Raw genomic sequence first — 72,089 nt, 5'->3', positions numbered from 1 at the left:
GCAGTCATGGTTGATGGGGTGTTTAGGGTTAATTTAATGGTGAGGGTTAATTTAATTAATTTAATAAAGTTAGCTTAAGGTGCAGTTGCAGGTAAAGGGGAATGTAAATCCTGGGGGCAGTGATTATTAATGTATTATTTATAACAGTATGGTGATATTCTCGGAATGATTAGAATGCCAATGAAGGCAGAGAGTCGTTCAAAGATCCGGATCTTACAGTGATCCGGATCTTACAGTGATCCGGATCACTGTAAGATTCGGATCCCTGTAAGATCCGAATCTTTGAACGACTCTCTGCCTTCATTGACATCACTGGAGGCAGGGGGGAGGATTCATAATGAAAGGCCAATCGTTAGTGTGCCTGCACGGAGTTACTGGAAAACAGTAACTCCGTGCAGGCACACTGAGTGATCCGAAGATTCGGATCATGAATCGGATCATTTCAGTGAACGAATCGAAATGATCCGATTCACTTTAATGATCCGAACTTCCCATCACTAGTCACAGTGAAATTAACAGATCCCCTGCCTGCTCTGCTCTTATATAGGCTCTCTTCATTACTAGCTTTTTTTTCTTTGAAAGATGCAAAACAGCCATTGGACAAGCTCTCAGCATGATGTGACAGGAGTGAGCTGATTGGACAAACGAGGATCAGCTCACTCAATGTCCCTATTTTGGAGGCAAAATAGCAAGATTTCCTCCTCGGTACGAAAACACATTCGCCCGAAAATGAACCCCAATGAATATGTCTATAAATTCCTAACCATATACAATAAACTGTAAATATAGTTACACATTTCTTGATGTATAAACAAATTGAGCCCGTCCGCTGAAATTTCAACCACCCGAAGATACAAACTCCGCCGAAAGCTCTCATTTCGAGACGATGCATTGCCAGGGAAAACGGACAAAGAAAAAAGAAGACAGAACAAGAAGAGGCAAAAAAGAAGTGGCGCTGTGGAAAAGCAGCCTGCAGTAGGGAGACATTTACAGAGCGCAAGGGACAGTGAGAGCAGCAAAAACAGTGGGTCACCTTATATTGAGGCCTTTTCATATTTTCTTTCCAAATTTTGGGGGGTCATCTTATAATTGAGAAAATACAGTATTACTAGGATAGGGGAAGCATATTGACTACTTCCAGAACATGATCACTTTTCACATATTGCTGACCAGTATATAATGTTGTTGTGCAGTATATGGGATGGACAAACTGATGGAAGGGAATCAGTTACTCACTTATCATTCATTGAATTTTATTTAAACGGTTTACTTTGCACCGTTGTCATGGAGAGCAGTTACAAATATCTAAAGACCCGCTCTGTGCCTGTCACCCAGTGTAACGTGTGGCCCACAGGGCAGCGTATTGTTCAGGCCTGTGTTACCGCAGCACAGTGGGAAATGGCAGCATCACGCATGCCCAGTGCTAACCTTTTTATATCCACCTGGCAAAATATATGGCAACTGGGCCACCTCCACAATGCTTATGCTGATAATCGATCACAATAATAACGAGAGCCATGTGCACAAATAATACACAGCAAACCATTTTATTTCACTTTACACAAGGAACAGGAAAACATCTGCCGCGCAAATCCCGTTCTAGTGCTGGCTGAGCATAATGAGCGTCGTAAATCTACACGGCCACACGTCTGTGGCTTCTCCGAATGTAATAATGGCAGACGGGTTGTGGTCACCCGTTCGCGGTGTCTCCGTATCAGCCGCTCTCAGCTGACAGGTGAGCTCTCCGTCCTGGGTGCCTGAATCCCTCGGGCCGCCCACTCGCGGCGCTTCCCTTCCGTATGTGCTCAGCTTCCTGGTGCGGCGTCTTAAGCCATCCAGCTGGCAGGGAACCATGGAGAGGCTGCGGGTCCAAGGGGCCGCGGGGGCTATAGATGACTACTTGGAGTATAGAAGGTGAGCCCAGCGGATACATTATTACTCCGGACACGGTGATGTCACGGCTTCCCGATCTGTACACTTCGGTGGTCGGTAAGACTGTTGTCGGTTGCTAAGTTACAGACTTTGTTGTCTGTTAAGGAGGCTGTAGATCGACCTTCATAAAGGAGACAGGTTACACCATATCACCTTGGGGTGTTATAAATGATGCATTCATTTAGCTGAATGTGTATGCTCATTAATATAGCCCATTGTATTTACATGTAAGGATGCAGAATTGTGTGTGTGCGTGTGTATATATATATATATATATATATATATATATATACCGTATATACAATTCATGGCGCAGGGCTCAAGCGGTTGCCATGTAGTGTTTAACAAGGTTTGTGTATATTAGGGGTGTTTTATTAAAATAGGTGCCTGAAACTGAATCCAGCCATCAGGGGAATGCTGCCCGGGCTCGAGCAGTGCTTTTCCTAGTTTCCCTGATCCCTGTAAAAATGGTGTTTATTGCCCCTTTAATTATGCTACACGTTTATGTTACCGTGAATTTGAGTATATACGCCATGTTCTTGCAGAATTGTTGGGGATGATGATGGGGGGAAGCTTTTTAGTCCAGAAGAATACGAGGAATACAAGAAAACGATATTACCGATACGACTACAGAACAGATTATATACAAGCTGGAGATCTCCAACTGCTATGGACTGTAAGCTTGTGGGACCCGAGACTCCGTGCTTTTGTACTCACAGGTAAGAGACGAGGCTTAACCTCATCCTCCCACGAATACCCACGTCTCATTGCTCACTCGCACTCCTAATTTAGAACAAGAGCTAATGAAAAAACATTGGGTTGATTTTTAAAGGTGTCACAATTACAAAACTGAAAACTGTGATTGTGCCCACATATAAACTGTTTTAAGACGTCTTTTGGAATGCAAAAGTCACCCCAAAAAGTAGATTTGTTAAGGAAAGGGCACAGAATAAACCCGTAAAAAGTTTTTGATCCCCATATTCTACTTTTAGGTATAAACAGCACAAAACAGATTTTAAGCAGCTCCCGGAGGAACGACCGATTTGGTTGCCCTGTAAAGTGAGCCGTTGCCAATGCAAGTCATTCCATTATATCCCTCTCAATGGCTCCAGACCCATTCGCTGTAGATGCAAGCACTTTCCAGATGAGCACAGCGTGGCTGGCGACTATCGCTGCACCAAATGTAAGAACTGGTTCATTTATCTTGTATTTCTGTATTTAGATGTGAAAGTTGCCAACAGGAATCCAGCGATATAGAATGCACATATATAGATTTGCATCACTGGTATCTTCTAATAAGTCTGTCGATCGCAAGACTAAAACGTAACAGGTTTATTTAGAAGATTGTGCAACTAATGAGAATTCCTACCCGGGCCGGCATGTCCAAACTTGCGTACCGTTGTTGGGTGTATATGTGTATGTTGAATGAAGAGGTTTGCCGTTGCTGGGGTATGGCATTATTGCCGGTATCCACCCAAAAGCAAATGCTTCCTCCGTAAAAATTCAGTATGGGAGGTATTTTCCAATTCCGTTTAAATCTAACACAAAAGTTCTTATTGGTGTTTAGAAAAATATCCTGGCTTTCCAAGTAGAAATAATAATAATAACTTAAAAGGAAAGCCACTGCTTTGGTAGGTTGTAACAAGTTTACTTCTCCCCAAACAGGCTCACAGTGCGCTGGGTTTCACAGTTCCTTCACCTGTGGATGTGGTCAGCCAGCATACGCTCACGACACTGTTGTAGAGACAAAGGAGGAACGTCTTGCTCAAGCGAAACCGGTTGGCCGTGATGCCCCGTATGCTGCCATGGGAGGGCTGACTGGTTTTAGCTCCCTGGCTGAGGGGTACATGAGATTAGATGAAAGTGGCATCGGTAAATCTATACCTGTATCTGTACCAGGAGATCAGTTGGACTGCAGTGTGGCCTTGTGTAGATTATTTTAGCAATTAAGTAGATGTTTTATTCCATTATGTTAAATGTCAAACATTATCATGGGGTGTGTGTGTATGTATATGTAATATAATAAGTATAACAAGGTACTCACCTAGTTAACATGGTTTCCTAGGGTGCTGCAAGCATACAAAACACTGATGTAATACAATAGTAATAATGAATGAAAATAAATATGTTGCACACTCCCGTTATCGTACGGTGCACTTGTGCCACCAAACGTTTATTGTTACATATTACGTATTGTGCAAACGTTCTGGAGCAGCAGCCCCTTTCTTAGTGTGCCTTGGAGTGTTTAGCATCTTTATTTTACATACCAGCGCATGTCATAAAAATGATGTGGCCAAAAGTCTCTTTTCCCCTTTGTTTGCCCCTCTTCCCTATCCTCTCTGCTTTCCCCTTCCTCCTTTCTTCTCATTGTCTCCCATCATTCTTTTCTCAACGGACTCTCAGCTTTCTCTGCTTGTGACTTGATCCTTCCAAGCTACGAGACCAGCGTCACCGACACTTCTCACTCTGATCTAATATATATTTATTTTATGGGTACATTGACATTGTGTGTATGCAACAGGAGGTTATTATATGCTTTCTTCTATTAGGGGCTCCAAGTGATCGGTTTTTCGAGTCTCCTGAGAGTGGCATGTGTCATCCATTCCTCAGAGCATATGGTCCCTCTCACACAACCCATCCTGATGAAGGTAATCGGTGACAATGACATCATTAATATATATATATATATATATATATATATATATATATATATATACATGCTTTTATATATATATATATATATATATCACATGACTTTATATTGTGAATGATAAGTAAAGGGTTCACCATGTTATAAATACAATGTGCTAGGGAAATCTCTGTTTCCATGTAATTGTCCATAGCATGTAGTAGGAGATCGCTCCATCGTTTTAGGAAGGGCAGGAAATTATAAACCTACCCCTTGCCCTCAGGTATTTTTTTTTTTATCTTCCCCTGTTTTTTTTGGAGGGGGGGTCGGGGGATCAGTTAGGCTTTCCTTTAAGCTGCAGTAGCCGTATTCAGAGCAGGCATTGCTGCGGCACCTGCGGCCACATCAGTTAGCTGCAGCTTTATCAGCGGTGTTCCTTTTGCAGGTAAAGATTGATTTGGAAAGGAACTGAAAAAATTTCCTACAGAACCTCTCCAAAATCTTACAGAAAGCCTTCCCAGAAGAGTGGAAGCTGTTATAGCTGCAAAGCGGAGACCAACTGCCTATTAATGTCTATGTATTTAGAATGCCATGTCATAACAGTCTCTGTTGGTGTAATGGTCACGCGTCCCAATACTTTTTGTCCATATATTATTGTGTATATTATATTAGACTCATACACTGTGGATAGTTGTACTAGTCTCTTTCTGAGTGTGTTGCAAGGAGAAAGAGACATTGAACCAAACATAGAATACATTAATAGTCAAGGTGGCCATAGGCAGGTATGGAAGTTCCAGTGTAACAGCTGCTGTAGATTTGCTTCTGGTAGGCGTCACCCCAGAACTTACAAACATGCTTAAACCTACTTGGCTATTAATGTGTTCTCCATGCAACTCACTCATAAACACTGTTTGTTGTTATACTGTCAGTTGGGGTCCTGATGTCCACGGATGGACCACCTCAGGCATGAGCAACCGTTATTGATATTTTTTTACGCTAAACCATTTATGGCTGTTAATGAGGGAATTAAATTTCACAAATGCATCAGCGTATCATTAGGCAGCCTCAAAGCAGTTGTTGCACCAGTTTTTGGAGTTATTTGTATTTATTTTTTTTCCATTTAGAAGCAGCTGGCTCTAAACAAGTGGCCAATTTGAAGATATCAGCGAAAGAAGACATGGCTGCCTTTGAAAGGCGTCATCAGGAGAGGGTATGTTTCATTGGGCCACAAGAACTGACCCCAAACTGTTCCCTTCCTAGAAGACCTAAACACAAACTCCTCCTTTATTTCCCAGATAAACAGAGTTCGGTAATATGTCAATGACAAGGAATACGGAAAACTTTGCTTATAGGGTATTTACTTAAAATGCCCACCACAAAGTCTATTGCCACTTACCCATTCTTGTTACATGGTAGAATAGGTTGGTACTGATGCTGAAAGCCATTGGCTATTTAGCTAGTCTTCAGGGCACAATTAATAGTTAATTTTTCTTTCCTTGAACACAGGTGAGTATCACTACAATTATGTTCTTGATCAAGTAATTTGTTTCATCTCCCTGACTTAACTTTATATTTTAAAGTGCCAATACCGGTGGGCTTTACCTCTAAGAACAACTTAATCTACCCTGCATCAGTGCGTTTTCTTGAAAGTGACTTATCTGACCCATGCTTTCTGCAGGGACAGCTAAAACATTCATGCAGGTACACTAGCCAGGAATAACCCTTTATAATGCATAATAAATTCAGGGAATTGAAACTGCAACCCTCCTGCAAATGCTACTGCTATAGTGGAGTATAAAAGACAAAAGCACACCAAAGCTTTCACAACTTGTGCTAAATGCAGCGTTAGAAACACAATCACTAGTACTGTTGATTGCCAGAAATAATTCTTTAATCATGTGTGTCTCATTCATTCATTTTGATGGTCATGTGACAAAAACAGGCACTGATAGGTTGTTGCCAAAGAAACTGAAAAAGCTTCTTTCAAAAATTCTGGTTGTGATTATTTGTTTGGAAATTTAGAGGAAAGAATACAAAGACATATCTTGTAAGGTTTCCTGAACGTGTTTTATTAAATAAACGTCAGAGTGCTTAGAAAGGTTTCTACAAATTCCTTATCATTCTATAGTTACAGAAAGAAAAGCAAGAGAAGAGGCAGAAGAACACAAAACCTTCCGAAAATCAGCCTAGGTGAAGATGGTATACGTTTCAGACCCACAAAACACGTCTGCTAATATTCTGCTTCATTGATTGAATTCAGTTTCGTCAGTGAGACTTTCTTTATCTTAATACAAGTGAAAAAACCCAATTAACAGGTTAAAAGAGAAACTTCTAGTCTCCAGAGGTGTACTTTTCTTCTGCAAAATGTAATATTTTGTGTTTTTATCTGTAGTTCGAGGTCGTAAATATAAATAACTTAAAAATGTATTATTAGTTTTTCCATGTTTTGAATATCTTTTTTAATGAAAATCAACTATTCAACATAAATAGCCAGTTTGTTAACATTAACTTGAATCTACCTGATGTCCTTTTATTTTAGAGGAACAGATTGTTTCTGAAATAAATTCCTCCCTTCTTCTAATGGTGTACCTGTTTTCTAAGAGCTCATGTCTGAATGTATACCCTCTCCATACAACAGTAAAACCCAAAATAATGGTTGTGTGGTCTGCTAAAAAGTTTCAGTACGCTACCCCCCACTCCTAGCCATTCCTACCCTGCAAACATTGAAATGGAAGAATATTAATTTGTCATTTTGTTATTGCGTTTGTGAACATTGGAAACAGTTCTAGCACTGGCCACTAGATGTCACTGTGACACTGTGTGAAGCAATTGAAAACCAAAACACTACAGAGTTCACAAAATGCTATCGATAATGTCAAGAAATAAAACCGTGCATCACGCAGGAAAGAATTGGATTTGGGTCAAAATGGTTCTCTTAGGCCTTTGCTCAAAGAACAGCTGGCCCAGATGACATCAGAATGGTTCTCTTAAGAGTGAAAAAGTGACTTATTTGGACAAAACCTGGAAGTTAAATGTTCCATGTCTCATAAATTGAACAACATACATTTTTGATCTGAGACCTGTAGCGTTGCAGATGAAGTTTACCAGTTGAAGAACGCTACAATCACTTGACCTTAGGAGGACGGTTCCGATACAATGTTCCTAGATTTCTACGATGTTTTGGGTTAGAAGGATGACTGGGTTTGAGGGACTTTTTTTCAGCAACATTAGGTGTGTGCAAATTATAGAGAGGTTATTTTTTGTATTCCTGTATCTTTCATACTAAATGGCGTGACAGATATATAAATATGTTATTTGAAGAAAGTCCTTTCCACCCAGTGAAACCCAGCATATCTTTTCTATGGGTGCATTACATAAGGGAATCATCATTAAACAAGCACATAGCAAATATGATCACTTTTATAGGATACCAAGGGGTTAATCCAAAAGGGACCCCTGACCCCTGGGGATACTTGCAAAATTTGGTGTTGGGTCATGTTCAGTCGCAAACAAGGATGCTATCCTGCATATGGCCCTTTGGGATTGTAATCTAACAGGATAAGAGACGTTTTTTCATTGCCTGTCAAGCCGCAGTTATATTTTCAGCAAAAAAATGTCCTGCTCGAGAAATGGTTGATGGGATCGCTTCAAGAACAGCATCTGTTAACACTGAACAACTTCAAGTATAGTAGCGAGTCAGGCCTCGACATGATCACAGCCAAGGTAGAACAGCACCAGCCACGGTAGTACAGCACTAGCCAAGGTAGAACAGCACTAGCCAAGCACACTGGTATGCATTCCTAGCAGAAAGGAAAAGCGTAATACAGACTGTATCAATAACAATTTCAAACAGATATCATGAAGTCAGTGACAAACTAGGCATTTTAGATCAGCTTTTCTCAACCTCTTAACCAGCCTACCATCTACCGACATTTCACCCAGCAGACCCTACCATATCGGCAAACTGTTTGATTCCCTTCAGTGAATTCATACATCCCACATACTACATGGTTGCAATTTACATGGTGAAATGCATATGCGTCCTTCAAAACAATGGCAATCCAACCGTAACAACAAATATTTTTGTGAAGTTTGCCAGTTTTGTAAATTTGAATGTCCGAAACAAAGACTGTATCTTTTTTTCTCACTCTCATGCTTCTGTCCACCAACCGCTTCTGTGTCCCCATCTCCTTTTCCGCTTCATGCCTTTGCCTCTTCTTGCTCTACTTCTCCCCACTATCTGCTCTGTTAACCAGGCCTCCTGGAGCACTTCCTCAACAGAGCGGAGCCTCCATGCACAGCACAGGGACAACCCCACCCCGATCGGAGAAATGGATTTGCAGAGAAAGAGGTGCAGAAACTGTCCACGTTATTCTGTCCTCTTAGTAGTAGTAGGAGTACCAATGCAAAGAGCGGCGCCATGGCCCACTCCCATTGGGACAGCCTCTCCTCCAATCAATGGACAGGGTGTGTACGCAAAGGCTCTCATCAAATCAATTCCTCAAATCAGGGGTGGGGTTGTATCTGTGGTGTGCTCCAAGGCTCCGCCCTGTTGAGGTAGTGCTCCAGGAGTCCTGGATAACACTGCAGATATCACAGAGAAGCAGACCAAGAAAGAAGCAAAGCTGAGCTGCAGAAAAGGAGGCGAGGACAAGGAAAAGGTTGATGAAGGAAGATGTTCTACCTGAAATATCATAAATGTAATTGAAGCAGTATAGCCGCCACCTTTTCCAATGTCCAAAGAGGGTCAGTTTAATGCAGGGTGAGGTAGAAGGTGTACCCAAGGGCCACATTTTTCATGCATTTATAAGCCTATTTCTCCTGTTACAGTGCTCGTTAATGTGACTGCTAGGACCGTAGAACACTGATATACACTTAAACCAGCCAGAAAGTATTCTGAGCACCTAAAAAGAGGCATCAATGGAGGAAAGACATATTTTTCTGGAAGAGGGACTGTCTGCCCTAAACAGAGTCACATGGGAAGCAAGTTCCATATTGTTTTATACATATTTATGTAAGAAAATAAGCCATGTTAGACAAACATAATTTACATGTAACTTATGCAGATGTTTGTGGTTGTAATTGTCACATTGAACATCAATTAATCTATGCGCCACTTTTGGCCCTAAAGAGGGACTAACCTATGGGAAGAGAGGCGCTTGGGATCTCTAGGGTTTTGATCTGGATTTAACTAACTCACAGTAGTGAGAAGTGACCTTGGTATCTACAAAGAGTGATTTCTCTCACGGGCTCTCCCACCGTCCGCACAAAGCGCCGCTGTCAGTTGGCCTCTAGAATAAGCGTTCAAGCAGCCACCGCCGCCAAATGGCGGGAAATGTGGGCCACGCAGGGGCGGGGCTTGCTAGGCTCTGTCGTGCCTGCTGAGCCCGGTCACGTGACGGCGACCGTCTTCGATTGTGTGGTGAGTGTAAGCAGGTGCGTAGTGTTCGGCGGCGCCGGAGCAGTTGATCGGGTGAGACGCGTGTGACAGCGCGAACATTCCTCTGTCATGTCGCTCGGTGGCATTTGCTATTAGTGAATAACCTCTAGTCCTTACCGGCTCGTAATAGGCCAAAACTATATGCGCGTTTTCAATGATTGGACGATCGCGGCTGTGTTTGTTACAGAAAACGGTGATTACAGCGATGAGTACACGTTCCCGCTGTAATACTCTCTGTGGCAGAAGTTAGCTGACGCGTCTATTCAATAAAGAGGGAGTTTGTTTGGAAGTGGAACTTCTTTCTCCATATTCGTTATGGAAGGACTGATGAGGCCCTCCATAACGCATCGGTAACCCAACGAGGAACGTTTTCACACATCTCTCGGTATCGTTGCTTTCTGCTGGGCCTACGCGATTAAAGCCCCCTCACAACCTAATACTATATGACGGAGTTAGGATTTCCCACCAGCCAGACGTTTCTGATAAATGTTGTTTTGTTGGCCAGCACTTTAAAAGTTAATCCAGTGTAGGCTGTCTGGTAAAAAATAAAAATGGCGGTTAGACAGTCCTGCACAGAACAGGCTAGTGATCTCTATTTTCTTATTGTCCCAATTATGTTGTGTTAATGATAAAACATCTCGTCCCTTCATCCAACTGCTTCAAAGTGCAGACAGAGTCTCTGTGGGCTGATTGCATTTGCTGCATGCGTTTTGTGCGACCAGATCCCCAATTCATAGCTGAGAAACCGTTTGAAGAATAGATGGAACACATATTATTTGAATTCTCATCTGTTAATGGTACAGACAGACAGACAGACACCAAACTGTCCATAGGGTTGGCTTATTCCCTCTGCGGTGTGTTTATTCACAAAAGAGAATTCATGGAGGGATTTCTGTTTCAGCGCATTGACTGCACAATAGATTATGAAGTTCCAGCTGCAGAAAGAGCTCGTCCGGCCCTAGACATTGTCTCGCGCTTTATTGGCCTTTATTATAAATGGAGACCACAACTCTTGTGTAGACTCTCCCTTTTAGTGAATAAACCCCAGAGAGAATATCTGCGTGAACATTCGGCAGTGTGGTCGAAGCAGCAAACTGCGTAAGGTAAAGGCAGGGGGCCGACTCCGCTTTGGGTAAGGCATGTTTACCAGGCAGTTGGAAATTGGTCTGCAGTGCCTGGATATGCAAACGTTCTTGAACAAACTGACCTGTTGGGAAGTGCATTTATAATGCTTCTTACATACAGTCATCAGGTTCTTGTCGCGTACTGGGTTTGCTCACGTGTGATTATTGTTAAATTATATATAGCGCCATCTTATTCTACAGCTCTGTACAGTGGCGTACTGCACCCCTAAGACGAAGGTCAACTGAGCTTACAATCAAGAATATCATAAAATCTACAGAAATCTGTAAAGAAATGGTAGTTCGGTTATCCATTAAAGATGGGCTTAATCCAACTCTCTGACATCCACTAGTACAGTCTGGTACGATTTGTTAAAACTACTCGGTTTATAGAAAGTAAACCAGATCCGCAAGTATAGTTTCAGTATAGTTGGCATACTTACCTGAATACACTGGTTGCTTACGATCGGTTTTATTTATTTTTTTAGCTTTATTTACGAAACACAAAGGTAGAAGGAGCCTTTTTTTGATTTGTTTTGGGGCAAATTAAATTGGCCAAAATCCCATTAAAGTATTTCAGCTATTCGCTATAAGATGGGCCACGTGATCTTTCTTTCCACTAACTTATACACAATGCAGGGCCAACTCTGCCTTTCTGGTAGAAACTTGGCACTTTCACTGTGAGTAGTAAAGTGAAGCAATTCAATTCCCAATTTTGGTGAGTAGACCCCAAAGATGCTCTGGCTCACTCGCTCCTCTTCCTGATGAGCTGCTTGTGGCTATGCTGCTTAGTCCTGCTGTAGAAGAGCCGTTTGAAACTTGGTTCTGCAGCGGTCTGTCATATACCTGAGTGTAAGTTTAATATATGCTCGCTTTTGTTGTGACTCTATTGTTGAAAATCCATCTTTAGAGTAAAACTAAACAATTGGTGTGAAGGCTGGCCAAAGAAGTTACTGCCGCCATCTAACGCTTATGTTTCTGTGGATGTCTCCCTTCCTGGCCCCTAAAATATTTTCTCGGTCCATGGGATATGTATTCCTGAATACATATCCCATGATCCAGGGCAAGCTGCAATACCTGTTAAATTCTGAAATGAGTGAAAGAAGACAAAACTTAAATAGATATGTATTTTGAGGATACTTGGATGAACTTTCTTTGTCAATCTTGTGGTAAACTTTGCATAGACTGGCTCTCTTTGGGACATGTGGGATGCTGACCGTCGACGATTGCACATTCTATACAATGCGTGTTTTACAGTTCAGATGTTAAATGTTATGTCGACGTTGCGCTTGTACCTCGGTATTTACCTCTGCTGTTTTTTTCCCCCTAAAGAATTTAAACATGGATGTGGAGCCAGCATTCAACAAAGGTACTAAATTAATGTTTCATTTAAAACTGGTAATTTTACCCGGTATAAAAATACTTAATTCTTCCCTTTTGTATCCTGCAGTGGAGAGTGTATATGTATCTCACGTGGAGGATGCCGTGACATTTTTTGCACAGGTATTTTGTTAATCGTATTTGCTCGATTATAAGACGACCCTGCTTATAAGACGACCTCCCCCCAAAATCTGAATATTAATTTAGGAAAAAAAAGAAAAAGCTTGAATATAAGACGACCCTATAGGAAAAAGGTTTTACCAGTAAATGTTGATTCATGTAAACGATGTAAACAATTTTATTTTTTTTATATAAAAGTTATGATTCATTATGAACCTGCCCCCAGGCTTGCCACTCTGCCCTAGAAATGCCTTTTAACCCTCTAAATACCACTGTGCCCCATGATATGCCTTTTAACCCTCTATATGCCACTGTGCCCCATGATATGCTTTTTGACTCCCCTATGTGCCACTATGCCTCCAGAAATGCCTTATACCCCTATATGCCACTCTGGCATTTAGGTGGTTAAAAGGCATTTCAGGAGGCAGAGTGGCGTATAGAGGGTTAAAAAGCATTTCTGGAGGCAGAGTGGCATTAAGGGGGTTAAAAGGCATTTCATAGAGCACTCTGCCATTTAACACTAGTAGGGGACAGGTTGGGAAATAAAAACAAATGCATTTTTCTCAAAGTTTTTTATGCTGTTTGGTTTTAACATCCAGTTTGTTCATTAAATAATTTCAAATAAACGAAAAATGTACATTTTTTATCCGCTTAATTGATTAATTGAAAAAATAATCTGTCAACTAATTGATTATGAAAATAATCGTTAGTTGCAGCCCTACTCTGTACTCTGGAGCGGTGTGACCGTGTTCTCTGGAGTAAGGAATCATGCTTCACTATCTGGAAGTCTGATGGATGAATCTGGGTTTGGTGGATGCCAGGAAAACACCAACTACCGCAATGCGTAGGGCCTGCTGTAAAGTTTGGTGTAGGAGGGGAAATGGGGTGAGGCTGTTTTTCAGAGTCCCCCAGACACTTACATCTTGTTGAAAACATTCCTGGACTAACCCCACATTAATGTCTATGATTTTGTATTGAGGTGTCCAACAATCTCATATAGGTGTGATGGTCAGGTATCCACATTCTTTTGTTCCTATAGTGTTTTGTTTTTTTGTTTTTTACTAAAAAGCGCAAAATACACCAGCTGTAACTATGGAATGATGAGGTGGATAACCATCAGACAATTTAGAACCAGGCTAAATGCCTGTTTCTTCTACGGGGTCCCTCTGCTACAGCACCCAGGTGCTCGCTATTATTATGAGCATATAGAACCTGCAGCATCCAGCTCTGTGTCCGAGTGTTACTTTCTACCTTACGTTTACATACATTTTGTGTAGAAGTATGCATGTCTACTATACTCTTGCATTTTAGTTTTAAAATGGTTTTTTTTTGAGGGGGGGTTCTTCAACCCCCTCATGCATTTGTCCCCTTTTAAAAACCCAGCAAAATGCCTTGCATGAGATGTGTTCAACCCAACCCTTCTTCCTTCAGACCGGTGAGGAAAGTCCTCCCATTGCTTTCAATGCTTTTCTTCCACAGACCAACTGCTTCAATCACGGGCAAGAAATGTAATTCGTTAAATATTACATTTCACTTTCATATGCTTTCTTCTGTTGTGCGGGTGTTAATGGCACTAAACTGTCCCTTTAATTTGATTCATGATGTTTAGTATTTTTAGAAGTGTTAATTTGAGGTTGTATTTGTCACAACTATTTTTAATCTGTTAGTCAAATAGTATCCAGAAAATAGTTTTCATCCTTTATTTCTTTTTTTTTTTTTAAAGCCGCTGAGTAGAATCCATGACATTTCTAGACTGAGTAACTCTTTGGCCAAAGCGTGTCTGTCAACGAGCGCTGTATTTGGAATTCCTGATCGCGATAAGGTAAAGTTTTTAAAATAGTAATTATATAAAATAACAGAAAAGACACCAACATTTAGTTTTTACATAGAATTTGACGGATAATAACCGTTCGGCCCACCTAGTATGTCCGTGTTTTCATTCGTAACGTATTTATCCATGCAATATAATGTATCTCTTCATGCCCGTACACACTGAAAAGCAAATTGTTGGTTCTCTGTAAATTAATGGTTATCTTTGGGCTTGTGAATTATAAAATAAACAGCCGGCGTTCATGTTATTAGTATTGGGCTACAGTTATTGGTTACCAGCAATGCTGCTCCTAAGACTGCAAGGACCCCAGGAAGCTGCCAGCTAATATCTGCCCTCGCACCCACCTGACCTTTTTTTTGGCTCGTATTTGTGGTATTGATGCAGGTGAGGTCTGTTCCTTTCTGATTCACTCTAAAATTCAAGCTGCTATTATTATCTTTTATTTATATAGCGCCAACAATTTACACAGCGCTTAATACAATACATAAATTCAATGGGTGTGACAAGACGAGAATTGACAGACTAAGACAAACCGAGACATTAGGTGAAGAGAGCCCGGCTCGTAAGCTTACAATCTTGAGGGAATGGGGTGACAAACATAAGGCACAGAGAAAAGGGTGAGAGGTAGTGGGGGGATTGTATCAGTCACAAGGAAGTCCTAGCAGCTACGATGGTGCAGCGACTTTGAAGAAGTGAGTTTTGAGATGTTCCTTGAATGTTGGGAGGGAGGGTGAATGCTGAAGGTTCCTTAGGAGTAGATTCCAGAGATATGGGGCAGCCTTGTGAAATCTTGTAGTCGGGAATAGGTGATAAGTGAGGAGGAGAGCTTTAGCCCATGGGAAGAACGTAAGCTGCCAACCAAAATACCACCCTTTATCCTAAATCTCCCATAAAGTTATAGAAATGTATATTTTGGTGGTAGGTTAGTTGTCTTATATATTCAGGTTAATTCCAAAAATATGAAACCTTTTTTTTTTTTTTTTTTGATTGTGTTCCGTACTTCATTTTAGAATAAAGAAAGGATGAAATGTCTCTAATGAAGATGCTATCATGTGTTTTTTGTCTTTAAACACACAGATTTATGCAGGCTTGTTTTCAGCTGATAAGTGCTGGTACCGATGTAAGGTGCAGCATGTGGTTAATGATGATCAGGTAAGACTAGAGCACATAAGCTATGTAATTACCCACTTAATGCCAAAAAGTGCTATTTTGCTTTTGCCTCTGCTAGTATCATTTTTACTGCCAAGAACCGTTAATTGTAATTTAATCTGCTTTTACGTGGTTTACAATTAGACTTCTGCACAGGGAACGGTATGGGATCAACTCTTCATTTTTATTTGGGTCGTATCGTTTTAAAACTGTGTGCAGTATTTTCAATGTGTGAGGTCCCTGCAAGAGGACTGCATCGGGATTGGGAGCGGGCGCTCACGTGGCAGGAGCGGGCACTTGCGTTGCTATATAATATGTATAAAATACATTTTAAATTAAGGGGAACTTATGATGGTGAAGCATCACCTTAGATGAGAGAAGGCCTGGTAAAGAATATGGAATTTAACAGATTGTTTTCCTTTGTTTTTACTATTAGTGCGCAGTGACATATATTGATTACGGAAATTCAGAAGTTTTAAATAGATCCAGCATTGTTGAACTTCCAGGAGACTTCAAGTTTGCACCTATTGCACAGAAATACAGACTCTGGGGTCTGCAGCTTCAAACGAGCACAGATATAGAACAGGTGGACAGTAACATTATTTCTGTTCTGTTATATTAACCCTCATGTACATAGAAAAGATAATATTTAACCCTTTAAATGCCAGAAGCAGGTTGGGAAAGTTTTTTTTTGTTTGTTTTTTTGTAGTTTTTGCTCTATCTGTATTTGGCTGACAACCTCATAAACTGACATATTACCAAGGGAGATATTTATGCACTATATGGACATAAGAATTGGGGATACCTGGCCATTACACCCACAGGGACGGTTGGCACAATGTAGTCAGACACGTAACATTCTCCTGGCATCCTCTAAACCCAGACTCGCTCATCACACTGCCAAGCGAGATTCTGATATTAATGCCAATGGAAATTTGGAACTCTTCAGCTATTGAAGCAGCAGAGCGTTGGGGTCTTTTACGCACCATGCGCCTCGGGACTTTGTGGTCTTGCTCTTTGAGTTGCTGCTGTTCTTAAACGCTTTCACTTTCCGATAAAATTGTATAGTGAGCTATAGTGAAAGGTGAGTGTTCTGTTGTAAAGGTGAATTTTTTTTCTTTTTTGTCCTCAGGGAATTAAATTTCTATCCAGTCTCATAGCTGACAAGCGAATCTCTGTCCAGCAAAAAGCAGCCTACAAAGACGGCACTGTAATTGTCCACGTTGTGCATGAAAATCTTGATATTGGGGAAGAAGTTGCCAAAAAGGGATTTGCAGAGAAATGTAAAATAATGAACAGTGTGGAAGAGTTCACAGATAGTCCACAGAGTAATGTAAATATACGCTTTCCGTGGCGAAGCAGAAAGTTGGAGAAGCCGCCTATGAGGGAGCCGAAATCCTTTCCAGTGTTCGCAAACTCCTTCGTGGACCAGAAAGCGTCCGACTTGCAGAAGGAAAATTTATGCAGCAACAATTCACCATCAGTGAGGTATTTGTAAATGCTTGTGAGTAGGTGGTGGAATGCAATATTTATTAACATTTTGCCTTATTTTGAACAGGTCAAAGAATTTTCCTGATAAAACCATTGGGAATGGAATGAAAAGCAACCAAAACCTTTTGGATGAGAATAAGCAGCTGAAATCCGCGAAAGAAGTTTTATTGCAGAAGGTTAATGAGCTAGAAATCCAGATACAGCAGGGTGCCCTGCAATCTGAGGTTTGTTGGTAAACTTTGTAGGCTGCAGCATGAAACAAACAAAAACAAATTATGAGCAACGCAAACTTTTTGTTTTAGCAAACTGTTCTGTTCTAGTCTTTTTTTTCTTCTTTTATTACATTATTACTAATTGATCATGTGTAACAGCGCTTGTCGCAAGCATACAGTGGGCAGACCAGTAAGGATGCCCATACTGACCCCTGTCCACTGCGGAAAGTTCCTACGATGGGCACGTGAGCATAAGAGCTGGACCATGGAGCAAAAGGTGGCCTGCTCTGATGAATTAAGCTTTCTTGTACATCACGTGGATGGCCAGGTGTGTGTGTGTCGCTTACCTGGAGAACACATGGCACCAGGATGCTTTTTTTTTTTTAAACCTGGCCCGATATCCCCTAGCCCTACCATTACAAGTAATGTATGTATGTGTGTATATATATATATATATATATATATATATATATATATATATATATATGTATATGTAAACAAAATTGCTACCGCCAAACCCCTTTAACCAGTAGCATTAGTAAATTGTTAATATTGGGTAATATGTAAAATGTGGATGTGACCCTCTTGATATATAAAAAATGTCAGTGAGGTGTATCAAGTGTAACACCCGACAGTGAATGTACTATATCCTTGTCCTCTTATGTACTGTAGACAGGGATGGATACATGTAAAATTCAAGAATAGCTGAGCTGTGTAGTAGAGTATACCACATTTAGCTGTTGTCTTCAAGTCTTTTTGAGCACAACTAGAAATAAGCAGATGGTGATTATAAAGCTGGGCTCCATTGACTTGCATGGTTGAATGCAGTACCTGTATTCAACCTGCAAGTGGAGCCAGAGTTCTCTAGAGGGTCTGGAGACCCTCTGGCAAACTTTTCCAACCTTTTTTTTTTTTTTTTTTTTTACAGGACGGCCGCCATATTGTGAGTGGCGATTTGTACCTCCTTAACCTGCTTTCTGATGCCTGGATAGTTGATATCGACTTAATTTTAGTACTTGCTATATTTACTGCATTCTGTTTTAAAATGCACCATTTCATGAACATAATACCGCTGTACAGTGTCACCTGCGATGTGCCTCTGCACATTTTGGGTAGATAGGACACTGTGTATTTAAAATTTATGAAATTAAAAATGGGATGTTGCTTATTACTGTACTTAATTGTGTTACAGAAAGAGAAGGCGTTATCGCAAGAAGCTATTCGTAATTTGGAAAAGAGTCTGCAGTCTGCTGTAGGAAACAAATTGAACATTTTAACTTCCAAGATTGAGATACTTAAAAATGTGAGGTAGGGCCTTCTCCCTTCTCAGGCGCAACAGCTGATGCTTTGCTCTGTCTATTTCACTCTGATCTTTCAATAAAAAGCATTGGCAAATTTTCTGGATGTATAGTTCAAAAAGGTACTTTAACAAATATATGGTAGCGGATTATGAAAGGACAGTAAAGAAATTAGGCTCTTTGTGTATACAGTGTCTTAACCTGTTTGATTTCATTCAAACGTTCATGCTGTCATGAAAAAAGCGGCCTAAAAACCTATTGTGACCGCATGGGACGTCATGTAGAAAGTCGCAGTGTGCGTTCCGTGCACACCGTTACCTGACGGTTCCCGTGCGAGTTAAACTGCCATTAACGCTCCCCATGCCCAAAGTTTTGCACGATTAAGCTAGACTTGAATTTTGAATGGGGCATTGCATTCTCAGTGAACGCGATGCTCCATTCATGTGTAGTGAATGCTGTTTATCGGTCATTGTTAGATAGCTGGCTGAGATCCCTGCTGTAGTGCAGAGCATCAGACATAGTTGCACTGCCCCCCCTCACATGCACATAAATCACAAAATGCTAAGAATAAAAATAAGAAAAAAAATACCCTAAACCCACTTCCAGCCAAACAAATAAGGGTAATGGGAGCTGTGGAGCACAATGAGATGCACCAGGCTGGCATATTTGTAAAATGTATCTTTTTATCTAAACTGTGTTTGTGTAGTGCAGGGGCATCCAACCTGCAGCCCTCCAGCTGCTGCAGGACTACCATATTGCTCTTTCAGCTAAGGGGCTGGCTGAGGAGGATGGGAGATGTAGTCCTGCAGCAGCTGAAGGGCCGCAGGTTGGACGCCCCTGGTATAGTGTATTAGCGGTTAACCCTTTTTTTTTTCTGTGTCTACTTTGTCCTGTTCTGTGTGCTGCTACGCAGTGAAATGTGTCATGTAGTGTGCCCTCTAGATTTAAAAAGAAATATACAAAAACCTGTGTGTTCTGTATTTCTGTAATCTAGAGATGCAACGGAATATATAATTTTTCTGCAGTTGCATTTAATCTGTGCAAACAATCCTAAAAAACATGAAAAGTTTGGTTGAAAAAAGTAACAAATGAACATTACGACTCCCTTTGCCAGGGATTGATGACCAGCTGATTGCAGGATAAGTGCCCAAATGTTCCAAGTAAAATACCCTGGGTTGTCATAAAATAAATGCTTTTGTTGGGGTATTTTGACCTAGTGGGCTGCTAAACAGTCCCAAATGAGGCATAGGCCTCACAAAATAAAACTTCAAAATTGTAAAAGGAAATGGGCATGTTCAGTTTTGTGTCCTGTATATATTTTGTGGTATTTTGATCAACTGAACTGATTTGGGGGAATATTTTCATAGTTAAATATTAGTAAAAGTGTGTGTTTCTTTCAAATATTTTGATTTTAATGTATTCCTTGTAAACGTTGGACTATGCATCTAGTATCAAAGGAAGCTGTGTCCTTGAAAAATCAATTTGTGTGGGTTACACGAAAAATTACAAAGGAGAATCAGTGTAAAAATGCTGAAAGCCACACAACACCCTCAATAAAGAAGTTAATTGCCCATATATACAGGGCTATTATAAATAAGATCCCATTGTTGTGTTCCATATTTGATATTTCATAAAAAAACATCACTGTCATGTGTGCATGCTTCATCTCTATTATTGTGTCCCTACGGCTGCATAAGTCATTTAACTATTTTGCCTTGTGGTGATTAGGCGTGAAAATGAAAACATAAATATTGCTGATGATCTTCTTGAGGCCGTTAGTGTTGTAACCACAGAAAGGCTGTCTGCCCTGACCTCTCTAAATCAACTAGAGAGAGACTGGACTGAATACAACTTGGCACAGGAGAACATCAGGTGCTGCTCAGATGTGGTAAGATATGTAGGTTGTCAGTAAATTAGTGTAGAAAATGGACCGAGAGTATGCTGGCTCTTTTTTTAATATATGTATATATATTCTGTCCTAAACTGAGCTGGCCATGTCTGTTTTTGTTCTGTGGGGGCAGGGTGAAGTGTTCTTGTTTATAGGTTATGGCTATTCTGTATCCTTTCCTAAAAATCTGATGGAATATTAACGTATATGCATGACAAGGATTAGGTTTTCACAGTGAAGAATTAAAAGTACCAAAGTTGCTAATTAACCCCTTAACGACCTATGACGGGCCAGGCATGTCACACAAAAATGGTCCTTAAATGACCAGTGACGTGCCTGGCATTAAACAAGCTTATGATCACTTTCTGCGCTCAGACGGTGATGCTTTAATGCCTCGTTGTCTCAAATTTTAGTGTGGTTTCCCCATCACTCCCTGAATGTATTTAGTGAAGTGTTTTTATCCATCAATTATCTTTTTTTGAAATTTTTTAAAATGTATTTTTATATATATTTTTTCCATGACTTTTCTAACCTCTTGTTTACAGGACAAGTTAGATGCGCTTACAACCATCAGAGACCAAATACAGCAAACTCTGCACTCCTCTGTTGCCACTTTTATTCTTGAGGTTGATGAGTTGCCTCTCGAAGCCCGCAGAGCAAAGTTACAGGTACAACCATGATGTCCATTTCACAAATTATATATATTTTTATCTTGTAATTTGTATTTGACAAATGCCCATGAAATCTGTATCTCTTAAAAGTTTATTAGATTTAGTATTTTTAAGTGGATATAGAGGCAAAGGTGATAATTGTTAACCTTATTTGCATGTGCCTACCCAGAATCCCTTGTGGTTGTGAAAGCACCATGAGATTTCTGAGGGAAAAGCAAGCCTTCTGGCTTGTCTGGTGTCTGTAGATGAGTGTTTAATAATACTTCTACTATACAAGGGATATGAAACATACCGTATTTGCTTGATTATAAGACCACCCCCAAAATCTGAATATTAGTTTAGGAAAAAAAGAAAAATCCTGAATAGGGCTGCAACTAACGATTATTTTCATAATCTATTAGTTGGCCAATTATTTTTTCGATTAATCGGATAAAAAAATTTAAATGTTTAATTTATTTAAAATAATTTAATAAAGTAACGTAGGATGTTAAAAACAAATGGCAGAATAAAAAACTTTGTTTTTATTTTCCAACCTGCCCCCCAGTTATGCACATTTGAGCCCAGGCTTGCCACACTGCCCCCCCAGGCTTGCCACACTGCCCGCCCCCACATATGCCTTATATACCCCGTGGGGTAAGCCTTATGTACCCCGTGGGGTATGCCTTATGTACCCCGTGGGGTATGCCTTATGTACCCCGTGGGGAATGCCTTATGTACCCCGTGGGGAATGCCTTATGTACCCCGTGGGGAATGCCTTATGTACCCCGTGGGGTATGCCTTATGTACCCCGTGGGGTATGCCTTTATGTATCCCGTGGGGTATGCCGTATACCTCCCTGATATGTCACTCCGTCCTCCCCAGGTATGCCGTATACCCCCCTGATATGCACTCATAGATTTCCAGACACAATACTTTTATAAATAAATACAGGGTTAATATTCAGTGCCCCCAGGATTTAGATTCCACTTAGTTTGCCCCCCCCTTTACCTAACTGCACCTTAAGTTAACCTTATTAAATTAACCCTCAGTCCTCAGCATTAAATTAATCCTGAAGAGAAGACCCCATTAACCATAACTGCCCCTAAATTAACCCTGAAGACCCCATCAACCACAACTTTCCCTAAATTAACCTCCACCTCCCCTAACTTTCAGCAGCCCAAATATTAATTTTATACTCAGATCAGTGTCACAGCCATGTGGATGCTACAGGAAATGGGCGGAGCCAATCTGCCATGTGGCCACGCCCCTTTCTTTCTCCGGCAGTGATTGCAGGGAGGGACTTGTAAGTAGGAACTGCTGTGAGTCACAAACTGATTATAAAACGAGGGGTATTTTTCAGAGCATTTGCTCTGAAAAAACACTCATTTTATAATCGATAAAAATCGATTCAACTAATCGATAATGAAATTCGTTGGCAACGATTTTCATTATCGATTTTATCAATTAGTTGTTGCAGCCCTAATCCTGAATATAAGACTACTCTATAGGAAGTTTTACTAGTAAATATTCATGTAAACTATTTTGTCATATTTAATAAAAGCTATGATTGAGAAAAAAATGTTTTTGTTTTTATTTCTTATTTGCCAACCTGCCCCCCAGTTATGCACATCTGCCCCCAGAAAAGCCCTTTGCCCCCATATACCCCCCCCCCCCCCGACTTACCAGTGCTTCTGACTCCCTGGTGTCTGGTGGGGGCAGCGGGTGGAGGCCGGCGTTAGTTCTGCCGGGGCTTCTATGGCTGAGCACTGGAAGGTCATGTGATGCCGTTGCTCCATCATAGAAGCCCCAGTGGAAGTGCCAGCAGTAGTGGAGGTTGTCTGCGTCCATCGAGCAGACGTTCGCAGGCTGCCAGAGAAGGGAATTATCCACATCGCTGCAGGGAACTCTCCTATCTGGCAGCTGGCGAACGTGCATGATGCGCGTAGACAACCTCCGCTGCTGCCCGCGCTTTCGCCGGCGATCAGTGATAGAAGCCCCAGTGGAAGTGCCGGCAGCAGCTGAGGTTACCAGACAGGAGGATTGAGGCACCCTGCAGCTCTGAAAAAAACCTTGTCTTATAATCGAGCAAATACGGTATATGCAGTGCAATTTACAAAATGCCCCGCACAGGTCACACAGGTATTCTACTGATCTATCTGATTAGCTGTATTTACTTTGTTGTCGATGAATAATAAAGTAGCTCTATTAACCCCTTGACGACAGTCGGCGGTCAGTTAATGACAATTGTATCATGACTTTAACCCCTTAAGGACCGGGCTCATTTTTCGTTTTGTACCCTGTGGGACCGAGGCTGTTTTAATACTTTTGTGGTGCTTGTGTTCAGCTGTAATTTTCTCCTCACCCATTTAGTGTACCCACATAAGTTATATATTGTTTTTTTCAGGACAAGATGGGCTTTCTTCAGATACCATTATTTTGACCGTATCATCTTATTTACTATAAAAAAAATAAAAAAAACATGGTGAAAAATTGAAAAAAAACACATTTTATGACTTTTATTTGAAAAATCTTTTACTCACCTAAAAAAGCAAGTAAAAAAACTAGCTAAATAGATTCTACTACTTGTCCTGAGTTTAGAAATACCCAATGTTTTTGTTTTTTTGCTGTTTTTTGTAATTTATAGGGCAATAAGTACAAGCAGCGTTTTATGATTTCCAAATCTTTTTTAACAAATCTGGTCATTCTGCCTCCATCTCCTCTTTGGAACATCTTTGAAGCCGGTTAACTCAATTTAACCCATTCAAACCATATATTTTTGAAAACTAGACACCAGGGTATTCCAAATGCTGTTATTTTAACCCTTTCCATGCACCAATTATACAACTACACTTTGTCAAACTTTGTAATAGTAATTTTTTTTTATTTTTTTTTCACACAAATTGTACTTTAGTTATAGATATACAGGTTCTGGTATATGCCACTGTCAAACAACACCCCAATTTGTGTTCAGGAACATCTCCTGAGTGCAGTGATACCCGACATGCATGGGTTTGTCGTGTTGTTTGAGATTTAAAATGCCACATTTGGGAAGTGCGCTTTTTTTTGTCCATTTTGGAAAGTCTGTACCTATGCCCTATCTTTGAGCTCTGCCACTCCAATTTACCCCATCAGCCATTTTTTTTATATTAGACACCCCTTGGGTATTTGAAGTGCTTTTATTTTAACTCTTTGTTGAGATTTTTGAGAAATTTTAGCACTTGCTCAAAATAATAAACTTTATTTTTTTATTTTATTTTTTTAATATTTTTTTTTTATATTTTTTTTACACATTTTGCTGGATGGTTCATCTAGTGACATCACTGCATAATTATTTTTAAATGTTAGCACTTTTAATTTTTTCCATATTTTTTTTTCCATATTTTTTTTTTTTTTTAATATTTTACTAATCACATTGTGATTAGAAAGCTGGGCTCCATTGACTTGCATGGTTGAATGCAGTACCTGTATTCAACCTGCAAGTGGAGCCAGAGTTCTCTAGACCATCTAGCGAACTTTAAAAACTTGTTTGTTTCTTTTACAGGGCGGCCGCCATCTTGTTGATGGCGAAGAACACCGGCAGCTGCGGCTGTGACCGCTCTCCGGAGCGGTCACAGCCCACCCAGAGGTAAGTGTTTGGTGTCGCTGGATGCGTCCTGATCGAGGCATTCCAGCGACACCATTTAAGTTTGGGAGGCGATCGTTGATCGCCTCCTAAACGCTTTCAAAACGGGCGTCCGCCGCCATACAATGTATGGCGGCTGTTGACGCCTCGGGGAGGGGCCAGACATGGCCCCCGATGCCGATCTCGGCGTTACTGAATGCCTCGACATCGAGGCATTACAGTAACGCCGTTTAAGCGAAGAAAGTGATCGTTGATCACTTTCTAAGCTTATTTTACTTTTTGACGGTTCAGGACCGTCAAAGGTCATTTAGTGACCTTCATGTCATGACGGTCCTGAACCGGCAAAGGTCGCGAAGGGGTTAAATGGGTGTAGAAAACAGTGTTGCTGTAATGCCTCGATGTCATGACATTCAGCAACACTGAGATCGGCATCAAGGTCTGTGTCTGGACACTCCCTGGGGCGTCAATGTCTCATATACACTGTATGGCGGCGGATGCCCGTTTTAGAAGAGCTTCAAAGGACGCACTGTGACAGCTCTGGAGAGCGGTTACTAACGTCACTGCAAGAGGTTTTGACACTCATGCAAGTCAATGGAGCCCAGCTTTCTAATCATTAAAATAATAAAAAAAAATAACATGTAAAAATAATTCTCCACTGATGTCGCCAAGAGGGGAACCTTCCAGTTCCAAAAAAATGTAAAAAAAAAATAAAATAAAAAAAAAGCCCGGAATATATATACATTAATACAAAAAAATATAAAGTTTATTTTTTTGAGCAAGTCCTAAATCTTCAAACAATTCTCACATAGAGTTAAAATACTGGCATGTTAAATGCCCATGGGTGTCTACTATTAAAAAATGTATGATTGGATGGGGTAAATTGAATTGGCCGGGTTGAACAATGTCCCAATTAACACTGGGAAAGGATGACCACATGTCTAATTTCCAATTTGATAAATGCACACGTCCCAAATGTGGCCTTTTAGCCCCCAAACAACCCAACAAACCCATGCATGGGGGGTATCTCAGTACTCAGGAGATGCTGCTGAACACATATTAGGTTGTTTGACAGCGACATTATACCAGGAGCTGTAAATTCATACCGGAGATAGAATGTGTGTGGGGAAAAACACACGAAAAATACTACTGCAAACTTTGGAAAGAGTTAAAATACCAGCATTTGAAATACCCTGGGGTGTCTAGTTTTTAAAAATATAAGGTTTAATAGGGCACGCTGTTGTGTGATGATGATACGTTTACGTGTTGAAGCTTGAATGGCAACCCTGCCAGGGAAAATAATAAGGTAGAGGAGATAATCAAAATATGGATTTAGTTGTTTGTTCTTAAATATTGGACTATTTCTTTAATGCCCCCCTCCCTCGTTAAACCAATATTTTTTACTGTTTTCAGTTCCCAGTTAGAAGGCGTGACATGAAGACGTAAAGTGTCGAATAACCTGTCATGACCGTTATTAAGAGAAATGGTTTTATACATCTTAGTATTGTGTGTGTGATGTTAATAAAATAAAAGTACATTCTTGATATGCATAAGAAATATTAGGCAGTTATGCATGGAACGGCACAGCTACATATAACGGAGTATGAGTTTTCTCCACATCCTGCTTTTCCCGAGGTATCTCTTATTTCATGCACGGTGCTGTTTTTCTGCTTTCATGCAGGCGTTGCTGCTTTCTCTTGCGGCTGCATACGGAGCCTCTGGTGACTGCGAAGACTTGGATGCAGTGTTTGATGATTTTTTTAAATGGAAACAGGCCAAGACGATGCAGTTTGATTCTGTCAGAGATAATACCAACAATTCATTGGGAGTTCTTTCAAAATGGTTCTTTAACATCAAAGAGGTATAGTAGCTTAAAGATGAGCTGTAATCTGTTTTGATGAACATGTGCACGGTAGAAACACTGCCTTTACAAAATATTTATACATAGTGTATATTTATAACCGCGTGTATATATTCTTTCCATATCTACTCATTACCGTATATATGCCAAATCCGAAAATGCAAGCTATTCCAATCAATATATATGTTTACAAATACATTTTTACCGCTTTCTTCTTTAGTTTTTTGATCTGACGACAAACACATCCGTGGGCTGTGCTGAAGTTGTAGGTAACATTGATGATATCTTAGATCGCGCGGAGTCAGACATCTCTAAGGAGCTGGAAATCTCTCTTGTGGTGTGTAATTGTTCATATTTTCGCTCCTTGTTGCCTGTCAGACATCCTTTATGTGCTGGTTAGTCATTTTAACAATGCAATAAACACAGCATGTTCAACTATAACAGGGCTTGACAAATTTGTTGTGAATCTAGGCGCCAGCTAAAAAAGTTAGGAGCCAGGATTTTTTTAAAACCAACAGTTGGTCAGGAGTGATCGGAACATCATCTGCCCACTTACTAAACTCACAGCATTTGACCTGGAAGCACCCTTTTTTTGATTTTTTTTTTTTTTTTTTTAAACTTTCAATGCTGATGTTCCATTGGAGCACAGCTCCAAGCTTGTGGGGACAAATGTTAACCCCTGCAATGCCACGAATGTGTCATACACAATTGTGGCATTGAAGGGGTTAACGCTGCACTGTCGCTCTCATGGAGCGATCAGGCAGCAGGGGGGTGTTGTGTCAGGTCCCCACACTCATGTGGAGACCGAAGAACCCTCTCCCCCTGTCCCTGAAGCTGCCTCTGGCAGCTGGGACGCAATTGCTGGTCTATAGACCAGCCATTGCAGGGGGGGGAGTCTCTGATGACTGCTGTAGGCTTCCATGCCTACAGGAATCGTCAAAGGACTTGTGGGGGCTCGTTTTTGCTGTTGCCGGCCAGGCAGACCACCAGCAGCAGAGCCCCGTACAAAACAGGAATTAACCCCTAAATGAAGGGGTTAACGCTGCACTTTCGCTCTCATGGAGCGATCAGGCAGCAGGGGGATGTTGTGTCAGGTCCCCACACTTGTGTGGGGAGCCAATCAACACTCAACCAGCTTCCCTGAAGCTGCCTGTGGCAGCTGAAAATGCTATTGCAGGTTTTCCTGAAACCGCGTTTTCAGCCTACAGGATCACTCCGTGGGAGTGATCTCGGGGGCGGGCTCTGAGTGGCTGTGCCCGGCAGCAGCGGCCCCGCGTGGCAATTTTTTGTGGCTGTAACAGGCTGACAAACACCTAGGCGCCATGGCGACCTGGCGCCTGGGATTTGTCGAGCCCTGAACTATGAGTTCTGCTTGGGCTCTGTGAGTTCTGCTTGGCTTTTGCAGTTGCATTTAGCTTGGACACACAAGCGAATCCTGAGCTGGGGCGAATCTCCTAAGTGACATCTCTAAGTGAGGAGTTACAAGCAAAGAAGGAGTTAAAAAGCAAGAAGGAGGGTAAAGTATAAATCCTTGTGATTGCATATAATATATTTATATATATTTTGCGCCTTACTGTCTGTTTTTGCCAGTTATTGGAGCTATCCCCATTGCCAAGATGTCCTCCATGTTTGACAATGCGGTCAGGTGTACATCTTGCTCAATGTATGCAATCCTTGAGCAGCGCTTCGAGGGTGCATATTGCTGTGCGAGATGTGTGCGGGTTGCTCATTTGGAAGCACAAATCCTGAGTCTAGAGGAGCAACTGGCAACACTGAGATCTATTGACAACTTGGAGAGGAGTCTGCTGCTCACTGAGCAAGCTCTCTCGCAGGTAGAGGTGGGGGAGGATAGTGGGATGGAGGTACAGGACAGTCAGGCAGCTAGCTGGGTTACAGTTAGAAGGCGGGGTAGGGGGAAAAGCGCCAGGGAGGCTAGTCCTGATCTAGCACACCCCAACAAGTTTGCCCGGTTGGCAGATGAGGGGGATGTTAGTTCAGAGTTAGCAGTACTGCAGCAAGTCACTGCCTTTGGGTTCATGGAGAACTGGGCCGACTTCTCTGTCGGATACAGGCTCTACGGTAGGGACGGGCTGCACCTCAATGGGGAGGGTGCAGCTGTGCTTGGGGAGAAGATGGTCAGAAGGGTGGAGGAGTGTTTAAACTAGGGAAAGGGGGGGAGGGAAACTACAATATAGAAGGGGAAGATAGTGTAGATAGAGAGCTGGGGCTTATAAATGTACCTGGGGGTGGAGCAGAGGGAGGGGTTAGAATAGTCAATAGGGATAGGCTTCATAGGGAAAAAAACCATACACCTCTAAATTGTATGCTTACTAATGCCAGAAGTCTGACCAATAAAACTGACGAACTGGAGTTAATAATGTCTGAAGAAAATTATGACATAGTGGGTATAACAGAGACATGGTTGGATGATAGCTATGACTGGGCGGTTAACATACAGGGGTATAGTCTATTCAGGAAGGATCGGAAAAAACGAAAAGGGGGAGGAGTTTGCCTTTATGTAAAGTCCAGCCTAAAGGCCACACTGCGGGAGAATATATGTGAGGGAAATGATAATGTGGAGTCATTATGGGTAGAAATATATGGAAAGAAAAATAATAAAATACTGATCGGGGTTTGCTATAAGCCACCAAATATAATGGAAGCAGCAGAAGATCAATTATTAAAGCAAATAAACAAGGCAGCTAATCACAATGAGGTGGTTATTATGGGGGACTTTAACTATCCCGACATAAACTGGGAAACCGAGACCTGTGAATCTCATAAAGGAAACCGGTTTCTGACTATAAGTAAGGATAATTATCTGTCCCAAATGGTACAGGACCCGACCAGAGGGGGCGCCCTACTGGACTTAATATTAACCAACAGACCTGACAGAGTAACTAATGTGCAGGTCAGGGGACATCTAGGAAATAGTGATCACAATATGATGCATTATAACTTGTCCTTCAATAAGGGAACTCTTAGAGGAGCCACAAGAACTATGCACTTTAGGAGGGCAAAGTTTGATCAACTAAGAGAAGCCCTTAACACTGTAAATTGGGAAAATGTCCTCAAAAACAAGAGTACAGACGCTCAATGGGAGATTTTTAAGAATATCTTAAATTCTCACTGTGAAAGGTACATACCGTATGGGAATAAAAGAGTCAGGAACAAGAGAAAACCAATGTGGATAAATAAAAATGTAAAGGGGGCAATAAATGGCAAAAAAAAGGCATTTAAGCTACTAAAACAGGAAGGCAGTGAGGAAGCACTAAAAAGCTATCGGGAAAAAAATAAAATATGTAAAAATCAGATAAAAGCAGCAAAATTGGAGACAGAAAGACTCATTGCCAAAGAGAGTAAAACAAACCCCAAAATGTTCTTTAACTATATAAATAGTAAAAAGGTTAACAATGAAAGCGTTGGCCCCTTAAAAAGTAATGAGGGAGAAGTTATAGACGGGGATCAGGAAAAAGCTAATCTATTAAATATATTCTTCTCTGCTGTATTCACAGAGGAAAATGAAATGCCAGGTAATATACAGCAGGATGAGATAAATGCCCCAGTACATGTCGCCTGTCTAACCCAGGAAGAAGTGCAGTGCCGCCTAAAAAAAATCAAAATAGACAAATCACCAGGTCCAGATGGCATTCACCCCCGCGTTCTAAGGGAGTTAAGTAATGTAATAGACAGACCCCTATTTCTAATATTCAAGGACTCTATAGTGACAGGGTCTGTTCCCCAGGACTGGCGCATAGCAAATGTTGTGCCAATATTCAAAAAGGGGACAAAAAGTGACCCGGGGAATTATAGGCCTGTTAGTTTAACTTCTGTTGTGTGTAAACTGTTTGAGGGTTTCCTAAGAGATGCTATTTTGGAGTATCTCAATGAAAATAAGTGTATGACTCCATATCAGCATGGGTTTACAAGGGATCGGTCCTGTCAAACTAACCTGATCAGCTTTTATGAGGAGGTGAGCTCAAGACTGGATCGGGGTGAATCGCTGGATGTCATATATCTTGATTTTTCCAAAGCATTTGATACGGTGCCACATAAAAGGCTCGTACATAAAATGAGAATGCTTGGGCTGGGGGAGAATGTGTGTATGTGGGTAAGTAACTGGCTCAGTGATACGAAACAGAGGGTGGTTATTAATGGTACATACTCTGAGTGGGTGACTGTTGCTAGTGGGGTACCACAGGGGTCAGTTTTGGGTCCTATTCTTTTTAATATATTTATTAATGACCTTGTAGAGGGATTGCATAGTAAAGTATCAATCTTTGCAGACGATACTAAGCTCTGTAACGTGGTTAACACAATAGAGGACAGCGCACGATTACAAATGGATCTGCATAGGTTGGAGGCTTGGGCTGGGATGTGGCAGATGAGGTTCAACACAGATAAATGTAAGGTTATGCACATGGGGAAGAAAAATCCAGGCTGGGAATATGTATTAAATGGGAAAACACTGGGGACGACTGACATGGAAAAGGACTTAGGAGTTTTAGTTAACAGTAAATTTACCTGTAGCGACCAGTGTCAGGCAGCTGCTGCTAAGGCAAATAAAATCATGGGGTGCATCAAAAGGGGCATAGATGCCCACGACAAGGAAATAATTCTACCCCTGTACAAGTCACTAGTCAGACCACACATGGAATACTGTGTACAGTACTGGGCACCAGTGTACAAGAAAGATATAGTGGAGCTGGAGAGGGTTCAAAGACGGGCAACCAGAGTAATAAGGGGAATGGGAGGACTACAGTACCCAGAAAGATTATCAGAATTGGGGTTATTTAGTTTGGAAAAAAGACGGCTTAGGGGGGACTTAATAACTATGTATAAATATATAAGGGGACAGTACAGAGATCACTCCCAGGACCTATTTATACCCAGGACTGTATCTATAACAAGGGGACATCCTCTACAGCTGGAGGAAAGAAGGTTTCTACACCAGCACAGACGGGGGTTCTTTACAGTAAGAGCGGTGAGATTATGGAACTCTCTGCCAGAGGAAGTGGTGATGGTAAACTCAATAAAAGAGTTCAAAAGGAGCCTGGACGTGTTTCTTGAAAGCAATAATATTACAAGTTATGGATATTAGATTAATAGGGACAGAACGTTGATCCAGGGATTTATTCTGATTGCCATATTTGGAGTCGGGAAGGAATTTTCCCCCTGGTATGGGGCAATTGGCATCTGCTTCATAAGGGTTTTTTGCCTTCCTCTGGATCAACACAGTAGGGACACAATATGTATATAGGTTGAACTTGATGGACTTTGGTCTTTTTTCAACCTTATGAACTATGTTACTAGTTATGAACTATAATAACTGCGGCCTATATAATATAGGTGTGATATAATGTGCTAAACGCTTTTATACACTGCGTTTTTATATATATATATTATAAATATGTTTGTTAGAGATGTATTTGCTTTACAGCAATATGTGTCCATTAAGCCCTATTTGCTTTCAGAATTTGAAATTACTTCAAGAACAAATTGGGGCAATGGGGTTATATCCTATGCGTTGTTTGAAAGCATTGTTTAATTAAAATTCAGGAAGAAGATGAAGCAGACCGCAAAATAATACTAAATGCATATATCAGAGTTGTGGATCAGATCCAGAAGGAGCTTCATCTAATTTCTGTTGTTCAGTCAAAGTATTCTGCCAGTGTTGAAGTAAGTGTTGTATTATAGCTCTAAACTCCTCACTTTCCTCAAATCCTATATTTTACAGTCTGTTACATTTATGTTTGTATGTCATGTTGTTTACAGATTTAAAGGGGCAGACAGTTGAGTGTTCCTGACACCCCTACTACCGACAAATGTGTGTTCCAAAACTGGAAAGAAAAGTAAAGCTCTTACATGCCACAGATTTCTCAGCCAAATCCTCTTTCTTCCTCTATGATATGAAACTAATTGCCATGGATTGGCTGCTTGAAGCTGCCAATCAGTAGCAGAAAAGTGCTTTGCCCTTGTTGTTGAAATAAATTGAGGCGCTTTCCTGTCATTGCCAGTTTAAGCAGCCAGTCAGTGGAAGGAAAGGCTGAATCTCCTGCCTGGAGTTTAGCTAGGGGTGGAAAAAGTGGCAAATGAAGGCTTGCCTCTCTCATTAAAGATGATACCATTGCTCAATCAAGAAAAAGTTGGATGTTCCGCTCCCATGTTAGTTAAAATGCACTGTAGAGTCCATTTAGCATAGACTCTTGTGCCCTTTATTGCATGCAAGCGTTCCTTTTTAATAGAAGTTATCGCATACCTGCAAGTTATGCAAATATAACCTGTCAATTGCATTGGGATCTCTGCAAGAATATACGCTGTTAAGTTACATACAAAGCAGAATTTGACAGCAAATAAGAACCAGTCGGCCCATGTTTTCAGATGTAAGGGGTTAACTCTAAGCACCATTAAATATGCTGACTGTTTTATTAGAAGCTGTCTGGGAGATATGATATATATATATATATATATATGTTATCCGGCTTGGATATTTCCTACCCCCGTTTAAAAAATATAAAATAAAAAATTCTGTATTTTTAGATTTCTATTTTCACCATTTAGTATGTAGCAATGTTGATTGCAGAATTTCCTTGAAGTGGACCCCAGTAGGGCAGCTACATTCTACCTGATCACACCTAGAAACAATGTTCAAGTGAAGTTATCGTTGCTGTTATCGTTTTGTTTAAAAAATAATCAGTAAACGTTTTTGTTTTTTAAAGGGCAAATTGCTACCTTGCCATACTTTGGGGTAGTGTTAAATTATTTTAGATAATATAAATGTGGTTATTATGTCACCTTCTTTTTCTGCAGTTTAAAAAGAACATTGTTGAATGGATTGGCAGAAACCCCAGTGTTGACTACTTAATGTCAATCAAAAAGGCTATAAAACAGTTGAAGACTCAGCTGAGGTGGAAATTAGTTGAGAGGAGCAGTTTGGAAGAGGTATTTTTTCTTGTCATAAAAATAAACATTGACTTTTAACCCCTTAAGGACCGGGCTCATTTTTCGTTTTGTACCCTGTGGGACCGAGGCTGTTTTGACACTTTTGTGGTGCTTGTGTTCAGCTGTAATTTTCTCATCACCCATTTAGTGTACCCACATAAGTTATATATTGTTTTTTTCAGGACAAGATGGGCTTTCTTCAGATACCATTATTTTGATCGTATGATCTTATTTACTATAAAAAAAATTAAAAAAACATGGTGAAAAATTGAATTTTATGACTTTTATTTGAAAAATCTTTTACTCACCTAAAAAAGCAAGTAAAAAAACTAGCTAAATAGATTCTACTACTTGTCCTGAGTTTAGAAATACCCAATGTTTTTATGTTTTTTTGCTGTTTTTTGTAAGTTATAGGGCAATAAGTACAAGCAGCGTTTTATGATTTCCAAATCTTTTTTAACAAATCTGGTCAGTCTGCCTCCATCTCCTCTTTGGAACATCTTTGAAGCCGGTTAACTCAATTTAACCCATTCAAACCATATATTTTTGAAAACTAGACACCCCAGGGTATTCCAAATGCTGTTATTTTAACCCTTTCCATGCACCAATTATACAACTACACTTTGTCAAACTTTGTAATAGTAATTTTTTTTAATTTTTTTTCCACACAAATTGTACTTTAGTTATAGATATACAGGTGCTGGTATATGTCACTGTCAAACAACACCCCAATATGTGTTCAGCAACATCTCCTGAGTACAGCGATACCCCACATGCATGGGTTTGTCAGATTGTTTGGCTGGTAAAAGGCTACTTTTGGGGCATGCGTAATTCAGGTGGTCATTTGGTCATTGTGCCTCCCTCTCCTCTTTGGAATATCTTTGAAGCCGGTTAACTCAATTTAACCCATTCAAACCATATATTTTTGAAAACTAGACACCCCAGGGTATTCCAAATGCTGTTATTTTAACCCTTTCCATGCACCAATTATAGAACTACACTTTGTCAAACTTTGTAATAGTAATTTTTTTTATTTTTTTTCACACAAATTGTACTTTAGTTATAGATATACAGGTCCTGGTATATGCCACTGTCAAACAACACGCCAATGTGTGTTCAGGAACATCTCCTGAGTGCAGTGATACCCGACATGCATGGGTTTGGCGGGTTGTTTCAGATTTAAAATGCCACATTTGGGAAGTGCGCTTTTTTTCGCCATTTTGGTCAGTCTGTACCTATGCCCTATCTTTGAGCTAGGCCACTCCAATTTACCCCATCAGCCATTTTTTTTATATATTAGACACCCCTTGGGTATTTGAAGTGCTTTTATTTTAACTCTTTGTTGAGATTTTTGAGAAATTTTAGCACTTGCTCAAAATAATAAACTTTATTTTTTAATTTTATTTTATTTTTTTAATACTTTTTTTATATTTTTTTTTACAAATTTTGCTGGTACTGGATGGTTCATCTAGTGACATCACTGCATAATTATTTTTAAATGTTAGCACATTTTTTTTTTATTTTTTTTCCATTTTTTATTTATTTTTATTTTTTTTTGAATATTTTACTAATCACATAGTGATTAGAAAGCTGGGCTCCATTGACTTGCATGGTTGAATGCAGTACCTGTATTCAACCAGCAAGTGGAGCCAGTTCTCTAGAGGGTCTGGAGACCCTCTAGCGAACTTTTTCGTCTTTATTGTTTTATTTCCCGGGCCGCCGCCATCTTGCTTGATGGCGAAGATCACCGGCAGCGGCGGCTGTGACCGCTCTCCGGAGCGGTCACAGCCCACCCAGAGGTAAGTGTTTGGTGTCGCTGGATGCCTCCTGATCGAGGCATTCCAGCGACACCTTTTATCGCCGTTGATCGCCTCCTAAACGCTTTTAAAACGGGCGTCCGCCGCCATACAATGTATGGCGGCTGTTGACGCCCCGGGGAGGGGCCAGACATGGCCCCCGATGCCGATCTCGGCCTTGCTGAATGCCTCGACATCGAGGCATTGCAGCAAGGCCGTTTAAGCGAAGAAAGTGATCCTTGATCACTTTCTAAGCTTATTTAATTTTTTGACGGTTCAGGACCGTCAAAGGTCATTTAGTGACCTTCTTGTTATGACGGTCCTGAACCGGCAAAGGTCGCGAAGGGGTTAATCATTTTTGACTATATGGACAAGAGTATTGGGACTTACACCTTAATTATTGAATTTAGGTGTATACAATCAAGCACTAGCCATGCAGTCTCTATTTACAAACATTTGTGAAAAAAAGTGGGTCGTTCTGAAAAGCTCAGTGAATTAAAGCGTGGTACGGTGATAGGACGCCATCTTGGATGAGAATAAGCCAATAAGCCAGTTTGTGAAATGTCATTCCTGCTAGATATGCCACGGTCAAGTGGTATTGTTGGATCCACAGAGGAAAACCATGTAAAGCAGAGGGACGATTCCATAGCTGAAGAGTTCCAAGCTTCCACTGGCATTAATATTAATATTATCTGTGGAGGGGGCGTCATTGAATGGGTTTCCATGGGCGAGTGAGTTTGGCGGATGCCAGGAGAACGTTACCTGTCTGACTGCATTGTGCCAACTGTAAAGTTTGGTGGGAGAGGGATAATGATAGGGGGCTGTTTTCTCACGGGTTGGACCGGGCCCCTTACGTCCACTGAAGGGAAATATTAATGCTTCAGCATACCAAGACATTTTGGACAATGCTATGCTTCTCACTTTGTGGGAACAGTTTTGGGAAGACTGTGTCCCAGTGCACAAAGCAGGGTCTGGAAAGACATGGTTGGGGATGAGTTTGGTGTAGAAGAACTCGACTGGCCCACAAAACCCTGAACTCATCCCCATCGAACACCTTTGGGATAAACTGGAATGGAGGTTTCGAGCCAGCCCTTCTCATCCAACATTAGTGCCTGACTTCACAAATACTTTACTTAGATGAATGGGTAAAAAATCCCACATAAACTCTCCAAAATCTTGTGGAAAGCCTTCCTAGAAGAGTGGAAGCTGTTACAGGTGCAAAGGAGAGACCAACTACAAATTAATGTCTATGTATTTAGAGATCGATGTCATGAAAGTCACTGTTAGTGTAATGATCAGATGTCCCAATACTTTTGTCAGTATAGGGTATCTTGTATTTTAATCTTATGTAAAGTAAATTAAGTGTTGCAATGTACTTAACAAATCCCCCTAAATACGTATTAGTGGCACGTGGAAGATACCGCCTGTGTTTTTCTTTTCGTATGCTAGTAAACTTTATCTGAAGGCTTGTTTCAAGCGTTACCGAAAACACACCCATTCCTTTTATTCATTTTGTCAACATAACAGGCGGACGAATTCAATGAAACTGCTCTTGCTGACGTGCAGCATGACATAACAGTCCTACGAAATAATATATTCTCCGAAATACGTAAAGAACAAGAAGAATATGTGAGTAAGCTTTGCCAAGGGCCGTGGGTATATATATATATAATAAATATATATATATATAATGTCCAAAATTAACAATTGCACACCAATCACCACCTTTTTAGCCCGGTGCCAAGTAGCTGCAACAGCAAATCATAAAACATCCAAAAATAGTTACCGGCACTCCAGGGACTTCTTTAAATAATCACTCAAGAAACTGCAGTTTTCTAATCAACGTTTCAGTCTATTTATTAGACTTTCATCAGGACCATGCCAAGGACCGTGGGTATATATATATATATAATATATATATATATATATATATATAATGTGTGTGTGCTTATGTGCACAAACCTGCGTTCATGAGTAATGGTTCTTTCATGGAATTAATTTCAATTGTGATGCTCAGGTACATTTTTGTTAATGCATCAAACTTCACATAATACTCTAAAATACAAGGAGACACAAAAGTAATTTCTAAATTCTAGTTCCTTGGACCCCAGTTTTTGTATAAACACCATTACACCAAAAGTAACCCATGATAAAATGAATGAAGCATTTTATTTTTCCGAAGGTAGGTGGATGAGTGTACGTATTCATGTATCTTTATCTGCTTGCCTGTTTTGTTTGTGTTTATCTTAGGGGACACTAAGCACTTTGGTTCAGAAATGGTTTCCAGAACTTCCTCTTATTTACCCAGAAGTAGAAATACTAAGATACATGGTGAGAATGTATCCATCCTTCATAATTGTTAAATATGAGACGAGAGGTTGTTTTAGATTAATTGGTGGAAATATGATGGCTAAAACATACGCAAGTGATCGTTTTTAACTTGGATGAGAAATGTGAGAGAAGGTATGTGAAGCTTATGTATATGTCAAAGAAGGACAAATGTTGAGACCAGAGGTCATAAACCAGAACTAGAAGGTCAAAGCCTTGGGTGTAATGTAAGGTAAGTGATAGGCAAGTAGAACCGAGGGGTTTAAATATGCTTGGGATAGGCATATGGCCTATGACCAAATAGAGTTTGGCAAATTTTATGCTATTTGTATGTTTTAAATTAAAGTGTAATACATGTTAGTTAATAATTCACACGTTAGAAGGAACACAAATACTCATTTCAAAATTGTATTATTGTATTTAAACAGAAAGTTTGCAGGTGAGCCTCTCTGTTAAAACTTTAATAAACAAAGCCACACACAAAAAAAAGAATAGGCCAGTATGTTTTCTAACCATGGGCGGTCATCTGATTGTAGAAATCTGGAGGTCTCCTTTCTGGCAATATGGAACGTGATCTTTTGGAGGCTGAGCCGATGAAGGAGCTCAGTAGCAAGCGACCCCTTGTGTGTTCTGATGTTCAGAACAAGTTGGTGCTGTTGAAGGTATGTATTGGTTTTGTATTTGTAATAAAATCACCATTACAGTGTGTCCTTGATTTCTGATGTTGTTAGTATTTGTAACACTTTATTCCAAGAGTCTCTGCTCTATTGTCTTATTTTCATGCTTAGTATTATTCATAGGTATATGCATACATTTGTTTTCCTTCCTTGATTTATTAAACTCTTGAAATCACAAATTTATTTTACTGTCCTGGACACAGTGTCTCTAAAAGGCTTAATCTTCTTTTTTTTTATTTTTTTTTTATGGCCAACCATGTATCTTGTATGTGATGTGGCTTTAGAGCCCCCATCAGCGATTGCTTACTGCCATATGTAGTGCTGCCAATGCTAACAGATGAAACATATAAACAATACCAGGTGTGTCTTCTTTCCAGGTGTATTCTGTAGGTGTGGACACAGAAGAAAAAGTAATAGACAGGGCTTCAAAATATCACAAAGCATGGTCTGAACAGAAGGAGGACTCTGGTCTCATGGAATTGATATGCTTGTTTTTTTGCAAGGTGATATATATATATATTTTTTTTTTTCCTTTAACAACTTTTAAACTAGCTTTCCTTCATAAATTGGTTTTGTTAGGTATAAATTCTTCCAGCAGGTGGCACTGTGCTCATGTGTTATGGCAACTATTCCTCAATGAGGATTTTCATTTGATACTGCCCCATATCGGTGGGAACATGTATCTGATTGTATTATGTTACATTGTAAGCCGTCCTGTAGTTTGGTTGTTATCTCCTGTCCTAATAAAGACAAGACGTGCACTAAATTATACGTAATGAACCATCAAAACACACTGGTCAGTTAGTTGGTTTGCAAGTATGTAGATTCACCACATATTCAGGTGTACAGTGACCAGAAGTTAAAATGAAAACCTTTCTAGAAACCCTGTTAATTGTCACCCATGGGTCATTGATACATTTACATATACAGACTTAAGTAGGAAGCCAAAAAAACTTCAAACAAACAAAAAACACTATAATAGTAAAGCCTTCATTAATTAAATCAATATTCTTTTCTTCCCAAGTCTGATCCTATGGTTTACTTGATGGTTCCCTTTTATCCTGGTGAAAGTTTGGGAGCTCTGCAAACGAGCAAGTATTTAAACTCAAAAGTAAGTACAGCATTTTTTTCCCTGTGTTTCTCGCCCTCTCTTCTTAATGGTGCCAATAGAAGTTGACTTTCAGATAAGAAAGTTGGCTTTGGAAGACAGGTTAATAAAATACAATCGATAGCGCATGTTACAATAAGGACTGTATCATCTCTAGTATCTGTGTGTAGACACAAAGATCAGGCTAAAGGGTCCAAATTGAACATCAAATCAATAGATAAAACCCAAGTGGTTTTTATACTACATCTTGGTCTTCTGTCTACTTTATCTGAAGGCAAACAGCTTTGCTAAAGAAATTCTAGCCCAATCACTGGGTTTGGTTAACCCTAAATAAATGTATACCTGTGTATTTGTGTACAATGTGTGCAGTACAGAGATGTATGTGCGGTACACAATGTGTCAGTTACACAGATATCACTTTACAGACCTCACCGGCATTCCTACTGCATCCAGCACACAAACACTTGCATGGAATGTCACTTATCCCCCCCCCAAGTAAATATGGTTTAATTACTGTCTTTTTACAAGCCCAAATTGAGCAGGTGCATTAATTATAATAAAATCACGAATGAAAAACGAATTATGTCACTAAATAGTGAAGAGGCGCTTAACGTCCCAACGTATTACCATATCCAGTAGTTGTTCAATTACTCCAAGAGTCTGGCGGTCTCCCCCTCTGTTCCTAGTCAGAGAGAAGCAGGGACCTCCCTCAAGGGCATGGAGGCTGGCTTCTTGTCGCCATGGCGATCTGAGGTTTGTCGAGCTCTGCACCAGTGGGTTTTCAGCATCTTTTTGTTACTAATACTTTTTTTCTGTGCGCAACTAATCTTGATAAAGCTTGAATTCTAATTGTATTATCCCATGTTTTCAGGAAATTATAAAGGTGATGAGCGGAGTAGCACGTGGCCTGCAGAGTCTTCATGCTGCTGGGATTATAGTCGGTGCCCTACATGAAAATAATGTGTTTGCTGTAAACAGAGAGAAGGGAATTGTTGGAGATTTTGACTTCACAAAAAATGCGGTAAGTAGATTTATATACAGTGATTCATTCTGTTCAGGTAACACAGAAAATGACAATTCTACTTACAGAGAATTTATTTTCCTTGCTCATCTCCTGGCAGCTCCTCCTCCCACCTCAGGGCAGGAACAAAACTATAAATGACCCTCCCTGTATAATTAAAAAGATATACCAGAAAGTAATGCAAAAACAAGTTTATTGGGTGGGAACAAAGCTTGCCAGGAGATGAGCAAAGAAATTCTGGGTAAGTAGAATTTTCATCTTCCCTTTCCATCCCTAGCAGCTGTAATATAGAGATAAAGGGTGGGGTCAACATGAGGTCACGTGAATAACCATTCTCAATCTGCATCTCCCGATGAAAGAACATCAATCCTGTAGTTCTTGGCAAGGGTACATGCACTTGGGCATAAACCCCAATTCCTAGCTCCTTGCGTGGTACCGGAAGTATCACTACTTTGTCAGCAAATTCCTGGATCTTGTGAAGAAGACCCTCTCATCTGACTATGGAGGCTGGAATGATTGACACAGGGACAGAAGCTATAAGGGGTTGAAACTCGCTGAAATTGCCTCAAAGTCCTTATGCAAAGCAATTTCCTTCGTCCTGTTCATCTGGTCTGAGAAATGGGCAGGATGTTACATTTCGATGCCTTCGCAACAGCAGGATCCCCCTGAGGCAGTGTCCTCTTCCTCAAAAGGAAACCGTTTCCTAGCTCTCCTTGAGGAGCTTAACTTTGATTTAGGATGTTACCAGTCATCTTTTCTATTTGCCAAAGTTTCATGGATAGGGGATGTTCTTGATCATCTATAGAAGCCATGAAAGGGGATCTTCTGGTATAGACTCAGATTTAGAATCCGGCATCTTCAGGGCTGAGCAGAGAGCAGAGGTCAGCTTCCCTTCTTCCTCAGTAGGAAAACAAAATTACTCTTTCACCTTTCCTTCCTTGTCAGACAAAAGGTCCGGTTAGGATATAAAAACTCATGTTCTGAGGCCAATAAATGCAAAAAATCTTCAGCTGCCTCCTTCGCCTTTGTGCAAGAGGAACACAACTATTTCTTAGGGTCCTGAAGAGTCTTCTTACACCCCTAGCGGGCCTTTTGCTTAGTCTTGGCCAGGGCTTGTCCTGACATGTCCTCCAAAGGGCCTCCAGGGCCATTAGTCAATGAACATCCTATTAAAAACATAAGTATTAAAACCAAGTATGCCAGTGAATTGGGAGAATCACACAAACCTGAGGTTATTAAAGCACAACCACTTTCACAATCTTCCCATAATCTGTTCACTTACTTGCACAGCAGTGGACTGAACAAGCAAAAGATGGTATGGAGCAAAAGCAAGCGAAAAACGCCAAGCAGAACATACAGCAAATTTACATAACTGCTTTACCAGCTTCCTGGTTTTTAAACTTGGCTCCAAACTCCTTCTGTATTCCTTGCTTGCTGGGGAAGGGATAGATTAACTCTATTCGGAGTTGTCCCTCCTCGACAAAGCGCACTTCCGTCGGCGCTATGGAGTCTACGGTTGCGGCAACCTTTCAAGTACCCTCTCCAAAGTATGCAGGCCAAGTTTTAAGTGAGTGTATGAGCCTAGCTCCGCTGGGAATGGCAGTGCTTTTTGGAATTCCTAAGTATAAAATATTTATTCCCTTTTCTGAGTAATTGATACTGAGTTACAGGTGTTTTGCCTTTATTTGGATCAACTAATTAGGGATATCTTGACAAAGTTCTTTGTTCATCCTTTCTAACCATGCAGTTCTAGAGGTCTGACGTTCTTGGCTTTAAGCAATACAACACCCCAACACAGCATAATCTTTGAAGTCAAACTAGATATCTGCAAATTATTTAGGACACCCTAAACTGTTATTGACGTAGTTTATTCCATTATGCTGCATGCGTTTGTCTTTCAGTTTATATGTTTTGACCTGACATGTAGCTATAATTTTTGTGCGGGCAAATAAGTACTTACATTTTTGTTTCTGTTAAAGCTTCAAGTAAAAACTGTGCTTTCCTTCTCAATTGTTGTAGGAACAGCGTAGTTCTGTCACATCTGCTTGTTTTCCATACTTGACAGCTCCAGAATTAAAACTTGGACAGCCAGCTTCAGAGTTCACCGATATATTTGCTTATGGTTGCATCCTCTTGTGGGTATGTTGCCTTTTTAACACCATTCAAGTGGTTTGTACAATACAAGTTGTTTTACCTAATATGTTGATGGTATTACCAGTCACTTCTATGGAAGAAATCAGGGATATTAACCAATGTGCAATCAAATCTAATTTATTATTTGGAAGAACTTAGTAAGAGGTTAGATTTAAGTGTCCCCCCCCCCCCCCCCCCAAAAAGCGGTATTACTAACCATGTTTTATTTCTAACATTAGAAGGTTAATTGTAGAACATTATGTAGAAGGACTAGGAATCGCAATGCTGTAACTAGAACTAAAAAAATAAAAATAAATGAGCTATCCTTTGAGAAGACCCTTTCATAAGGTGAGTTGTGCTTTTGTTGATTTGTGTTGGTTACGTATATTTATCCCCTGCTTATCCCTAGCTCTGTACGAGGAAACATAATGTTGCTGCCAAACAAGATGGGATGCCTGATCTTGATGGCCTTGACATAGTAAGTTTTTGTTTTTAAGTATCAAGTGTTTAAAATTTAACTGATGATGAAATGTTAGATTGTTTAAATTTTTAATATTGCATATTTGTTTTGCAACACAGTTGCTAACATATAGGAAAACTCCACCATTTTTCCCTCCTCCATCAGTGTGGCATATGTGTCTTGTCTGTAGGGCACACGGCAATGCGTGCCAAGTAATTTTCTACCAACAACTATTTCATATAAATTCCTTGCAACAATAGGACAATAAAGCAATAAGAAGTGTGGTGGGAGCTCATCTTTAAGAACGTAAGGGCTTCGTTGTTCGTATCTGAAACAAACAAGGAATCTCAAATGCTGAAAAACATTTTGTAGGAGCAGCCAGGAAAGATCTGCAGCACCTGGTGGTGTGAACATACAATGACTGTTATATTGTAGTTGTGTTCTGTCACTCACCCCATGTGATGTTATGCTCTCCTGTAGTTTTTAAGCATTCACATATGTTGAATTGACAAACGGTTGTGTACTATTTTGTTTTTTAGGATGCAAAAGTAAAGGATCTGCTGTGTGGTCTCCTATGTAGTGAAAATCGCATCAGGGCAGCTGATATCACAGCTCATGAATGTTTTAAGTTGGCCGATGAGACTGTAAATGTTGCTGCTGATACAGATTATGATGCTGCTAAAAGCACACCTGCAGATTTTGCATGAAGAATCTGCACAATTCCAAAACTTTGTTTTGTGTTCATCTTTTGTCCTCTCGTGAAACAGTTTGTTACGTTGGTTAACTGCTAAATCTGCAGAGCCGGTACCTTATTGTGTCAGTTATCTCGCTTCTTCGTTGTAGAAAACACTACTCTACTACCTTATTTGACTTGGTAAAATACTACATCTATTATATCTTATGTTTATGGTTCTGTTGTCTACCTCGAGTCAGGTTTCTGAGGAAATAGAAGCTCAATATGATTGGCAAAAACAAATCTTGTATAAAACAGTGAATTTAGTGCAGCCATTCTGCATTGTATTTTTCTTCAGCACTTAATGCATCCTGGGCAATACAGGTTTTAAAGTATTGAGCATGTAAAATTAAAACCACAGTCTAGTCCCCAATATGCTTCATGCATGTCAGAATCCATTCTTTTGAACTCCATACAAATTGGTACATGGTTATGGGAGTTTAAAAAAGAAAACGAGACTTCTGTCTCGATCGCTCTACAGAAAGCGGGTAGCATTTGTCAGCGCACTTCTTGCACATGCTCAGTAGCATTCCCATTTTGTTCATTTCCAAGCACTGGAAACACTGGAGGTAGCCGCAGTCAATCACATGTATGTAATTGTAACCATTTTTTTCATAGCATACAGTAAAATGCATACTGAATCCATGTAAAAACAACTGCAATATGTTTAAAAAAAAAAATTTTGGTACTAGAGGGTAAACTTAATGTTGTGATTTTTACTGTAAGAAGTGTTGAATAAAGGGATGGCGTGCACTGATATTTACCCAACGCGTAACACAGCACCAGTCTCTGAAGCAAAGAAGTATGAAGGACTCGTCCGTTCTGTTGTTCAGCCTGTGGTATCGGGAATCCAATGCATTGCTGCTGCTGTCAGAAATCTTGAATGGATAGCTGGTTCAAAGCCCTTCTATCCAGACTAAAAGCATCACCCCCCCCCCTGTGTTTTCCTGGAATTCTAGAAAAAAAAATAGTACTTTGGTCCCTCACAAGAGAAAAGGGCCAATTATTATGATTGGTGAAATAACCAGTAGAAAGGCAAGTGTGGTGTCTTTGAAATATTCAAAGAGCTTTTAGGAAATGTAGTTTTATGGGGTTTTACCCCTTCAGTCCCTGTGGTTTTTGGTACCTTATGTCCTAGAGCTTCATTGCCTGTTTTGCCATATATTGGATTAAAGATTACCCTTTTTTCTGTTTGATGTACTCGCACAAATTACATTCTTTTTTCCAGAACCAATAGGGCTTTTGATTTGAAACCATAGAAACATGCAAAAAATGTTGCTAGTATGTAATAAACTATTTTTTTGCAAGTTTCTTACAATTTGACATACCCCATATACATATTTTTTTTTATGTTCTAGAGGGCCCCATCTGTCCTAATTTGTTATGGCTTAATGGGTTTGGGGGTAGTGAACAGGGGTTGGTGGGTTTTTTGGCAGTTATACTTTTTACATGTAGGGGTGCTTCTAGGCACCTCTTAAATGTTTTTATGCCAGTGATGTCACAATGACATAATTTAGCACACTTTTTTATTACTAGTGAAAAGCGGTGAATTGGCGATAGGGTCATGGACAGCCAAGCCTCATTGATGCATATGGGGGGCGAAGGCTGGCTCGCCTGGTGAAATCCAACAGACGAGATACTGTAGCTCAAATTGCTGGAAAAAATATTGGTTTTGATAGAAATGTGTCAGAACACACAGTGCATTGCAGTGTGTTGCTTATGGGGCTGCAGAGTGTAGATGAGTCGGGGTGCCCATGCCAAAGTGCCTACAATGGGCACGTGAGCATAAGAACTGGCAAACAGAGCAATGAAAGAAGGTGGCGTGGCCTGATGAATCACATTTTCTTTTACATCACATGGATGGCCAGGTGCGTCGCTTACCTGGAGAAAGAATACATGGTAGCAGGATGCATCCATGGAGGCCCCACCTTGCAGCTTACATGACTTAAAGGATCTGCTGCTTATGTCCTGGTGCCAGATACCTTCAGACGTCTAGTGGAGTCCATGCCTGTTTGGGTGGCAAAAGGGGGACCTACACAATATTATATACACAATAATATATTTAATGTTAATTCTAAAAATACATGAAAAAGGTTCTATTGTAAAGGTAAAAAAACCCAATGCATTAAATGTACAGCAGGGCTCAGCAGATCCAAAATATGTGGCCCCCTGGGCATTTGCCGCTTGTGTCCCAGCCTGGTATATACTAATTAAGTAAGGAGCACATGTAAGTAAAATTGTGCCAAAAATGTGTCCATTATATCCATGTGTTCGGCAATGCTTATGAATGGCCGCTAGGTGCCAGCAAACACTAGTATTTCTTAAAATCTTAGTTGATTCAGTTAGAAAGTCACGTTTATTTTGATTACTATAATATTTTAATGAAGAAAAAAAAACCCACTCATTTTTAGAGCCAAAGACAGGGTTTTATAAATAGCTGTGATATTAACTACTTGTCTATTCTAAAATTGAATAAAGGTTAGATGCAAATCTGATATGAAAGTATGGGTTTTAGGTTGATTTATCCCACAACTAAAATGCCACCAAAAGTATAATTATTGAATTTAGGTGTTTACAGCCACACTCATTGCCAACAGGTGTATAAAATCAAGCACACAGGCAGCCATCTCCATAGACAAACATTGGCCGTAGAATGGGTTGTACTAAAGAGCTCATTGACTACATGGCGCTGTCATAGGATGCCACCTTTGCCGCAAGTCAGTTTGAGAAATGTTTGTCCTGCTAGATCTTCCCCGGTAAGTGCTGTCATTGTGACGTAGAATCATCTAGGAGTAACAGCTTATCCACAAAGCGGTAGACCATGCACACTCACAGTTGGGCGGCTGGGTGCTAAAATGTGTAGTGTGTAAAAAATGCCTGTCCTCTGTAGAATCACTTATGGAAGAAGTCCAAACTGCCTCAGGAAGTAACATCAGCACAAGCACTTTGTGACAGGAGCTTCATGGGTTTGACTGGAGTGATGAATTACACTTCCAGATCTAGAAGTCTGACGGACGGATCTGGGTTTTGTGAATATTAAGAGGATACTACATACTAGAATGCAAAGCCCCTACTGTAATGTGTGGAGCTGAGGGCTGTTTGGGGCATTTAGTTCTAGTAAAGAGTAGTGTCAATGGTAGTGCATACAAGGACATTCTAGACATTTGTATGCTTCTGACTTTATAGAACCATTATTGGGAAGGCCCTTTCCTGTTCCAGCATGATGAGTTTAGTGTGGAGGAACTCGAGTAGCTTGAACACCCCCCTGATCTTAACCCCGTTAAATACCTTTGAGATCAACTGGAATGCCAGTTTTGGGCACCAATTCCCACAGACCCCTTCAAAAATCTTGAGGAAAGCCTTCCCAGAACAGTAGAGCCTTTTATAGCTGCAAACGGGTGGCCAAACGTCCCATGGATTTGGAATAGAATGTCCAACGAGCGTAATAGGTGTAAATGTCGGCTGTCCAAATCCTTTTGGTTTAATTTTACTTGTGTACCAATCAGTATTACATCTGTTTTGAACATAGCACACAGGAGAAGTAAGCATCAGTATAAACGTGGATGCATGTCACGATAAGCAACATCAGAAAAATTCAGGTCGTATTCCAAAGGAAAAAGTATGAGAGAGTGTTAGTGTATGGAGTATGTGTGTGTATGTTGATGGCTTGCTCCTGCCTCAGCTCCTACCATGTCGGCTCATTTGCCTCTACAAGTGATTGAGGGCTTTTGCCCACTTCTGAAATATTAATATAACCAGCCACAAAAAATAATTTTCCTTATTTGGTCTTCCGTGTCTTTGTTTTCCTTTTCTCATTCCTGAGCACACGATGATATACATACGCCTAAAACCAAAATGCAAACAGCAGAAAACTAAATAGAGCAATACATTTATGCCGTATTTTCTGTCTGTATACAATGCCACAGTCTCTTTGCACAGCGTGATATGTGTTGCCTAATTTTGTATCCGCTCATCCATTTTGTTGTATTCCCCCCCCCCTTTCCTCCAGATTTATCCGGTTAAGTACAGCAGTTAAACTAATCCTGGGCTTTCATTGCCGAGAGAGCCACGTGAAATATTTCTTGTTTTTTATTTATTTATATTTAAGATGAGTCCTATGGAAGCCACGGGCTGATCTATTGAAACCAGAATTAACTCACTGAAAACCATCCTGGATAAACTTGAACGACGAGGTCTAAATTACATGCATTTAACTTTATACTGAGCTCGTTTGTTATTTTTGATAATATTTTGCAAATGTTCTAAGTTGCAGATTACATTTTCATAGGTGTCAATGTTTAAATATTTCTAGCAGAGTATATTATAAATGGGAAATAAAAAAAAGGTGAATTATTTAGGGCTTATACACAGGTTATCAGATGTACGGCATAGATGTGATCCCAAAACAAGCTAGATTAACATGCCCCAAAACAAAGGCAACAAAGTATTACGCCAGGATCATTACTGAACTTTTTCAAATACCCAATGCTTGCATCCAATTAAAATGCTTAATTAACACAAATTAAAAAGTATTTATCATACCGGCTCTATAAATTCTAATCCAAGTATCCACTACACTGGGCTTTTATATTTAAAATAGAATAAAACCGTTGAAGGTGTGTCATGGATGGAGAATGGCTTTGGCTATGCGGGATGTACTAAGCCACATCTTCTTGGCTAAATACCTAAACTACCTTTATGTATATCCACTATGGAAGTAACAGAAGGTTAATGCATAAGGTTTAAGGCTCTTAAACAAGCTTGTCTTATAGTATGCACAGAAAGTTACTGGGGTGGCGGATGCTTAATTATTGATGGTCACAAAAGTATATGTAAACACTGGAGAGCAGAAGACGCATTGCTGGCGTTTTTGCATGTAGTATGGTGCGCTATGTATTTATTGTGTGTGGATTTTACTATTCCTTGAGTTGTATCATATTTTAATTTAGTTGTTTAAAAGTTTGATGCTTTGAGTCAAAAACAAAAGGCTGAACAGGATTAATTTAAAACAAATATACATTAATTTCATATAGTACAATAAGTACATGCAAACACACACTGTTCCCAGCAGAGAACCATATTACAGGGCAGCTGAATATGATGGCGCTATATCAAACAGTAAATAATAATGTAAGCTGTAAGTCTGGGGGGCTGTTTGAGTCTTGTTATGGGTCACTTTGGAAGTTAAGAGAATCTCCCCAAATCTAGTGGGAAATGCTCTGTCAAAACTTGTCCATACTGATGGCGTCTGTGCAGTTTTATTGTCTTATTTTTTTTTTATTGCAGATAGATTTATTAAATAACCACTTTTGCACCTCTTAACAGACCATATTTTGCCTTCTTAGAAACAGCTGAAGGTCATGATGAGATATTTGCTGCAAGGCGCATACAGCATATAATATTAAAAGTTTGTAGAGTTTATACAAATGCCACTGGAGTGTTTCACATTGGTATAGAGTATACTGTAGATGTTCTTTGTTTGCATGAAGAAAGACTAGGATACCAAAGAAGTAGAAACTGACAGAGGTTACTTTTTGAAACTTCAAACATATCAGTTGTGCACTCTTTACAGAGCCACATTTTAAGGCTGGGACAAGTCACAAATGCAGGTGAACATCTAACAGCCGCTTACAGCGCCTTTCCATCATCACTGGCACATACTGCTATTTCAATGTGTTTGCATTAGCTCCTGCTGTGTATTTGTTATTGGCGATTGACAACTGGCGATTCCTAATCGGTAATACAGGGACAGATGGTGACAAATGATGCTAGCTGTTAGAGAAGCTAATTTAAAAACCTATGAACCAAAAGGCAGATGTTTGGTTTAGTCTAGTCTCAAGGTTCACTACACTTGTGATAGTGACAGGTCACTTAATTAACTAGTAGAGATTAAAGATTTATAATGTTTTATTTCTGCTGATCGCCTTGTTTCCATAAAGAATATCGATCACCTACATAGACGTCATCATCATTAAGTCAGCTTGATCTGTGTAATTGCTTGGAATTATTTGGTTCCAAAGGGTCTATTTAACCCCGAGAGGGGAAGAATTTGTTCCTAAGCCTGCATAAGCCATATCTTTCTTTGAACTGGTTTCCCTTGGCTTTGCTTCTTGGCTAATGCCCCAAGAACCAGTCATCTTCCACTACAGGGATGTGTAATTGTAACGAAAGGAAGATTCATACAGAACCTGAGAATAGCTAGATCACTGCCCCCAATGCTAGCACCAGACCATCAGGGACTATAAATTAAATAACTTAGAGTCATCCTACTCAATGTGTAAGATCAAGACTGAGGTACAGTTAAGAACATGGCAGGTTCTTTGCTCTTATACAATAAGTGTTTGATCAATTCACAGAGTTAAGAGGACAGTATAGTCCCAGCAATATTGAACAATAATAATTTGGCTAAAGCATATTGAACATGGTCATTGCTTTGTACTTGCCTCACAATTTAATGGTGGTTTATTGTGTTTGGTTAACTGGTTGGAAGTGTAGCTGTGCAAGATGTGTTCAGTAATCCTACTAAGGCTTTAAGGGTTAAAGTGTTACAACAAGCATCTCACTATATGCCAACCACTGGCAATCTTTAATTTTCATTGCAGCAGCCGATGGGCTCTTCACACCTTTTCTATGTCTGAAAATGAGACTGACCACCTGTCACAAGACATAAGGCAAGAATTGTGAAACCCTGCCACAACTAGTCACACAATTGCTTAATGGGTACATATATATATATTATAGTCCTAGAGAGCATTGGCTGCCTTTGTTGTCTTTAATGAAACATTAACATAGTAACATAGTAACATAGTTCATAAGGTTGAAAAAAGACCAAAGTCCATCAAGTTCAACCTATATACATATTGTGTCCCTACTGTGTTGATCCAGAGGAAGGCAAAAAACCCTTATGAAGCAGATGCCAATTGCCCCATACCAGGGGGAAAATTCCTTCCCGACTCCAAATATGGCAATCAGAATAAATCCCTGGATCAACGTTCTGTCCCTATTAATCTAATATCCATAACTTGTAATATTATTGCTTTCAAGAAACACGTCCAGGCTCCTTTTGAACTCTTTTATTGAGTTTACCATCACCACTTCCTCTGGCAGAGAGTTCCATAATCTCACCGCTCTTACTGTAAAGAACCCCCGTCTGTGCTGGTGTAGAAACCTTCTTTCCTCCAGCCGTAGAGGATGTCCCCTTGTTATAGATACAGTCCTGGGTATAAATAGGTCCTGGGAGTGATCTCTGTACTGTCCCCTTATATATTTATACATAGTTATTAAGTCCCCCCTAAGCCGTCTTTTTTCCAAACTAAATAACCCCAATTCTGATAATCTTTCTGGGTACTGTAGTCCTCCCATTCCCCTTATTACTCTGGTTGCCCGTCTTTGAACCCTCTCCAGCTCCACTATATCTTTCTTGTACACTGGTGCCCAGTACTGTACACAGTATTCCATGTGTGGTCTGACTAGTGACTTGTACAGGGGTAGAATTATTTCCTTGTCGTGGGCATCTATGCCCCTTTTGATGCACCCCATGATTTTATTTGCCTTAGCAGCAGCTGCCTGACACTGGTCGCTACAGGTAAATTTACTGTTAACTAAAACTCCTAAGTCCTTTTCCATGTCAGTCGTCCCCAGTGTTTTCCCATTTAATACATATTCCCAGCCTGGATTTTTCTTCCCCATGTGCATAACCTTACATTTATCTGTGTTGAACCTCATCTGCCACATCCCAGCCCAAGCCTCCAACCTATGCAGATCCATTTGTAATCGTGCGCTGTCCTCTATTGTGTTAACCACGTTACAGAGCTTAGTATCGTCTGCAAAGATTGATACTTTACTATGCAATCCCTCTACAAGGTCATTAATAAATATATTAAAAAGAATAGGACCCAAAACTGACCCCTGTGGTACCCCACTAGCAACAGTCACCCACTCAGAGTATGTACCATTAATAACCACCCTCTGTTTCCTATCACTGAGCCAGTTACTTACCCACATACACACATTCTCCCCCAGCCCAAGCATTCTCATTTTATGTACGAGCCTTTTATGTGGCACCGTATCAAATGCTTTGGAAAAATCAAGATATACGACATCCAGCGATTCACCCCGATCCAGTCTTGAGCTCACCTCCTCATAAAAGCTGATTGGGAGTAGTTGATAAATCATTACAGAACATGCCATGAATAGTTCTAATTGTTTGGTTTGGAGGCAGTGGTAATCGATCACTGTTGTGGTGAGAGATGAGCCGGTAGCATATGTTGAGAAACTCATTGAAATCCCCTTTGATCCTTGATATTAGCATCAACCCTTTCCTCTCCAACATACTTCAATCACTGAAACCGGCCTAAAATATTTATTTCAGATGAAATCAACAAATAAGCTCGACACTTGATTTATGTGTATGTCACGCGGAGAGCATATGGCTGCGAGGCAGAGAGTTCAGCAGGATCTGCAACAAATTAATCATCTCCTGGTGAGGCAATTAACTATAACCACACTTGCTCTCCAAAAGAATCACTGGGTTGCTAACAGCTACCAATTGCTGTCTATGGGGATGCTGCATCCTGCTTCCATCAAATTATGTTGGAGTGCAACTCTCTCCAAATTAGGCAAGCTGTGGGTGATGGGATTTGTAATACAGCAGTAGCTTTGAGGATGTAATTTGCTTTGTCTTGTGAAGTGTGAAATAACCAGTTGAAGACATGACCAGACTAGTGATGACGGGTGACCCTGGCACTTAAAAGTGCGACCGTCAGCTGGATATGCGTGGCTGCACACTATGCTCACATTGCATGTGGTCGGGCATATCCAGTCAGTGGCCACACACTGCAGCACCTAATCTGACACTGGAGCTGTAAATATGAAATGTTTTCAATCTTCTGGAACAACTGGATTCCTTAAAAGTAGTTTATTGTGTTTTCAGGGGTGGTTTAGGACTTTTTGGGGGCCTTGAGAAAAATTAATTTAGAGGCCATATGTTTGTAATGAGACTGTTTCATGCAGATGTACCAATATGGAGACAGAGATTCAATGCCAACAATGAAAAGAGTGTTAGAAAGATAAACTTTAACCCAGTTTTGGAAATAGACCATAGGTTGTGCTGAGAAGAAAATGAACAGTGGCAGCAGGAGGCCATTTGGAGAAGACCCTCTGTTGCTGGAGAATTAAGTGTGGTTTTGAAATGAGCTATCTATGTGTCCACAAAATGTTCAGATTTGGTTTCATTTCAGAAGGTGACAGTGGCGTCACTACAGGGTGCGACCCTTTGTTCCAGTCTCCTTGTACCTGTTTAAAATTGTTTTAGAAACAACCCTTCCGACCTGGAAGGGCCCTTTCTAACCTAATTTGAACTGGCACGTGAAGACAGGAACGTACCGGGCCACGTTATGTCACGTGAGCCCGCAGTCAAACCAAGGCTGCTCTCAAAGTGTATGGGCAGCCAGAGATAAAGCTGCTGGAAAGGGTAGAGGTAAGCAGGGACGGGAGATGGGATGTGTGTGTGAATGTGTTTGTATGTATGTATGTATTCGAGCATGGATGTGTAATTGTGTGTGTGTAGACATGGATGTGTAATTATGTGTGTGAGAATGGATGTGTAATTGTATGTGTGATAGCATAGATGTGTAATTCTGAGTGTGGATGTGTAGGTGTTTGTATGTGAGCATGGATGTGTACGTGTGTGTTAGTGAGAATGGGTAAGTGGGCCTAATTTGTGTGTTTACATATGTTTGCCAGAGTGTATGTTTGAAGGGGGGGGGGCAAAGGAGACACAGACAAGTTGATTGTGGACAATGATGCCACAGACCAATTTTTGCACCAGGGCCCTGTGGTTTCTAGTTACGCCCCTGAGGTCAGATATGTATTTGCAAGCAAATCCTCTGATGTCCCAGTTTGCTTACCTTTGCTAGTCCTTTGCTAGTTCTTGGGGACAGAAGAAGGCATCCAGTCTAGGTACCAGGAAAGAGGGAGCAATGCCTCCATAATCAAAGGTAGAGGCATGGTTGCATGATATAGGTGTCTAGTCTAGATCATTTTGTGGCCAACAACAGACAAATAAAGGCAAATAATTTGTACAAATCTAAAAAAGCACAGCAGAAGTCATTCAAACAGGTCAGAAGTTATGTTATAACTAGACTGAAGAAACGAACATGGCGGCTGCAAAACATACACGAAGATACACAACAAGAAGAATCTTTGTGTTCGTCTTTGTTAATTTTCTAATCTCTCTGGTCCCTTCTCTATCTAGCCTACCATATCTATGCAGCATCGCAGGGGTTAACGGGAGCGGAAATCCATAGGTTAGAGTGAGGAGTTAATGGTCCGTGCGATAGCCAATTGGTTGAAGCTAGAAGAAGCCCCTGCTATTGGTCGCTCATACGGACCTTTAACTCTTGGAGCGGGGAGACCATTGTCTCCCCAGGCGGAGTTTCTGCCGGTGGGTGACCAATAGAGTTGCTCGTTCGGACCTTTAAAATCCTGGCTCCAAAGCTGCTGCGTACCGCGTTAATCCCGTATTAACCCCTTTTAAAAAAAAAAAAAATGTACATGAATATTTGCCCCAACCGAACACAGGAACGTGCGAATATTCGTGGAATACAAAGATTTTTCCCCCACGAAGACTAAAACGAACATGAAGCGTTGTTATAACTGACCTCAGACAACCATACCTTGGGCTTCAACTTTCCGTCTGAAAAATGCTTTTGGTCATAAATTGGTTTGGAACGTTGTTGAATGAACGTTATGTTACCATTTCAAAGTTGGAATAATGTTCCATATTAAGGCACTGATTTTTTTTCTGAATGACATTTCCAGTGCTAATTATGTTGATATTTGATTTTTTGCTTTAATTGATCTATAGAAATAATAGATTGCTCCAGTTGTACATTCAGACAACCCTTGCTCAATGTTCTGGTTAAATAAACCAGACATGTTCCTTCAACACAATGGCAACATGACACAGAAGTTACCCTATTGATATTTCAATTTTGTGTACTTAAGTCTGCGTAAAACATTACCCATCCGAGCAATAGTTAGCAATGAATTATCTACAACACAGCCACGAAGGCCCATTGGAATTCTTATCACAATATTGTGCTAAAAGCTTTTCTTAAATGGCAGTGTAATTTTATTTGTCATTTTTATAATTCACACTACATAAAAATTGAGTCAAAATTAATTACATAATTTTGCTGTGATGTACCCCATAGATTATTATTAACTGCCATTTACCGATTTTTCTGGTAGCCTAGTGACAGTGTATTCTTGTTGTCACATTAAATGCTCTTTTTTCTGCCCTTCTGTAGTTAGTGAAAGGTGAGTGGGGGGTGGGGGCGATGACAGCATGGTTATCTTTCATAAAAACCTGCTCTTTCCTGTAATTCTAGGAATATATTAGAAAAACAACGTTACATTTTTTGGTTGGATTTCTTTCTGCTCCCTGCAGTGTTTATCATGATCCACACATTCCTGTCTGCTTCGCTGGTCAAACAGTTGTCCAACCGGACTTATTGTCATTGAAGCCCTTACTGCAATCCCTGATATAGAAATGTATTTGTGTTGGGTGCTGACCAAGAACAGCATTTGTCTCCAGGAAATATGGCAATATCCCTTTCAATTGCCCCCACTTTCACAATTACACCACCCCACATAAATCTCCATACCATCTTAGCTCGTAGTCCCTCCATTGCATTTACTTTTTTAGAGTTGGCTCCTAGAGTGTGGCCTAATGGATATGGCATCATATACTGTTGCTCTGCGCGTCTGCATAGATTTTTCGATCCCTTGTGAACCATAAATAGACAGAAAGAGATCCTTTCAGCAGCAAACTCTGGAAGTGGCCGAAGTAAGCATACAATATATTTTTGGCCCTAAAAAATGGCACGTTTATTATAAAAAAAGGTTATCGAATTAAGCAAGTTGATAGATATTGGACACATGGGATTCATGTTTGGTATGTCAGGCTCTTTAAATGGGATGTGCTTGAAGACATAATGTGATAAAGTATGCTTTAGTTTTAACATTTTCCTTTTTCCCCAACAAGTGAAAATCATTGCCTTTTTAAGTTAATAATGCATCGGTTGTCAGCTTTAGAATCAATGAATGACACTTCGATTTTTCTGCATCACCTCAATGTTCCTTAAAAAAAAAAAGAGAATGAAACACTTCATCTTTTTCCGAGCGTTTGTCTGCTTGGTATGTCAGGGCTGAAATCACACTGTGTGAGTAATTCACAAAACAAGTAAATCTTTCTCTTATCTTTCAGCTCTGTTTAATGCATCTTGTTCGGAAGTTAATAAATGGTAGAAAGAATTCAATTTTACCTGTGGTTTGCAACTCTGACATCCAAGAAAGTGATCTAAAGTCTACTTATGGCATTTTATGTTAAAAGCAAAGTTTCTGTAATTTGGATAATGGCATATGTATCAATAGGGGTGAGTTAACGGTTCAGTAAAACAGGCAGTTGCCCAGAGGTCCCTTTCTTCTGAGAGTGCAAATGAATATTAGGATTATACACTTGTAAACTACCAATTCGTGCTGGGACACAGTATAGTCATATAGATGCTGGGGTACTAATATGAAGAAAGGGCTTATACTACATGGAAATAGTACATAGGAATTAATGATATGGGAAAGTGAAGCAAACCACAGGTTAATTTTCCTACACCAAAATGGTGAAGAAACTATTTTTTTTAAAAAGAAGTTCAAATGTGTGTAGTCAGCAAGTTCCATTCTTTATTCAGCTGTACAATACAATTTTTATGTTTTGACATATTCTATTTAAATTGTCTAGAAAAGAACATAGTCCTCAATTCCCCCTCTGTTTGTATACTAAGCAGAACAGATCCCTTCTGTATTAGGTCTGGAATACAGAGTTCCCATAACTTTCTTAGGAAACAGTAAATTGAAAAGAAAAAAGGCCGTTTGGGTATTTTCTACTCTGCTTAACACTTGTGTTACATCGGACGAGAACCCATGAAACAAAAGACTAGAGAAGAGGGAGCAAAGGATCCCGTTAAACCAACCACACAACAGCAGCTGGCATGTAGGGTTAATCAGTGTCCAAAAAGACCATAGGGTACAGGAAGTGCTCCGCTCGTTCATCCATCTCCCCCCCTCTCTCAAACAGTTAAAGATAATAATTGATTGAAGAAAAACATCCTCTTCTAATAAAACGGTTCCATACTGTTAGTTTGTATGGTCTTGGGGTATCCTAGAATTTCTGCATGTTTATTTTGTGTTCACTTGTGTACTACTTCTCATGCTAATCCAGAGTACATGGTGTTCATATATACTATATGGACAAAAGTATTGGGACACCTGACCATTACACCAACAAGGACTTTTATGATATTGGATTCTAAATACATAGACATTAATATGGTAGTCGGTTTCCCCTTTGCACCTACAACAGCTTTCACTCTTCTGGGAAGGATTTCCACACGAGTTTGGAAGGTCTCTGTGGTAGTTCTAACTATTTTCTATTTTTGACCCCTTGCGTGAGTCTCCAGTGTTGATGAAGAGGTAACCAGCACCAATGTACCTTTTAGCAGGTATTGGTAGACCCTTTATCATTTTTATGAGTTTAATATCTTTCTAAAATGTGGCTGACCATTTCATTATTATCATTAGTTACAGGTTCTTGTAACCACTCCGTATCTTTGTCTTTATTCACATTTGAAATTGATCTCATCAGTGTGTCTGATTATAGAGGCAACGTTCAGCCTTGTAAAAGAGGCCTTCGTGGATATCCTCACATAAACAGCTAAACAGATTCCAGAGCTCACCCATTGAGTTCAGGATGTCTGTAAGAGATTTTGCGATTTGGTCACTAAGGTAGGCGTTGGCAGGAGAGTTTGCAGGAGAGATACATTTTCAACTTACTTACACCAACCCATGTAAGCTTTTGTTACAAGCAGAGCTTGGCTGGCCCTGTATAATGTATAATTATTGAGAAGGGTATTGTATTGAATAAACAAAACATGGCAAAAGACATGACAGGGCTTGTCTTCATAATCCATGTTCTTGATCCAAGTACAATCAATTTTTTATATTTTTAATATTGATGTTACAGAAAGTTTTTATTGATATGGTATGTCTTTTTGCTGAAGATACAAAGGTCTGCAATGGGATAGACCTTCCAAGTGGAACAAGTCAAATGGCAAATGTTTAAAGTAAAATGGAAGAATGGTTGAAAGTGTGGCAGCTGCAGTTTAATGTTGATAAATATCAAATAATGCAAAATCCTAAGGCAGAAAATAGCACTAGTAGCACTATTCTGTTAGTGACAACTGAGGAAAGGGGCTTGGGAATCATTATTTCCAATTACTTTATGGTAAGATGACAAGCAATAAAATGTAGGAACAAGCAAGCAAGGTGCTTGGATGTATATCTAGAGTCATTCATAGCAGGAAGAGGAGTTGGTTCTGCCACTTTACAGACCTCTGGTCAGGCCTTGCCTAGAGTATTGTGTGCAGTTCTGATGACCCTGTCTTCAGAAGGATATTGAGTTCATATAAGGGCTACAAAAATCGGTAAGCAGGATAAAAATTATCAAGAAAGACTAAGGGATCTTAATATGTATAGCTTGGAGAAGAGGTAAGGGAAAGGTAAGAGAAATATTTAAATACCTAAAGGGATTTAACAAAGTACAAGAGGGAAGCTTATTTTCAAGGGGGAGAAATGTTAGAACAAGAGGCTATAGTCTAAAACCAGAGGGTCAGAGGCTTAGATGTAATGTGAGGAAGTTCTACGTTACTGAGAGAGCGGCAGATAAATGGAACAGTCTCCCAGCAGAAGTGGTGGAAGCTAATTCAGTAAGGGGAATGTATGGGATAGGCAGAAATCTATCCTGTCTACTGGACCAAGGAGTGATTGTTGTTTAAGTTCTTACATCAGGAAAAATGACCAGACTAGATGGGCCCAAAGGTTCTTATCTGCCATAAAAGTCTATGTTTCTATAATGAATTCAGGAAACTCGGACTCCAAAACCCTTCTTTGATTTAGTAAATAACCTCCTTAGTCCATGCTAACTTTATTAAAGGAATCTGTTTTGCCCTTTTCGGAGAATTATCGCTTTCTCTCTGTCCATCTGACAGAGGAAATGGATGCTGCTAATGTTTATATAATAATACTTCATTTTATATATATCAGGCACCTTTAGATAAAGTATATCAGCATTTCCACAATGAACAAAATATATGAAACCTGTCAATCGAAAATATAATCAGGAGTGATTGCAAGTCACATCTGTATGTTTAAACATATTGGCTGGCTTTTTTGTAATTTGGTAAAAGTCCAATCTGTTTTGCTTTGTCCTTAGTAAGGAGGTAGTTTGTAGACAGCTGAATACACTGCAATTAGTTTGATCTTAACATCACAAGCATGGCTGTGTGTTTTTATGCTTGGTGATATCTGCACAAAACCAGTCATTTGTTTGCATTTGGTGTTCCTCTGCTCCTGTTCCCACAAAATATATATATGTGTGTTCAGTGAAACATAATTGCAGGGTTTACAGCTGCAGCTGTTGTATATTTTTAATACAAAATGTACAACAAGTAACAAAACATTCAAGATGCTACCTAAAAGAAACAACAATATTGCTAGGTGATAACCTTACCTATTTGGAATTAATTGTGTATGCGTCTAAACGACATGATCCAATTTACAATGATTGCGTCAGTAGTGGTCTCTATGTGAAAAAGACTAAAAATGGGAAATGGCAAGATTTATCTTCTGTTCTGGCCATGATATAATAACTCAATTAGCTCAAACAGCAGCTAGTACTGAATTATAAACATATACTAAAAGTTTCACTGGAAACTGAATACTGCACAGCACTCTAAACCGGGTTTGAGTAACCAGATTATGGTTAACATTTCAACTAAACATGCAAAGATCTTGTAGGGCATTTTTCAAGGACAAAAACCAGCAATGAGTGGAAGTATCATTTAATAAAAATGAAAAGGACCAGAATAAAAATCCCACCTGTGTAGAAATATACTTCATAAGCACTTAACAAGGCTAGAGCTAATGGATCAATGTAATTTGCTGGCAAATACATGCACACAATATGGACAAAAGTATTGAGACACCTGACTTTTCACCAACAGGGACATTTATACATTGCATTCTTAATATGTAGTTGGTTCCCCCCTCAGCTATAACAGCTTCCTTCTGGGAAGGCGTTCTACTAGATTGTGGGGTGTTTCGTGTGATTATTTTCTATGGTTTTACATATCAGGACATAATAACAATCATTTGTTCTTTAGAGGTCTAAAATTACGTAAACACAACCTCAGATAAACAACAATACATGATTTATTCCAAAAAAATTAAGCCAAAATGTAGAAGCCATGTGTGAAAACTAAGCACACCTTATGGTTCAATAGCTTGTAGAACCAACGTTAGCAGCAATAACTTAAAGTAATCGTTTTCTGAATGATTTTATCAGTTTCTTACATCAGTGTGGAGAATTGAGGTCCTGTGGCTGTGGGGTCTGTCTGGCGCTGAAGGGGTTAATCGCCAATAACACAGAGGCTTCTGTGACACTATATACCAACAAGTAACATCACTGTTGCAGAACAACAAATGATATATCATTATACCTGGGAATTCTTCAGGTTTGGCCCGGAGAACTTCAGAAGAAACACCGCTTCTCCAGTTCTCTGGGTCAACACCTGAATCCCTTGGTACATGGATGCGGGGTCTTGACACTTCCCACTATCCGCTCAGTTCACCTTGAAATGGAATTGTTTCCCTCGATGTCACCAAGAATGCCTACTGACATCGTCAGAAATGCCCTTTATATCAGTGGAACCACCCTCCAAGGGCAGTCTTGACCTCCAGGTAGATGGAGCCAGCAAGTTCCCAGGTATGTATATCATAACAGGAAATATATGCGGAGTCCGGTATGCAGGAAGACACACTGAAGATCTTTCAAGGAGCACAGTATATACGATTGTGCCCTAATGTGAGGCAAGCCGAGGTCAGGGGTATCAGAGAAGTAGCTATCCGTAAAACAAGCCAGGGTCAGGGTATCCAGAAATATAGCAGAGTCGTTAAGCAATCATTGAGGACGTGATGGAGGACCGACCCGCGGGTATTCCGGTGAGTGGCTGTGGGTCGGTTGCTGACACTGCTCCTGTGAATAATACCAACATGGAATATTCACTCAAAGAACACTGAATATAATTGGGGTGTTTGGTTCACACTCTTATTGCTGGCTGTTTTGGTCAAATTTAATCTCAGTGCTGGGAGCTAGAATCTTGTGGTAGGAGTCACTTTGTCACATGAACAGCTGAATTCAAGCCATTTCCCCATTATGATTAAATTGGTAAAACTATTTATTAGTTTCATTTTGGAGCATATGCTTAAAAATACATTCAATTGTTTGGAACATTGACTTTTGATGTGAATTTATTCAGTATGGTGCTATGCACATTAAACTTCTGAAAGGACTGTAGTGTATTAGAGCATTACATGACGATTAAGCATCTGTGTGCATGAAACAACTCTATATTGTTTCTGTGAAATGTCTGTGAAAAAAAATGAACAAGACATTTTCTGTTGTGCTCTGCATAGGAGGGTGTTGGGAAACCTTTTCTTTAGTAGTAAACTTTAAATATGTTTGCCAGATGGCATCTACAAAAATGGGACACAGAGGTTTGTCACATAATAATCACATTGTAATAAAGCTGACACTTACCAGCTTTCAGATTGATATTTCTTTTTTCCAAAATGTGTCCTTGGTATTTCCATAAGATTTTACGAGACACCATGCATTAAGAGGTTAAATAAGTCATAAATAAACAAAATGCAGAAATAATAGTAATATTGCAGATGCATCTGATACATTACCTTGTTTGAAGAATAAATTGATGGACATCACTCACCCTGACAAGTGCTTCAGGGAAAGTGGATAAAAATTAAGATCTCATTGCCACCATTTCAAATACACCGGAGCTGCTTATAACGTAGGCTCCACTCTGTAAGCAGCAACAGTAATATGCAACAAAGCTCTCGATGAGAGAGACAGGGGAAACGGAGGAGCAGGTATTTACTGGATACAAATGTATCACCATCAATCATGAATGAAGAAAAAGCCAGGATAATCTGTCAAAACTGTTTTATCTTTATTTCTGAAAATGCCTTTATAAAGACTACTGTTTATAATCTGTAATTCTGATTGGAAGATTTCAATCAATTGATGGAGAATACGCATTGTTGTTAAAAGTTTATGTTTAGACAAAGGATGGGTTTCCCCGTGGGCTCCATGGCTAATAGAAATTTCATGGCAGTTACCCAATTTTCAACTGAACCTTGATCTAAATGGACAGGGACCAGTTGGCCACAAGAAACAGTAGGTGGGAAAGAGATGTAAAGGGGTGTTTATGTTTAGGTTTTTGGAGGCTCAACAGCTTTGATTTATGTACACTGGTGTTTGCACAATACTCTCCACATAGATTGTGTTGGAATAATCATCCTAGGAGGCTTTTGTCTACCCTTCCCTGACAAGGAACATTCACCCAACACGACGCCTGGGGAGTATGACAGACTCCAAGAATAACAGCAAGGCCTCAGGAGAGGAGGTAGTTGGTTTTGGGTAGTTGGTGTCTTTATACTGTGAGAATAACGGAAATTCACTACTGTAAAGCCTCATGCTGTTATATTTTGTTATGCTGCAAAAAAAAAAGAATGCAGAAAAAACTTATTGTCTTCTCAATTCCAAGGGTTTCTAACAAAAAATTGAGAGAATTCTAGTTATGTTATAGTTTTCCCAATTTAGGTAAAGTGTGTTTGATTCACAAAAATCACATTGCTATCCCAATGTTAGTAATCCAAGAATTAGGATGCCAGCATGCAACTACCCTTTATTATTGTAAAATAATGCATGCTGACAGTATTCATGTAGACAACCAATACATTCTATAGGAACAGGCAGGGAAGGAAATAATTAGCTACAGTGCATATCCATATGTCAGATGACACATATCCACACACACCTAGGAATTATTTTGACTTTAATTTTTTTGGCATTAACAATAATTTCTACACCCATTAAGGTTTCATTGTTCAGCAAATCATGGCATGTGTTCCCATTTCAAGCTTGAACCTTTGCAGAGTCTGACATTTCATAAGTGCAACCTGTGATGTGTTTAAAAATCAATGCCAGGAACAAAGCAATTATTGTGTGAAGATGAGACAGGACAAAGTGATTATGGTCAGCTAGTGCTGGCCCCGTAACCTTGCTTAGATTAAGGATATGATTTGCAAACTCGTCATAAAAAATGTAAAATTAATTACATGCATGACATTGCTGTGCATTAATCTCTGGATACATAAGTATAGAGATCATATAAGGCCAAGTTAGATATTGCATAACATTTCTGGAGCTGCAAAGAATTGTCCTGCTTAGCAGTAATATATTATTTTGCTATAAGGAATTCTTGTTTAATTAAAGAGCAACTGTCACATTCCATATTATGCCCAGTACAGCACAGAAACATCTTTTTTCTATTTCAAAAATATTAATAGGAATTTCTTTTTCTTTTGTGATAACTGCCTTTAAGTTGTGGCATCACGTATTTTAAATGAGCACCTTGCCATATGATTTGTAATAATAGTTTAGATAGGAACCCCACAGTTGTAATCGGAGGCGCCTCTACGCGCACCTTCTCCCCTGATTGGAAGAGAAGCTGTTCCCATGGTGTGTGGAGGCTTCTTCCTTATGTGGAAGTGCTCTAGAAGGCTTGGTCCTGATACGAGGGAAGGAAGACAGAAGAAGTAGCAAGAGAAGAAGCAGAGCTGCGGGAAAAGATAGGGAAATATTGAGAGAAAGAGAGTGTGTGAGAAAGCGTGAGTGCAAGTGTTTTTTTGGATATATATTTTTTCTACATCATATTTTTATATATATGGGATCAAGCATCCGAATAAAATATATTTTTTATATTTTATGTTTATTTGATTACTTCTGTCTTCATGGAGTGCCGGTGTTCCTTTTTCTGAGTGAGAGCGTGAGTAAGGGTGAGTGAGAAAACATGAGCGAGCAAGTGAAAAAGCAACAACATATTTGGAGCAACAAAGGAGGGGATGTGCCCTGAGGGTCTGTCCCTTTGCAGAACTTCACTGGGAAGCATCTCTGCACCTCTCTTTTTCCATGGTGTTCGATGGGGTTAAGGTCAGGGCTCTGTGCGCGACATTCAGAATCTTACACACTGAACTTATCCAACCATGTCTTTATGGACCTTGCTTTGGGGACTGGGGCACAGTCATGCTGTAATAGAAAAGGGCCTTCCTAAACTGTTCCCACAAAGCTTGAAGAATAGCATTGCCCAAAATGTCTTGGTATGCTGAAGCATTAAAATTTTCTTTCACTGGAAGTAACATGCCCAACCCCTGAGAAACAGCCAGATACCATTATCCTTTGGACACCAATCTTTACAGTTGGCACAATGCTGTCAGGCAGGTAACATTCTCCTGGCATCCGCCAAACCCAGACCCATCAGACTGCCAAACAGACAAGCGTGGTTCGTCACTCCACAGAACATGTTTCCACTGCTCCAGAGTCCAATGGCGGCATGCTTTACACCACTCTTTCCGACGCTTGGCATTGTACTTGGTGATGTGAGGCTTGCATGCAGCTGCTCGGCCATGGAAATTCATTCCATGAAGCTCCTGACGCACAGTTTTTGTTCTAATACCATTGGAAGTTTGGAACCCTTTAGCTGTGGAATCAGTAGAGTGTCGGTTACTTTTACGTACCATGGGCCTCAGCACTCAGTGGCTCCACTCTGTGACTTTGTGTGGTCTTTTTTTTCACAAATGTTTTTAAATGCAGACTACATGGCTAGGCACTTGATTTTATATACCTGTGGCAATGGGTCTGATTAAAACACATGTATTCAATATGTCCCAGGTATGTCCCAGTACTTTTGTCCATATAGTGTATTAACAAAGAACAGGAATGGATTTTATTTCAGAGGAGAAATGTTAGGACAAGAGGCCATAGTATAAAACTGGAAGGTCAGCCGTTTAGATATAATGTAAAGAGGTTATATTTTACTGAGCGGGTGGTAGATAAATGGCCACCCATCTGAGTAGTAGTAGAGGCTAATCCAGTGAGGAAATTTAAACATGCATGGGATAGAGCTAAAGCTATCCTGAATCCAAGGTTTGAGTCTCTACATCAGGAACAATGGACAGACTATGTGGCCAAATCATTCTTGTCTGCCAAGTTCAATGTTTTCTATGTTTCCATATGATATCTTAATACAAAACGCAGTAGTGGATCACATCAATTCTGAAAACCTAGTAAGCTCTGTTGAATAATACTATCTAAACCCCTCCTTACCTATTATACTTTTGACATATACATGCCTCCCCTTATTTGGCATCATAGTGTTTGTGTGATGTTTGTTTCACTGTTTTTTTAAGCATCCCACTGTTTCTGAAAACATATTTCTAATTTTATTTCTCCTAGTTAAAGCTATTCTCAGGCTTTCTTAAGAGTTTCAAGGTATTACAAAATTTCATTTTATTATCTTCATTTAAAATTGCAATGTAATAACAAACTAATTACTGAAAATAAATGCATAATGATTCCAATACTCCTCTGTATATATCATGCCTCATTAACCACGTTTTTTGCTGTCTAAGCTGCTTAATATGATGAGCAGAAGCCTTAGGGAAATTAGTATTATGAATAATTTTTGAAACCTGATGCATTGCACTTTGGTGATATCCAGTATACTTCTTCATAATGCAAGCTCTTACAGCTTGTTAAAAGACAGTTTCTAGCCCCTTGGCTGCTCAAGGATTCTTCAAATATTATTAATGCTCAGAAATATAGGGTAGATTAAATATTGTGACACACCACTTATTTGTGACACACCAAGCCATGCAGTCTGCATTTACAAACATTTGTGAAAAAAAATGTTTTTTAGAACTGTGGTGCTGTGATAGGATACTACCTCTGCCAGTCAGTTTCCTGCTAGATATTACACGGTCAACTGTAAGTGGTATTATTGGAAAGTGGAAGTGTTTAGGAACAGCAACAATTTAGCCACAAAGCAGAAGAACACGTAAAGTCACAGAGAGGGATTACCAAGGGCTGAGGTGCATGCTCCCTAAAAGATGCCAACACTGGGCCCAAAGTGTCAATATTTTGTGTGGCCACCATTATTTTCCAGCACTGCCTTAAACCTCTTGGGCATGGAGTTCACCAGAGCTTCACAGGTTGCCACTGGAGTCCTCTTCCACTCCTCCATGATGACATCATGGAGCTGGTGGATGTTAGAGACCTTGCACTCCCCCACCTTCCGTTTGAGTATGAATGAGTATGCGTGACTGAGAGAATGAATGAGTATCTGTGAATGAGGGAATGAGTATCTGTGAGTAAATGAATATCTGTGAATGAATATATGAATGAGTGAATTAATGTTTGTGAATGAGTAAATGGTGCCATGGCTGACATTAATTCACAAGTGGGTGCTGCTTGGGGGCATCACACAAATCAATACTAAGGTGTCGTGTCGGGATAAATATACAATGTGGGGCTAGCTAGAGGAAATTTTTTATTGTTGCAGTTTAGCCGTCCCTATGTGGGTGTCAGAGCCTGTCCTGGTGTGTCTGTTTGGGTGTTGGTGTTGAAGTCACTTCAAAGATCAAAACTTTCTAGGCCCAGAAATCAGTAAGAGGAAAAGTAAGGTTTTATGTTATTTACTCTATTTCAATCTCCACTTGACTAGACTTGCCCCCCAGGCCTTAGGCTGCCAGCCGCCTGGGCTGTATAAGGCATACAGACAGCTTCCGTGGGGTGGTGATCAGGAGAGCCCAAGCTGAGGAAGTAGACACTGAGATCCAAGTCTGCAATCACTGCACCTATTGCCGCTCCAGAGCTGTGACATAGAATGGAGACACAAACTTTTTTCTCTCTCTCTCTCTCTCTCTCTCTAGAGTAAACTATAGGAGTAGGTAATTCGCTTTAACCCAACATTGTAAAAATCAAAAATTTTATTCATGAAATAATTAAATGTGTTTATGTTTGAGTATCCACTTTTGGTGTTTCAGTACAATATTTTAGTGTTATGGCATCCAGCATTGCCAGAAACCTGAAAACCCATATATTTGTCTATATTTATACTAACATATTGCATCTGATGTCATCAAACAGACTGTTCCTTCACGATATATTCTTGATGGTCGTGTTTTGACTGTCTGCAGGTTAGTGAAATCTTTAATGAGATCTGCTGCCTGTAAATTGCATCCAGCACTAAAAGATAAGAAAACTGTGCTTTCACTTGCTGGAAATATTTCGAATGCATCACAGTACTGAGTGCAATGATTTACAATACTTAGCTAACCTGATGATTAAACCTACTGACATATGAACAAACACGGGGAAAATTGAGTGACACCCACCTTGCAGAATGCACATTTGAATATGAAGTTCATATCTGCCCCTAGAGGCTTAGGGACTGTAATGCATGTCTTGGCACCTATGCCCCCTCTGCTGAGCTCAAACTGTTGGTGGACTTACCTACCAAATGACATATACTTCTATTATTCATCTATCTGGCATGGATGTGGATTGAATTTACACAAATAGTACAGTCACATTTCATCAAATAAGATATTATTAGTATTGCTCTAGGAACCATGAACGTGTAGCAAGGTAATTTCACCCTTGTACCAGTTAACATTTTTAAAGATCTGTACCAAGAAAAAAGCTCAGTAACAGCAGAGTAAGATGAACCGTTTAACCCAATAACTACTCTATGTATTATGAAGGTACAGTTAGCTTCTTTGTAAACAAGTGGTCAAATGACATTGAATAATGCATGTAGCTGAGATTGTTTTCATGATCTTATTTTTATCAATCATGGATTATTATAACTTTAAACTCAACTCTTCCTGCAAGAACATTTCACCAGGATTGACCTGTTTTTATCAACTCTTGCATGCAAACTCTTGATTCAGTGAAAAATATCCACAGGGTCTCATGGTTTTTACGCAAGTCTCAGGATAAATTGCTCTTGGGGTCATGTAGTATGGAGCTGATTTTCTCATAGTCTACATTAATTTGTCTACTGAGCCAACCAACTGGCACTTCATTATCAGTGTGTCCTAGATGAAATTTTGACTTGAATACAAGTGAATCATGCAGAGATATAATTGGGTTCTAATAAGTTAGTGTTTCCATGAGGACCAGTATTAGAACCATTTGGTTGCCACATTTGGTGAGTCACTACATAACTCTTTTGAGGTTATTAAAGCTACTTTATAAAGCTCTATTGTGCCTAATGTATCATGTCCATTTGTTTCCTCATTAGATACTATAAATTTAGACATGCGAAGGCCATACATCTGTGTTATTCAATAAATTAACATGATCCACTATGTGACATTATATAGATGCAGAGAATGCAGTTTACCTCTGGGGTGTTCATCCCAGTATCAAAGTCAGTAAAACTGAGATGTTACTGAGAGAGTTGCAGATAAGTGGGCCAGCCTCCCTGTGAAAGTAGTAGAGGTTAATACAGTGAGGAAATCTAAACATACACAAGATAGATTCAGGATAGCTTTAATCCTAAAACAAGACCAAGGAATGATTAAGGTCAGAATCATTAGATCAGGAAAATTGGTAGACCAGGCAATCTGAATGGGTCTTTTTTTGGCATCAAATTCTCTGTTTCTGTGTACCATAAACCTGTAGATTGACCATGATAGCTTGTTACAGTTTATGTATGTATGGTATTTATATAGCACAAGCAAATTCCCTAGCGCTGTTACAACTGAGTCAGTAGAATATTTAACAATCGAAAACAATAGCAAACTGGTACAAAAGGAGAAGAGGACCCTCATCTTGCAAGCTTACAATCTAGTTGGTGGTTGAGGGGGAAGTGAAACAGTAGGAGAGGACTGCTTGGATGGGGATGAGTTGGTTGAGTAAGGATGATTTGTATAGGTTGTTGGTTGTTCAGATGGCTTGATTAGGATGCTGACTGAGAGTGTTAAGAAGAAAAGTTGAACAGTTCTTAAAAAAAGTGAGCTTTTAGAGATCCCTCAAAGAGCTTTTGAAAGTCGCATACGAAGGAGAAAGTCTGACGGAATGAGGAAGGAAATTCCAGAGGAAGGTTGCAGAACAGGTGAAATCCTGAATGGGGGAGTGGGGAGAGGTAATGATGGTAGAAGAGAGAAGCAGGTCATTGGAGGGAGGTTAAGGGTGTATTTAGATAGGAAGGTTGAGATATAAGGGGGTACAGAGTTGTTAAGGGCTATGTAAGTGAGGGTCAGACTATGTGTGTGTGAGATATAAATATTTTTTTGCCTTTAATTTATCACACATCATAATAGGCACTTCTTCTAGATGACAAAAACCTTGTAAATCCATATCACACTGGATATTGATAAGTTTATATGTGGTATGTTTAAGCTTTTTCATGAGTGGAATTGAGGGCAAGACAATTAGATTTTATTTAATGAAATATTTCTAACATCACAAAATGAGGACCATTAACAATGCATGAAGCTCACAGTGACTTTAAGACCAGGGACTGATTTCTTGCTCCAGCAGCAAGGAAATTGTGTCTGACTGACTACAATTACCATTATCTTCAGCCAGAAAAAAACAGCAGGTTGTCAACTGGTTTAAAAAATCTATTATGTGCCACTGCCTAGGGCCAGTCTTAGTTCCAGGTGTCCTAAGAGAGAAGCTTGGTGGAATTGATCCCTATCCTGGTTTCACAAGAGGTAAGTCACAGACTTGTGTATCCCCTGACCTCTTCTTTTTGTGTGCACACACACACGTGTGCTCATTTAACATGAAATCACGTGACCACACAGTTGTTGCGCCTGGAGCACCATTTCATCTATAACCAGACAACAAAAATTAACTGAACAATTTCATTTTTTTGGTCTGATGGCAAGCTTTGGAGGAAGAAATGTAATAAAATACAAGGCTTGATATTTTGATTTTCATTAAAAATGAAAATAGAATTAGCCAGGACATCAAAATTTGATTTTTCTATAGCAGTCATCCTAAAGGTAGATGAAACATTTTCATTCAATACATGAAACATTTTTAAAGGTAGGGTCCCTTTAATATTACCACTTGCACAAATCACAATGTGTTTTCTGTGTATAGCATGCAATTACACTGTGTTTTTGGCTGGTAAACCAAGTAATGCATGACAAAAAAGGTGCCTGGTCTTATATGCAGGCTCCTATTATCTAAACCATCAGCTACACATCTAATTCTAATCACAATTAACAAACACTGTGAAACAGTGTATTCCCTAAAAAGGTCAGTGAACATTGTTAATGAAATATCAGTAATCTTTCAGAAAGCCAGACATAAAAAACAAGCAGCCACACACAACTGGAAGTTTGCAATATTTTAATAGCTGTAAGAAATAAATTTAAAAAAAGTTTAAAACAAATACCTCTTTTTTTTCTTGTATGCAAATGTGTATTTCATAATTATGGGATGCTTTGTCTCAAGTTTTAATTGGAATGACTAATCCACTCAGAGGCTGGAAATGACAGCTGTGACAAACCTGCTGCCCTTGTCTTCCATCCATATCTTCCCACTGCATCATACTACCAAATCCAGATTCAGAAAACAAAGCTTTACATTCCAGCTGATTTAAAATGGTCTAAACAATTCAACAAAATAGCTTGTTTTTAAAGATTTGTAGTCATGGGTGTTTTTAAGCAGAAGCTGAAGTTTGAGGGACATTATTGTTATTTTTCATGATTCACGATGTTATCAAAGGTGGTTGCTGACCAAAAGCAAACCCAACACATCAGGAAGAAAGACATATGGAGGTCCTCTCCTGGATTCTTTTCATGTATATTTTGATGGTCCAGTTAGGAGAAAGCTGATCTGTGCTGCTTTCAGCACATATATCTATCCCCTGCACCATGTAGTATTACTGTGTTTATTTGAGTTTGGGTATTTGATCCTGAGTGTAAGTACAGGCCTAAGCAGTAAAGCAATTTCAAAGGACCACTACTGTATTTATCTTCTGTGCTGTCATAGAGCTGACCCAGGACTGCCCCTCCCCAGCCAAGGCAGTTATCCTCCGAGACATCAGGATATGATGTCATATCCCAGTGCTCCACCAATTAAGGATGAGAACTGCTGAGAACTGTGATTTGGAGGCTGTGCAATACATTTCTGTTTCTTTTCTCCCTCTTTGTGTGCCTTATTATTAGTTACAGGTCTTCCTCTTCATTCAGGATCCCACTCACTTTTTACCAGGACTGCTCTGCTCAGGGTCGTCTTGTAAACACCTTGTCAATCCAAGGCTTTCTAAAAAGCCACGCAGTCTTGTGGCTTCAAGGAAATTAAATAATACACTATAAAACAAAACAAAAAATGGTATAGCTTGGGAAACTTTTTATTACATATATTACAGAAGGAGAATAGAGAGGTGTGAGCAGAGGCTGTGATGGATAATGATCATATCTGGGAACTTCTCAGACTGATCAACACCCTCAAGTTGTAATCGGCCAAATGTTTATAGGAGGTAGGAAGGGGGTATATAAGGAGGCAGAACTAACCCAATATACTTGAACGGGGCAGAGAGGGCAGGATCAGTTTGGTTTTGGATGGGGAGTGGGCAAGACCATCAAGACCACTCCTGTCTGGAGATTAAACATTGATCTGAAGGCCTGGTAATTAAATCCCAGGTGTGAAAGATTACAATTATAATTAATTTAATTGAATATGTTTGGGTGGCAGAATGGTTCTTACTTTCCATTTAAAATTCAGCACCTTTAAATGGACTATCCACATTTCAAAGATGAAATTTAATTCCATACATTGGAATTAAAAAAACAACAAAACAATAATCACTTAAACCTAAAGTAAAATGGTTGCTCATTAAAGATTATAAACAGCACATTTTTCTAGTAATCCAGTTTTAAATGTGCTCTTCTTATTTATGATGAACATGTTCATACTGCTGACACATTCACACACACAAAACACTCTCTATATATAGTACAAATGAAATTGTTTCCCGTGATGCGAGGACAACTAGGTTATTATCTAAAGATCAAAAAGTTCAGAGTTTAAAAGGCTTTGTACATTATAATGTCATCTGTAGAACCCAGTGTAATTTAATTTATCAAGTGCATCTGCTCTGAGGTGTCAAGATATAGGTACAATGACAATCATCTAGCTGTGGAACAAATAAATATATCCATTCTAGCGTGACGGACCTTTAATAAAAACACACACACATATATATATATA

The 72,089-nt window shown here is 39.8% G+C and overlaps 2 protein-coding genes across 2 annotated transcripts; both read left to right on the top strand.

Annotated features, from left to right (window-relative positions):
• Positions 1–1,852: 1,852 nt before the first annotated feature.
• Positions 1,853–6,755, top strand: LOC149300833 (protein FAM221A-like). The gene is made up of 7 exons (XM_089484819.1): positions 1,853–1,914; positions 2,478–2,651; positions 2,925–3,115; positions 3,598–3,804; positions 4,482–4,580; positions 5,686–5,771; positions 6,690–6,755. Exons 1-7 carry the CDS (start codon positions 1,853–1,855, stop codon positions 6,753–6,755), a joined length of 885 nt encoding a protein of 294 aa, XP_089340945.1.
• Positions 6,756–12,324: 5,569 nt separating this feature from the next.
• Positions 12,325–43,793, top strand: LOC149300832 (serine/threonine-protein kinase 31-like). The gene is made up of 24 exons (XM_089484818.1): positions 12,325–12,421; positions 12,573–12,625; positions 14,346–14,444; positions 15,531–15,605; positions 16,039–16,188; positions 16,735–17,090; positions 17,161–17,317; positions 18,234–18,317; positions 18,498–18,613; positions 20,332–20,491; positions 21,037–21,159; positions 26,442–26,621; positions 26,842–26,958; positions 32,181–32,300; positions 33,432–33,563; positions 36,887–36,988; positions 37,610–37,690; positions 38,224–38,349; positions 38,742–38,867; positions 39,389–39,475; positions 40,344–40,493; positions 42,513–42,632; positions 43,036–43,104; positions 43,626–43,793. Exons 1-24 carry the CDS (start codon positions 12,325–12,327, stop codon positions 43,791–43,793), a joined length of 3,048 nt encoding a protein of 1,015 aa, XP_089340944.1.
• Positions 43,794–72,089: the final 28,296 nt, after the last annotated feature.

Source organism: Sceloporus occidentalis, unplaced genomic scaffold, assembly GCF_023333645.1.
Source record: "Sceloporus occidentalis isolate IW3139 unplaced genomic scaffold, rSceOcc1.0.p SCAF_23, whole genome shotgun sequence".
Taxonomy (NCBI): Eukaryota; Metazoa; Chordata; class Lepidosauria; order Squamata; family Phrynosomatidae; genus Sceloporus; species Sceloporus occidentalis.
This window is presented reverse-complemented; position numbering and strand designations above follow the sequence as displayed.

Excerpts from the sequence above, each read along its gene's own strand:
- LOC149300833 (XM_089484819.1), top strand. The coding sequence starts at position 1,853 with ATGGAGAGGCTGCGGGTCCAAGGGGCCGCGGGGGCTATAGATGACTAC. Across the intron at positions 3,805-4,481 it reads ATTAGATGAAAGTGGCATCG|GGGCTCCAAGTGATCGGTTT; the intron begins GTAAATCTATAC and ends TTCTTCTATTAG. Across the intron at positions 4,581-5,685 it reads CACAACCCATCCTGATGAAG|AAGCAGCTGGCTCTAAACAA; the intron begins GTAATCGGTGAC and ends TTTTCCATTTAG.
- LOC149300832 (XM_089484818.1), top strand. The coding sequence starts at position 12,325 with ATGTGGGATGCTGACCGTCGACGATTGCACATTCTATACAATGCGTGT. Across the intron at positions 17,091-17,160 it reads AACAATTCACCATCAGTGAG|GTCAAAGAATTTTCCTGATA; the intron begins GTATTTGTAAAT and ends TATTTTGAACAG. Across the intron at positions 20,492-21,036 it reads TCAGGTGCTGCTCAGATGTG|GACAAGTTAGATGCGCTTAC; the intron begins GTAAGATATGTA and ends TCTTGTTTACAG.